The 72089-nt window shown below is 35.3% G+C and overlaps 2 protein-coding genes and 1 long non-coding RNA gene across 7 annotated transcripts in view; all 3 read left to right on the plus strand.

Moving 5' to 3' along the window:
* The first annotated feature begins 38269 nt into the window (after positions 1-38269).
* Positions 38270-39294, plus strand: LOC150036521 (uncharacterized). Its single transcript, XR_016529393.1, has 2 exons — positions 38270-38462; positions 39221-39294. It is a non-coding gene; the product is annotated as an uncharacterized LOC150036521 (long non-coding RNA).
* Positions 39295-64724: 25430 nt separating this feature from the next.
* On the plus strand, positions 64725-70420 carry LOC120075649 (ATP-citrate synthase alpha chain protein 1). Of its 5 annotated transcripts, XM_039029238.2 has the most exons (15): positions 64725-64861; positions 64966-65066; positions 65238-65346; positions 65830-66006; positions 66140-66301; positions 66500-66580; positions 66913-66964; positions 67219-67333; positions 67437-67518; positions 69074-69169; positions 69268-69369; positions 69524-69640; positions 69752-69868; positions 69967-70087; positions 70178-70420. In XM_039029238.2, exons 3-14 carry the CDS (start codon positions 65248-65250, stop codon positions 70036-70038), a joined length of 1272 nt encoding a protein of 423 aa, XP_038885166.1. In that variant the 5' UTR covers positions 64725-64861; positions 64966-65066; positions 65238-65247; the 3' UTR covers positions 70039-70087; positions 70178-70420. The 5 variants fall into 5 exon arrangements, with proteins under 5 accessions (XP_038885166.1, XP_038885164.1, XP_038885165.1 ...); XM_039029236.2 differs by having other exon boundaries at positions 69967-70420; XM_090313111.1 differs by lacking the exon at positions 64725-64861 and having other exon boundaries at positions 64990-65128.
* Positions 70421-71088: 668 nt separating this feature from the next.
* LOC120075650 (F-box/kelch-repeat protein At1g23390-like) overlaps positions 71089-72089 on the plus strand; it is a 1780-nt gene continuing 779 nt past the window's right edge. The window contains exon 1 of the mRNA XM_090313113.1: positions 71089-72089. This exon is cut by the window's right edge and continues 779 nt beyond it. Coding sequence (XP_090169239.1) covers positions 71491-72089 — 599 coding nt within the window. The 5' untranslated portion in view covers positions 71089-71490.

Here is a 72089-nt window from a genome sequence, read left to right on the forward strand (position 1 = left end):
TGCCTTGGCTGCTTTCTTCTCTTTCAGATAGCGAGGACAGTTCCTCTTACAGTGTCCATCTTGGTTGCAATGGAAACATTTTCCCTTGTCAATCAGTGGACGCCTCCTTGGGGCGACAAGTTGTGGGTTAGCATGCGCCTTCCCTTTTCCCTTACCACCCTTCTTCTTCTTCCCCTTTGCAGAGTTAGAAGTAGAAGGTGCAGACTTCATTCCTGAGGTCGAACCTCTATGGAACGTCCTGGAGGATGAAGCAACATTTGCCTCAGTTTTCTTCCTCTCCTTACTTTTCAGTAAGAATTGGTAGGTCTACAACTCGTTGAGGAGAGTTGTAAGGTTATATTTCACTTTATTAAGAATCACGTTGTTAACAAAGTGCAGGAAGCTCTCCGGCAATCTAGAGTCCCACAACTTATTTTGAGTCCCACAACTCAATCTAGAGCACCAAGAGGATAGTAGGAAAGATCTTGGGGTGGTTTACATCAAGATTCAGAGAAGATTTGTAGCTGGATTCAAGCTTTGAGGAAGTTCTACAAAGATATGTCATGAAACCCATTTATTTCTGTCAAAGCATGCTTTCATTTCTACCAAAATTAGTGAATTAGAGTGCTTATGGATCTTGGTCACTTCCGCTGCGTGATGGTATATTCCAACATTAATAACATATACGATACACCATTTTTAGCTCTCATGTCCCTAAGAGTTCACAACCAAGATTTAAGCGATACTTCGTGTCATTCTGGGAGTGGCCTCCATTCAGAACATATTTGCATAAATCAAGATTCCGATGAATAAGGGGAAGTCGTTCAAACATAAATCAAATATACGATACAGAGATTTCAACCTCCAAGTCCCCACATATTTCACACAGTGAGATTCATATGACGCTTTGTGTCACCCTGGGAGTGACCTCTATTCGAAAAGTGTTTGTATGAGTCAATATAGTGGTGAACGGGGGAAGTAGTGAAGGAACTATCGTGTAGGTTTTACTAAGCGATTGTTTAGTAAATGGTAGACGATCGTTTAAAAAACACGGCATACTATGTGACTGCTTAGGAAAGCTAAGCGATCGTTTAGGAACTAGCGTGCGATCATTTAGGCGCTGGTGTGTGATCGTTTAGGCGATAGGTGACTATCGTATAAGCTCTCAAACTATGCGATCGTTACGTTTTCACACCGATGCCAATTTTTCTGAACCTTTTCAAAATGAAACTAATTTTAATTTTATTCTTCAGTTACCATAACCGAATGAGGCTGCTCCCACTGATGTACGTCTGAGAGAAATTTTAGACCAATTATCATAAAATTAACCAATTTAAATCATTAATAAATATAATCATATTATATTCTTACCCTATAGTATGATATCACATATTGATGCATTATTTTTCGATGTGAAATTATGGATGAAATGCGATGATGAAAATGCATTGAACACTCAAGTTTTCTCAGTGGAATCCAAGTGTAAACCCCACTGAGTTTCCTGGTAAGTCTAGGGTCAAACTTAGGGACTTTGGAAAACAATATGTGGTGGTAATTTCTCAGAAAATTTTGCGGTAACCAAATAAATCAAGCAGTTGTTGGGAATGTTGTTTGCGGTAATAAAAATAAACAAATGCGGCAGAGTTCGAAAAGAGTTGATAAAACGAAAGATGTAATGAGTATGTGGTGAACGGGTTGAGAAGGTTTCCGCTAACACTTCTTAGGATGCGTTCATGCTATGCGATCATGCAACACACATACAATAGTAAACCATCTCTCGATGCGAATGCTACGGTCTCTAATGCTAGAACGCATGCAATATATGCGATAAGTCTATAGGACCTACACATAAGCCTCTATTCTTATTTATGCGATGAAAAAATGACACACACACAAATAAGGCGACCACATAATATCGTACCTATCTCTAGGATGCATTCGATGCAGGTTGACAAACATAGCTTATCTCCAAGTCTCCAAGTCCCTATCTCTTGTTTATGCAGTTCTAATCTTGCTCTCTTGAGTCTAGATTCTAACCTAGCTCTCTCAAGTCTTAGGTCTTTCTTTAGACTCTCTCTCGAATAGCTCTAAAGGGGTGTTGGGCACCACATAAAACAAGATAATCGTATGCGATGAAGATCCTAGGTCATGTTAGCTTAGTTCTTCTCAACCCATTCGATAAGTTTAGCTACTCATGCATGCAAAGAGAGTGAACAGATGTAGAATAAGAACTTCCATTGTATAAATATAAAGTTAAAGTACAAAATAACAATGTAAGAAAAGAATAAAGAGCCCGATAGCAATCTCTTACTTCCCAGGCTTTTACACTGTCTTTTCTACTTGTGTTCAAAAGATAATCTCGTCGTGAGAGTCGGCCTGCTCTCTGCTTTTTATGCCTCTGGGTTCTCTCTTAAGTTGCTCTGAGTAATCTTCCGGCGTCTCGACTGTTCTATTGTTCCACCTTAAAATAAAAAGGAAAACTATGGACAAGGCTAAACTATGGAGAAATTTATCTAAGTATCCGAACTTCTTTTCTGAAGGATGCCTTTGGTATTTATAGAGCTTCGGGGTGAAAGGTAGTCTCTCTTATGATTGCACAGATGGGAAAGCTTTAATTCTCTGACTGATACGCCAAATATTTTTCACCGAAAAGCTAAGTGTACTTGTTATCATTAGCGGCTTGTCAACTTAATTCGGATTCAACCGTATTAACTTTCTATCCCATCGTGATTAATTATGCCTTTCACCCAGATGCGCCCACCAAGTTTCACGGGCTCTATTAAGCAAACCTTCTTGAGCAGATGTTTGTGAACACAAATCACTGTAAAGCCTTGTGGTAATGTTGCGCTCGACCGTTGATTTCTTGTGATCGCACTTTTCGCCTTGCATTAACACATATTCTGCATAAAAACACAAAAGTTAACTGTTTTTATGCGATGGACGCATGCGACGACAATATTATGAACTTAATGCTTTTTAGACGCAATTTAACATATTTTATCAATGAAAACCAGCATTGTTTAAGAACTTAGCATTGTAATAACGTGCATTTCTGCCTGTTATCACACCCCCAAATTTAAAAATGCTTGTCCTCAAGCATAAGCTAAAAATTTCCTTTAGCAAGTCAACCACAATTCTCTTTTCCTAGATTTCTCAAGGATACTCCATTCAAATCCTATACACCAAAATTTCCTCAATTCTTATTCAAGTCTCCTCTTAAAATATTTCTAAGACCTAGGGACTGCAAGTTTAACCTTCAAAAAGACTTTACTAAATTCCGGGACATCGCATGATTTATTTCAAAAAGAAAACTTTTCCACTGTGGTGTCAAATGAATTTTATCCTTGCATATTTCTTGACATTATTATTTTTTTTTCTCTTTAACCTTGCACTGATCCAAGTGTCTTGCCTTCATTTTGGCTTGCCCCCACATTTGTCATGCGGACATCCAACTACGAGCAATGCGCTCTTTCTCAGACTAAACTCATACCTACTTGGCAATGGAGTTACGGTCATTTATTTATGCGTTGATCCTGGTGACTTACTTTCGTTTTGGCTTGCCCTCACGTGTGTCATGCAGACATCCAACTATGGGTAAGTGCCTTTCACAACTTAACTCTTATCAACATGGGTTTCCCATTGCATTAACATTGGAGTTGTTAAATTTTTCTTTCATAAAGCTAAAAATAGAAAAGTCGAAAAATAAATACCTCACCCCCAAATTTAAAATGTGGCAATGTCCCAATTGCCAAAAGATTGAAAGAAGTCATGCGATGTTCTTAGGAAGCTACGTAAAGAGAGTTTGAAAGAAATCTAGCAGACCTCTAACTTTCTAGAAATATTTCATGAGGTGACTTTTCTAAGATTAAGTTGATTCTAGTATATATGAAAAAATAGAAGCATGTGTTTCATCATTGAAATCATAATTGGCAAAGAGATAGCATGCGGTGACTTACTAAATTTATCAATGTTAAATGATTGCAGTAATCAAAGAGGATGCGGTGATAAAACTTTTAAAATTAAAATGTGATGCGATAGTGCAAAATTTGGAACAAAGTCAAGGAAGAATACAACCCCCAAATTTACGCTATCGCCCGCATTGTTTGTTGACGCATCCTTCTTTGCAGCGATCTCCTATCTTTAGATTGCAGTGACAGAATAAGATAAGTTGCTTCTCCGCGTAATGCCTTCGCACTCATTCGCCTCGATCGTTGCAAGAAAAACAGTGAGAGGGTCAAGTAATGTTAAACAAAACATTTTTTTTTACCACAATTGTTCAGCACGATTGCCCCCCCCCCCCCCCCCCCCCTCCTTTTTGTAGTAGAATAGATAAAGAACTGAAAAGATATAGTGAAATGAAAATTCTGAGTAGTAGAGAAAAGTTGAAGATTTCATGATTCCCAAAACTTGCGTCCCTGATGAATTTCGATCGGCTGATAGCGCAGGGACCACCTACTTCTTTCTTATTCAGAGTCTCTTACTTTCACAGAGTCAACTTGGCGATGCCAACCTTCTCCGTGATATACTTTTACTTGTTGTCCGTTAACTTTGAATAGGTTGGTTCCATCATCATTCGATAATTCGACCGCGCCATGCGAAAATACTTCTCTAACTATGAATGGTCCAGACCAACGTGACTTTAATTTTCCAAGGAAGAGCCGTAATCGTGAGTTGAATAGTAAGACCCTCTGCCCGACTTAGAGGTTTTTGCCACATATATGTTTGTCGTGCCAGCGCTTTGCGCGCTCCTTGTAAATCTTTGCGTTCTCATATGCGTTGATCCTCCATTTCTCCAACTCGACCAATTGAAGTTTCTCGCTTTTCCTCCTTTCCTCAAGTCAAAGTTTAACTTCTTCACCACTCACAATGCTTTGTATTTCAGCTCCAGAGGCAAACGACATGCCTTACCGAATACCAACGCATACGAGGACATACCTATGGGTGTTTTAAATTCAGTTCGATATGCCCACAATGCATCGTCGAGCTTTGTTGCCCAATACTTTCGCAAAGGCCTTACTACCTTCTCAAGTATCAGCTTGATTTCTCGATTGGACATCTCGGCCCGACTATTCGTCTGCGGATGGTATGCGGTGGCCACTTTCTGGAGAATGTTATATTTGCGCAGCAGTTCCTTGATAGTATGATTGACAAAGTGGGATTCTTCATCACTTATTATGGCACGTGGGGTGCTAAAATGAGTGAAAATATTTTTCTTCAGGAATTGAGAGACTACCATCGCATCGCTTGCGATGCATGCCACTACCTCTACCCACTTGGATACATAGTCGACGGCTAACAAAATATAAGTTTTACCATTCGATGGAGGGAATGGTCCCATGAAGTCGATACCCCATACGTCGAAAAACTCAATCTCCAAGATGATGTTCATAGGCATTGCATGTTTCCATGAAATGTTACCTGTGCGTTGGCACCGATCACACCTCATCACGTAGTCAGCTGCATCCTTAAACAATGTTGGCCAAAAGAATCCACTCTATAAAACCTTAGCAGTGGTGCGTTGTCCTTCAAAGTGTCCACCATATTGTGAGTTATGACATTGCAATAATATGCGTTGTTGAGCAGCATTTGGTACGCATAGTCGCAGAATTTGGTTTGCCCCCCATTTTATATAGATTCGGCTCATCCCAGAAATATGATCTGCATTCATTCTTGAGCCTCTTCTTTTGGTGGTCAGTATAATCCTCTGGAAATTTCTTGCAAACCAGATAGTTGACTATGCCAACGTACCATGGAAATTCTTCAATGTGGAACAGCTGCTCATCTGGGAACACCGCACTTACCTCTGACTCATTGCGGTCAACCTCAGGGTTTTCCAATCTAGACAAGTGATCCGCAACTTGGTTCTCCGTCCTCTTGAGATCAATTATTTATATGTCAAATTCCTGGAGGAGGAGAACCCATCTGATCAACCTCGGCTTCACATCTTTCTTTGTCATTAAATACTTTATCGTTGAATGATCAGTGTGGATGAGTACCTTTGCTCCCAGCAGATATGCTCTAAATTTTTTCAACGCAAAAATTACCGCATGTAGCTTCTTTTTCTATGGTGGTGTAATTAGTATGAGCAGGATTCAACGTCTTACTCGCATATGCAATGGGATGTAAGATTGTTTTTCTCTTCTGTGCCAGAGCTGCTCCCATCGCATACCCACTTGCATCGCACATTAATTCAAAAGGAAATGTCCAATGAGGTGAGATTAACACGGGCGCGGTAGTCAGTGCATTCTTTAAAATTCTGAATGCGTTGAAGCAATTGTTGTCAAAATCAAATTTTCTGTCGCCTCCATCAACGCACTCAGCGGTCGTGCTATTTTCGAAAATTCCTTGACAAAGTGTCTATAAAATCCGGCATGCCCCAAGAAACTTCTTACAGCCTTCACACTCGTTGGAGTTGGGAGTTTTTCAATTGCTTCTATTTTTTCTTTATCCACCTCCAACTCGTCCCGAGAAACCTTGTGTCCTAGCATGATACCCTCCTTTACCATAAAATGACATTTTCCCAGTTAAGAATGAGATTCTTCTCCTCACATCTTTTCAGTATCTTCTCCAGGTTGGCTAGACAAACTTCATACGTGTACCCATAGACAGAGAAGTCATCCATGAAGATTTCAACAGAGTCCTCAAGATAGTCTGAAAAGATGGCCATCATGCACCTTTAGAACGTGCTCGGCGCATTGCAGAGGCTGAACGACATGCGGCGAAAAGCAAAAGTCCCATATGGGCAGGTGAATGTGGTCTTGTCCTGATCTTCTGGAGCAATCATAATCTGGTTATACCTGGTATAGCCATCCAGAAAGTAGTAAAAGTCATTTCCGGCTAGACGATCTAGCATTTGGTCAATGAATGGTAGAGGGAAATGATCTTTCTTCATTATCACATAATTAACCAATTTAAATAATTAATAAATATAATCATATAATATTATTACCCTATAGTATGATATCACATATTGATGCGTTATTTTATGATGTGAAATTATGGATGAAATGCGATGATGAAAATGCGTTGAGCACTCAAATTTTCTCAGTGGAATCCAAGTGTAAACCCCACTGAGTTTCCTGGTAAGTCCAAGGTCGAACTTAGGGACTTGGGAAAACAATATGCGGTAGTAATTTCTCAAAAGACTTTGCGGTAACCAAATAAATCAAGCAGTTGTTAGGAATGTTGTTTGCGGTAATAAAAATAAACAAATGCGATGGAGTTCGAAAAGAGTTGAAAAAATGGAAGATGCAATGAGTATGCGGTAAACGGGTTGAGAAGAGTTTCGGCTAATACTTCCTAGGATGCGTTCATGCAACACACATACAATAGTAAACCATATCTCGATGCGAATGCTACGGCCTTTAATGCTAGAACGCATGCGATATATGCGATAAGTCTATAGGACCTACATATAAGCTTCTATTCTTATTTATGCGATGACAAAATGGCACACACACAAATAAGGCGACCACATAATATCGTACCTATCTTTAGGATGCATTCGATGCAGGTTGACAAACAGAGCTTATCTCCAAGTCTCCAAGTCCATATCTCTTATTTATGCAGTTCTAATCTTGCTCTTTCGAATCTAGATTCTAACCTAGCTCTCTCAAGTCTTAGGTTTTTTCGTTAGACTCTCTCTCGAGTAGCTCTAAAGAGGTGTTGGGCATAACATAAAACAAGATAATCGCATGCGATGAAGATCCTAAGTCATGTTAGCTTAGTTCTTCTCAACCCATTCGATAAGTTTAGCTATTCATGCATGCTAAGAGAGTGAACAGATGTAGAATAAGAACTTCCATTGTATAAATATAAAGTTGAAGTATAAAATAACAATGCAAGAAGAGAATAAAGAGCCTGGTAGCAATCTCTTGCTTCCCAGGCTTTTACACTGTCTTTTCTACTCGTGTTTTAAAGATAATCTCGTTCTCGTGAGAGTCGGCCCGTTCTCTACTTTCTACGCCTCCGACTTCTCTTTCGAGTTGCCCTAAGCGATCTTCCGGCTCGGCTCTTCTCTTGCTTCGCCTTAAAATAAAAAGGAAAACTATGGACAAGGCTAAACTATGGAGAAATTTATCTAAGTATCCGAACTCCTTTTCTGAAGGATGCCTTTGGTATTTATAGAGCTTCGGGGTGAACGACGGCTTCTCTCTTATGATTGCACAGATGGGAAAGCTTTAATTCTCTGACTGATGTGCCGAATATTTGTCAACGAAAAGCTAAGTGTACTTGTTATCGTTAGTGGCTTGTCAACTTAATTCGGATTTAACCGTCATCAGCTTTCTGTCCCATCGTGATTAATTATGCCTTTCACCCAGATGCGCCCACCAAGTTGCGTCGGCTCTATGCGGAAATCCTTCTTGAACAGATGTTTTTTTAACACAAATCACGCAAATCCTTGCGGTAATACTGCTCTCGACCGTTGATTTCTTATGATCGTGCTTTTTGGCTTACGTCAATGCATATTTTGCATAAAAACAAAAAACTTAACTGTTTCTATCCGATGGACGCATGCGACTGCAATGTTATGAACATAATGCTTTTTGGACGCAATTTAACATATTTTATCAACGCAAGCCAACATTGTTTAAGAACTTAGAACTGTAATAACATGCATTTCTGCCCATTATCACATATCTATTATAGTAATTTCTCCTCTACTTGATATAAATCATATTTATATCTAAATTCCCTCAAAATAATGTATCTCATACATTTAGTCAATTATATCATATATAATTAACCAGTCCAATCATATCATATACAATCGAACTCCTTCTCATCAATTTGAACATTTCAAATTGACCCAAACACTGATTCTCGACTTTATCCAAGCTACCCAGGGGACCTAATGGACCTGTGGCCCAAAGCTCTAACGGTCTTTGAATAGCTGACTAAACTCTTTAGCCACGAGATCCACCATTCGTTAACTGTCAGGCATTCCACTAAAGGCCAACAGTTGAACTCTTCTTACAACAGATATATTTCTGTGTCCATCGGATATAACCAATCATGAATACGATGACCCTTCACAGATGCTTGAAGTACAGTTGGGCCAATTTATCGTTTTGCTCCTGTAGTTACATCTCACTCCTTAAGTACCACTGATTCCTCTAATGAACAATACGACATAGTCCAACTATGTGTGAACACCTCTCGGGTCAATAGATGGTGTGTGGCGCCACATCGTTCAAGCCCTGGAATCAGTAGTTAAGGGACTATCTATCTGCTTACCCCTGCTTCGGGGAATGAGTGAATTCTATCTTGTGTAGCTGAGTTCCCAGCTCCCAAATCAAACGAATCGCCAAAATGTTAAGTTTTAATTGGGGACCTGGCCACTCGCACCCATACAAATCAAAGGACCGCCCTCAATGGCAGAAATTCCCAACTCACTCAAGATTGAGATCATGTTACCTATGGTCGTCTTAGTGAAGTAAAGTCTCTATCATGAATGGTGTTACATAACGAGACATTAACACTTCGTGGTCAGATCTTATACAAACTCTTTGTATAGGATGCCCCCGCTCGCATGTCCCCAACATGAATGATCAGGATCAGACCATCTGTGACAATTCACAACAATTGTGACCATTCCACAATGTGGGCCGTATCCGTAGCGTTACCAGAATAAGGTTTCCCTCCTATATCCATATACTACAGATCATTTTGGTTATCACTCAAGACATGATCCACTTGTATGTCACCACATACATGCTTAAGTTACATACAGATAATTGGGGATTTTATGTTTATTGGTTTATGGTAAAGCAAATAAAACACAACTGAGCATAAAACAAGATGTGAAGTAAATATCATATATTATACAACACTAGCATTCATACAAACTGTTTACAAACTACAGCATACGAGACTTTGAGGCATCAACCCCAACACAAAAAACCCTTAGAGCTTGTACATTCCGACCTTTGTGGTCCAATGAATGTTAGAGCTAGAGAAGAGTATGAATATTTCATCAACTTCATTGATGACTATTCAAGGTATGGGCATATTTGCCTGATACGTCAAAAGTCTGAAACATTTGAAAAGTTCAAAGAATATAAGGCTAAGGTTGAAAATAAATTAGGTAAAAAGCTTAAAACACTTCGATCAGATCGAGGTGGTGAGTATGTGGACTTGGAATTCTAAAACTAATTGATAGAACATAGTGTCCAGTCTCAACTCAAAGCCCCTAGCACATCTCAGCAAAACAGTGTGGCAGAAAGGGGAAACAGAACCTTGTTGGACATGGTTCGTTCCATGATGAGTTGTGCTCAGTTACCAAATTCTTTTTGGGGACATGCAGTTGAAACTGTAGATTATATTTTGAACATGGTTCCCTCAAAAAATGTTTCGGAAACACCTTACGAGCTCTGGAGAGGACGTAAAGGAAATTTACATCACTTCAGGATTTGGGGTTTCCTGACACACGTATTGGTGCAAAATCCTAAAAAATTGGAACGTCGTTCAAAAGTATGCCTATTTGTAGGCTACCCAAAAGAAACAAAAGGTGGTTTCTTTTACGATCCTCAGGAAGACAAAGTATTTGTATCGAAAAATGCAACCTTCCTAGAGGAAGATCACATGAAGAATCATCAACCTCGTAGTAAGCTAGTAATAGATGAAATTTCCCGAGAAAGAAAAAATACATCAACAAGAGTTGTTGACAGAGTAGGTCCATCAACAAGAGTTATTGATAAAACTGATATTTCACATCATTCTCAAGAGTTGAGAATGCCTCGTTGTAGTGAGAGGGTTACACAATGGCCTGACCGGTACATGGGTTTAACTAAAACTCAAGTCATCATACCAGATGATGGCTTAGAGGATCTATTGACTTTCAAACAATCAATGAATGATGTGGATAAAAACCAATGGATTAAAGCCATGGACCTTGAAATAGAATCTATGTATTTCAATTCTGTATAGGATCTTGTAGATCAACTTGAAGGGGTAAAACCCATCAGTTGCAAATGGATCTACAAGAGAAAACGAGACCAAGCTGATAAGGTACAGACCTACAAAACAAGACTTGTGGAAAAAGGGTTTACCCAAAGAGAGGGGGTAGATTATAAAGAAACCTTCTCTCTGGATGCCATGATAAAGTCAATTAGAATACTCTTATCCATAGCTACATTTTATGATTATGAAATATGGCAAATGGATGTCAAGATAACTTTTCTGAATGGCTATCTTGAAGAGAGTATCTATATGTCTCAACCAGAAGGGTTTATTGAACATGATCAATAGAATGGTTTGAAAACTTAATCAATTCATTTATGGATTAAAACAAGCATTTAGATCCTGGAATATGTGATTTGATACTGTGATCAAATCTTATGGCATTGAACAAAATGTTGACGAACCTTGTGTTTACAAGAAAATCGTTAACAAAATTGTCGCTTTTCTGGTGTTGTATGTTGATGATATTATACTTATTGAAAATGAAGTAGAATTTCTAGCTGACGTTAAAAGATGGTTGGCTACACAATTCCAAATGAAAGATCTAGGAGAAGCATAATGTGTTCTCGGGATCCAAATAGTTCAGAATCGCAAGAATAGAACATTAGCATTATCTCAAGCATCTTATATAGACAAGATGCTGTCTAGATATAAAATGCAAAATTCCAAGAAAGGAACGTTTTTTTTCATGAAGGAACTCTAATCAAAGAGTACCTATGAACGAAAGCAAGATCGTTCCAAATTCATTGTGACAGAAATACCGTATTCACAAACATACAACAAGTTATGCATCTACAAACAAATTACGACATGATTTTAACAATTAAATAACATAGGACAAGAGACTTACCTTCGAAGAACTTTTCTTCCCTTGATCTCTCGCTCTCGTCAATATCAGCAACTCTCGCTGTCGCTATGCATGCCAATCCTATCGTCCACCAAATCTCGCTGCCACTCACCACTAAACGATCTTTTACTCGAATAGACAGCAAGGAGGACACCACCACTCAGTAACCTCGGTATTCTCGGAGTGAGAATCCAGGACGTGTGGGCTCTATTGGATTTAGTAAAGGGGAGGAGGAAACTATGATCGTTTACAACGACCGAGCAAGTGGGAGAGATTTGGAGTCTATCGTATAGACGGTGCTTGATTGTTTAGAAACAGGTGCACGATCGTTTAGTAAATTGGGGCTGATCGTTTAGATGATCGTTTTGGAAAATTCGCTTTCGTGCGCGATTATTTAGAAAATGCTATATGATCGTTTAGGTCGACTGCACGTGTACACGATCGAATAGGACAACTTGAGCTATCTTGTATGCTCTCGTTAGCTAGACGATGGGCAGTGTACAATTCGTGACGCAATTGTCCGATCTCTTTGCAAAATGAAAACTATTTTCATTTTATCAATCAGTTACGAAAACTAAATGAAACCTCCCACTATCACGTACGGTTATGGAGAAAAACCACAATTAATTATCTCATAACCGTTTAATTAAAAATAAATATAATCATATTATATTTATAACCTATAGTTTTATTATCACATCATATGCAATATATAAACCGTAGTCCTTTTCTCCTCCACTAAATATAAATGATATTTATATCATTTTCCTCTAATTAATGTATCTCATACATCATGTCAACTATATATCATATCTAATTGACCAGTTTAATCATATCATATATCATCAAACTCCTTCTTGTTAATTTGAACACTTCTAACTGACCCAAAACCTGATTCTCAACTTGAATCCATTGAGCTACCAAGGGGACTTTATGGACCTTTAGCTCGAAGCTCCAACGATATGTGAATAGCTGACTAAACTCTTTAGCCATGAGATCCACCATTTTTTAACTACCAGGCACTCCACTAAAGACCAAAAACTACACTTTTCTCACCACAGATATATTTCTGTGTCCATCGGATATAATCAATCAACAATACGATAACCCTTCACAGATGCTTGTAAGTACTGTTGGACCAATTTACCATTTTGCCCCTATAGTTACATCTAATTCCTTAAGTATCACTAATCTCTCTAATGAATAATACAAAATAGTCCTACTATGTGTGGACACCTCTCGGGCCATGAGAAGGTTTGTGGTGCCACATCGTTCAAGCCCCGAAATCAGCCCTTAAGGGAGTAATCTATCTATTTACCCCTGCTTCGGGGAAGGAGTGAATTCCATCTTGTGTAGCTGAGTTCCCAGCTCCCAAATCAGACGAATCCCCAAAGTGGTAGGTTTGAGTCAGCAATTTGGCCACTCGTACCCATGCAAATCAAAGAATCGCCCTCAAAGGCAAGAGTTCCCAACTCACTCAGGATTGAGGTCATGTTACCTATGTTCATCCTAGTGAAGTGAAGTCTCTATGATGAACGATGTTATATAACAAGACTATAACACTTTGTGGTCCGGTCTTATACAAACTTCTTTGTATAGGATGACCCCGCTTGCATGTCTCAACATGAATGATCAGGATCAGACTATCTATAAAAAGTCACAATACTTGTAACTATTCTACAAAGCAGGCCGCATCCGTGTGTCACCAGGATAAGGTTTCCCTCCTATATCCATATACTACAGATCATTTTGGTTATCACTTAAGGCATAATCCACCTGTATGTCTCCACATACATGCTTAAGTTACAACGACAACCAGGAATCTTAGTCTATTGGTTTGTGGTAAAGCAAATAAAACATCCCATGTTTCATAGAAAATAGTGAAGAAAATATCATATATTATTACATCACAAGCATTTGTTCAATACAATGTTTACAAACTACAGGGCCCAATGATAGTTTAGGGCATCAACCCCAACAATCTCCCACTTGTCCTAAAGCGAGTGGGGTGTACAATACAACAAGTACAAAACAATAAACTAGGGCACTAAGGCCCAGTACAAAAAATTCCCACTTGCCCTAGTCTAGCCGCAGGTGGTCCCGTAGACCCATGCTCTGAAGGTGACCCTAAAAAACTGTAGCGTGAGAGCCTTCATAAACGAGTCAGTAATGTTGTGTTCTGAAGCGATCTTTGTGACTATCACGTCCCCTCGATGCACTATCTTACTACGTGGTCTGTGCTCCCTAATATGATCCTCCTCTTGGAAGGTAGCATTTGTAGACATAAACACTCTATTTTCCGTAGGATCATAAAAGTAACCCCCTCATGTACCTTTGGGGTAGCCTACAAAGAGACACAACCTTGACCGTGGTTCCAATTTCTTTAGATTAGCCTCAAGCACATGTGTTGGGCAACCACATATGTGGAAGTGATGCAAACTAGCTTTACACCCATTCCACAACTCCAAAGGTGTTCTCGTAACACTCTTGGAAGGAACACAGTTGAGGATATACACTGCAGTCTCCACTACAAAACCCCAAAACGAGTCTAGTCAAGAAGCGTAACTCATCATCGATTGAACCATGTCCAACAAGGTTTTGTTTCTCCTCTCTACTACACCATTCTGCTGAGGCATACCTGATGCTGAGAGTTGGGAAACGATTTCATGTTCTATCAAATAGTTCTGGAACCTCGAATCCAAAAGCTTTTAACCTCGATCCGATCGAAGTGTCTTAATTCGTCTATCCAATGCGTTTTCAACTTCAATCTTGAACTGTCTAAACTTTTTAAAAGACTCAGACTTCCGTTGCATCAAATAAACATACACATACCGAGAGCAATCATTAGTAAAGATGATGAAATACTCGTAGCCTCCCCTGGCTCGCACATTCATCGGTTATCGTCTAATTATCAATTTGCTTTAAGAGCAAGCATCACATGATAATTCATTAGATTGAAGAATCTTCCGGTTCTTCAATAGGTGTCCATTTGAATTCTCAATCATTCTACTCATCATTATAGATCCTGGATGACCCAATTGATCATACGAAATTGTAAATATGTTTGGATTCATGAACTTCAGGTTCATTGTTACATATATTTCAACTACTCGTATATAAGTATAATACATACTAGAAGATAAAGCATGCAATTTTTCCAATATACAACTTTCATTTGAGACAATAGAGATAATATATAGATATTTCACATTATTTTTATTATCAGTCTCAATATGATACTCATTGCAACGTATGTCTTTGAAACTTAGAAGATTTCTCTTTGATTGACTTGAGAATAATGCATTGTCAATTGTAAATTTTGTTCCTCTAAGCAAAATAATATTTTCTTTTTCAAAACCTTCAATCAAGTTTGCAAAACCCGATATTGTATTTACTTTTGCTTTCAACATTGTCAATTTGGAAAAGTATTTTTTTTTTTTTTTGTAAGTATTGTGTGTGTAGTTACACTTCTATCAGACATAGATCTTCTTTGCTCATTTTTTAAACACCCAACATATGAAAATTATCCATGTTTCTTCCTTAAAAGAAAATAATTACAATAAGAAAAACAACACTTAAAATATACAAAAGTTACTAAAAAGAACATGAAGATAGATAAAAGAAAACAACATTAAGTCTATATATTCTCAACCAAAAGAAATACTTGATGTTCCATCAACTGCACCAATCTTCTCTTTAGGAGATTCAAAGATGTCCGCACATCCAAAATTTTCATATGGGATGGGTTAAATATATCAGTATCCTGGTATGCAAAATTTTCTTCCACATTTTTCCCTTTTTCCTTCAGGGAGGTTTGATAGAGGTTAGCTAAGTGTTTTGACGTACGATAAGTATGTAACCAATGTCTAATCATTCCACATCAGAAGCATTTATTTTCATCACTTTTTGAACTCTTGTCTTGTGGAGCTTTTCCTTTGTGATCATCATTTTGGATGGTTTTTTTTGAAATTCTAATGATTCAAATGACCACCATAAAAATAATTATCATTTCTTCCTCTGCCACAGTCACGACTTCAACCTCGACTGCCACCATGACCTCGACCATGATTATTATTAAAATTCACAGCATTCACTTCAAGGAATGGTGTCGTTCCGGTTGGACGAGATTCATGATTTTTAATCAATAACTCATTATTTTGTTCGATTACGATAAGACATGAAATTAATTTAGAATACTGTTTAGAACCTTTCTCTCGATATTGCTGCTGCAGGATCATATTTGAGACATGAAATGTAGAAAATGTCTTTTCTAACATATCAACATCAGTAATTTTTTCTCCGCATAACAACAATTTTGAACTGATTTTAAATAATGCAGAATTGTAATCACTTATTGATTTAAAATCTTATAGCCTCAAATACATCCACTCATAATAGGCTTTAGGAAGAATAACTGTCTTTTGATGATCATACCTTTCTTTCAAATTTTTTCACAACATAGTGTATCTCTTATTGTAAGATACTCCATTTCTAATCCTTCGTAGAGATGATGATGAAAGAAAATCATAGCTTTTGCTTTGACTTGGTTGGATGTCGTATTTTCTTCTTTAATTGTTTCTCCCAAGTTCATAGCATCTAGGTGAATTTCGGCATCGAGCACCCATGACAAATAATTATTGCCATTAATGTCAAGGGGTGCGAATTCTAATTTTGTAAGATTTGTCATGGCAACACTATCACAAAATATTGTATTTATATTATAAATTTAATATGTACTAAATATGCAAAACAACATTTTATTTATTAATTATAATAAAGAGGAAAAAATTACATACCTTTAAGACCTACCTTCAGCGATGGAAGCAACAGAAGCTCGTGCTGATAACACATTGTGAAATTGAGGAGCACAATGGAGCACAATGGAGCACAACAAATATGGAGAAAATATAATATATATGTAAATATAATATAAATAAATAAATATAATAATAAAAAAATATAATTAAAGTTATAAATAACTAAACTAAAAATAACTAAAATATAATTTTATGGAAATAGGCAATATATGAAAATTTCTTTTTATTCTCACCAATGTGCATAATTTTAAGATCCATCAAATGCCATTATTTATAGGTAAAGTGGCAAGTGGAATGCGGACTTACATGGACACCAAGCATGAATTATTATAAGGCACATGGACAAAATGACATATAGCTTTTAGGACACTAAGCATCGAGAATCTATTTTTATGATATTTATAATATAAACAAATTTTTAATTACAGGTGGAGGTAGGATTTGAACATTATCAATTACTTTTGGATTATGTTTATTTTGATATTTTTAGAACAATTTTGAGGCATTGAAAAAAAATAGGACATTTTTAGTGGATAAATGTTTTTGGAATCGCTTTTTAAAAAGTTGAGTTTTGGGACAAATTAGGTGCAAAAAGTCGAAACTGCCCTTAAATAAAAAAAAAATCATTTTATCCTCCTTCCCAAAAAACATTATTTTAGTCTTCTATCTAACTTCTCTTCCCTTAAGCTCCCTTGCCATGCCCTAAGATTTTTAACTACTCTTGAATATTCTCTCATATTTGTGCTAAGTTTTTATGATTTTTTTTTGTTATAGATTTTTTTGGTTCTCTACTTTTATTCTTATATTAATGTCGGGTTAGGTTAGGTCAAATTTTCTTCTTCTCTTGGTGTGAAAATGAAAATTAATCTAAGGGTTTACAAGTAAACAATTTATCTAAGGTTTACTTGTAAACCCTTAGATTAATCTAAGGTTAGGTTAGTGTCACCTACATTTAAAGAGCTAAGTGCCAAATTTAGAAAGAAGATTCACAAATATTCAAAGGTTTACAAGTAAACAATTTATCTAATAGAGAAACTATCTTGTGTTACGATAAACCAAACAAATAAAAGGTTTAGGCTCCCTCTAAACTTGTTAATACTTGTTTCAAGATCTTTGTACTATTCAAGCTCCCCATGAGCTTCAGACTTCTTGCTATCAGATCTTGTATGTTTAGGCTCTCCTAAACTTGATACTTCTTCTTTTCAAGATGTCCACCACCAAGCCAAAAGCATTCAGACAACCCACAAGGACCAATACCATAACAATGTAAAAAACACATCAATAACCAAACCAGCAACACCTCAATATATTCTTTTTAGCACGAACACACCAAAAACCTCAAAGCAAAACAACGATAACACAAAATAACACCTTTTATAGCAGCACTAAAAAAGGCAAGAATAACACTCCTAAATCACCAGGTAGACCCACAGGCAACAAAAGGAAAAACATAAATATCCAAGAAAGGCAGAAAGAGGAAAATGCCAAAATAGGACAACAACCCAAACGGAATATCAAAGATATGAGAGCCAACAACCAATAAAGAAAAATTTACACAGCCAATAAAAAGCAATAACAAGCTCCCTCTTTGGTAGAAACATTTCTTTTATTGGCAAACAACAGAGAAACAAGGACACATTCCAAACACCAAACAACGAAAACAAAAAAAAAAAAAAGAAAGAAAACCCATAACAAAACTAAACCAACCAACATAACAACCAAAAACAAACCAACTCAACAGCCAAAAACACCCAACCCAACCATTCCCCCTTGATTTCCAGTAAAAGGAACTAGGTAGAATGAGGAATAGGCCCCTAAGAAGTAGTGGCCTCATCATGCATAGGCAAGGCCGAAATCAATGTAAGTACGAGAGAGTCCAAGGAAGCATGATGATCAACGAGAGAGCAAATGATCCCACTTAAAGTTCTGGATTCAGAGGAGAGCACTTGTAGAATACGATTCCCCAATTTAGTGGAACTCTGAAGACCTCCCTCAGAAACACGGAGATCAATAGGCAAAGGCAATTCATCAATGCTGAGAGGTCGAATGTTGTGAACAATGTCAGACATGCGACCCTTGAAACAACTTATAGCTTAGATTGATAACTTTAGCCATAGAACCAGGAGAATCAATCCAAGTCAGAATCGTGAGGCATTAAAATAACATAATATCATAAAGAAGATGAGGAAAACAAACAGGAAGCTTGATTGCAAAAGTACCCACATGACGCAACAACTGATTGTAGACAAAAGCCCCAAAATCAATCGAGGTACTTGTGCCAATGTGATATAATAAGTTGGCTAGAGTAGGTGACACACCAGACCCATGAGTAGAGGGGCACCAGTTAACAATGCCTATCTTGTGAAGAATAGCATATTTCACACTCAAAGTAGCAGCTGACAACTTATTGGACTTAGGCCAGGATGAATAAGTGCCACCAGTAAATTCAGATACCAATACTTCAGTAGAGGGAAGAGGAGCAGCAAGAGTAGGAGAGGCTTTATGACCCAAAAAGTCATTGATAATATCAGGAGAGATAGTGAAACAGACACCATGAATATGCACCTTCTTATATTCAACACTGCTCGGATTGTCAAAGGAATCAGGAAGATTGATAATAAGCTCACGAATAAGACGAGGATGAAAATGACCAACTTGAGTCACAGTCTTCATTAAACCAACTTGATGAATGAGGTTCATAATGGCCAAACAAGACTGAGTTTTATCTGAGACATTGTGTTCATCAACAATTCGATGTTAGACAACATACTTCCATTTACATACATTCTCTTCACAATGAAATGAAACACCATCGATTGAAATAGAAGGAACATTTTGAGGAATATTTCGATGTCCAGTCCTAGTAGTGATCCCTTTTGGAACCTTGGCAGGTTCCACTTCAGAGAAGTGGAGGAGTGCTCACTTGAATTAGAACAAGAGGATCTCTCAGAGATACGAGGTTGCTTGGAACTAGTCTAACTATAGAAGCCAATTTTCTGAGGAGAAGAGTCAGTTGATTTCTTTTTTTGCTTTCTCAACTTAGCAAGGACAACATTATTATAAGAGGAATCAGTAGGAGTCACATCAACATGCAAATCATCCTCAACATTTCAATTCGAAAAATTAACATCAACAAAGAGACTAGAATTCAAATCAAGATCATTAAGATGAGCATTCATAACAGTTTAACAGTCACCAACATCAAGATCAGTATCAACAGTAGGGGCCCTAATGTCAAACAACACAACATTAACAACATCATGCTCAAACACATCAGTGGAGCATGCATTCAACAACACATTTAAAGTAGTGTCACGAGCAATAGAAGCAGAGATACACGAAAGAAGGATCTCTCATTCACACATCATAAACATTAACCCTAGATACGGGAGCATTAGTGTTGACATCACAAGCTGGCTTCATGGACTTGCGTAGATTTTCCTTGGGCATATGAGTAAGCTGAACACCACTACTTGTACTCAATCATTATCATAGAGGAGAAGAAAACAAAATGCCTTGTTATAAATCATTGATTCTCACCAAGTAGAATAGGAAATCAAATTTGTAAAGAGTAGAGAAACCGAGAGAGAGACAAACAAAGGGTAACTTGAAAAAGGCAACCACTTTGTAGGAAGGAAAATATGCACAATCAATACCGTAGTTATAGCACCATCAACTGTGGGCTGAGAATCCCAACAGTCAGCCCACGTTCCTAATGATTCTATAATTAACATTAATTGCTACAAAGCCCTAAAGTTACCCTTAGAGATTCAAATGTAATAGAATCAAGAGGTTTAGTAAAAATATCAGCAAGTTGTTTATCTGTTCGGACATGTTCAAGAGAGATGACTTTGTTTTCAACCAGATCACAGATAAAATGATGCCTGATGTCTATACGTTTGGTGCGACTATGTTGAACCAGATTTTTTGAGATGTTGATGGCACTCATGGTATCATAATATAATGTCATAACATCTTAAAATACATTATACTCCTTAAGCATTTTTTTCATCCAGAGTAATTAAGCACAATAACTTCCTGCTGCAATATATTCAGCCTTGACAGTAGACAAGGACACACAATTCTATTTTTTACTAAATGAAGAGATAAGATTATTCCCCAAGAAAAAAAAAAACTCACCTGTTGTACTCTATCTATCTTCTAAACACCCAGCCCAGTCAACATCACAATATCCAACAAGGACAGATTGGTGGCAAAAGTGTATCACATACCATAATTGCTTGTTCCATGCACATATTTCAGAATTCATTTAATTGTAGTCATATGACTAATTCTAGGATTAGATTGATATCGAGCACACACACATATGACATAAGCTATATCTGGATGATTGGTTGTAAAATAAAGTAAGCTCCCAATCATACTTCTGTATAAACTCTCATCGACACTTCAACTTCAGAATCTTGTGAAAGTTTGAAATGAGTAGCAGTTGGATGCATTTGGATTGAGCTTTGTCAAGCCCAAATTTTTTCACTATGTTTTTAGCATACTTCTTTTGAGAAAGAAATATATCATCATCCAATTTCTTAACCTGGAAACCAAGGACGTATTTAAGCTCACCCACCATGTTCATCTCAAATTCTGCTTTCATTTGATCCACAAAGTTGTCTACCATGCTTTGAGGCATTCCATTAAAGATAATATCATCTACATAAATCTGATCTATGATAAATTTCTCACTCATTCACTTGATGAATAAAGTCTTGTCGATCCCTCCTCGAGTATAGCCATTCTTAATCAAGAATTATGTCGATCTATCATATCAAGCTCGTGGAGCTTACTTAAGGCCATAAAGACCTTTCTAAAGTTTGTACACATGTTGGAGAAAGTAGGATCCACAAACCCTTTAGGTTAAGCAACTAATACTTTTTCACTCAAATACCCATTCAAGAAATCACTTTTGACATCCATTTGAAACAATTTGAACTTTAGAAGACATGAAATTCCCAGAAGAAGTCGAATGGCTTCCAAATGAGCCATTGGAGAAAAAAGTCTCATAAAAATCCACTCCTTCAATTTGAGCATAGCCTTGAGCAACTAGCCTAGCTTTGGTTCTAGTTACAACTCCATGTTCATCTGACTTGTTCTTAAACACCCACTTTGTACCAATAACATTTTCATTTTCAAGTCGTGGAACTAAGGTCCATACTTGATTTCATTCAAATTGACATAACTCTTTTTGCATGCCATTTACCTAAAATTCATCCTTTATAGTTTCAGACACATTTTTTGGTTCCACAAGAGATGTAAAGCACACATTTCCAATCATCTTCACATAATCAATCTTGTCATTTTTTGAGTAGTAATTCCATAGTTCAAATCTATGATAATACTGTTGGATGTATGATTCTTTTGTATTATGGTCGAGGGACATGGTTTGCACAACTCATTTTCATCTATATCAGACTCGATGAACTTAGTGTCTTGAGTAGCCATAATGTCATCTCTCATGTCAGAAGCATCTGCAGAAACAATAGGGTCCTTTGCTAAATCTAATGATTCAGTAGACCTGTATTCACCACCTTTCTCAGAACCCGAAAACATCTGGTCCTTATCATCATTACTATCTTTCACAGAATGAGACTGATCATTTACAACAATGTTTATTATTTCCATCACATTTTGAGACTGTTTATTAAAAACTTTATATGCTCTACTTTTGAAGAATACCCCATAAAGATCCCCTCATCAGATTTGGAGTCCCATTTTCTCCTATCATCATGATCTGATAAGATATAACAAAGACTACCAAACACGTGAAAATATTTCACATTTGGCTTTCTTCCTTTCCAAAGTTGATAGTTAGTGACAACAATACCTGGGCGAAGAGAAACTCTATTGTGAATATGGCATGTTGTATTTAAGGCTTCAACTCGGAAGTGGGAGGGAACTCTTTTGGCATGCAACATGGCATGAGCCATTTCTTGATCAACAACTCCATTCTGCTGAGAAGTGATAGGTGCATAAAATCTTGGGTTGTATGTTCTAAAACTTGCAATTTGTAAGATTAAACATATTCTATTTACAATAATATTCAATAAATATGTTATTGAATATATCAATTGAACTTGTAAAGCCTAAAACCAATAAAATAAAACCCCTGGCTATTACATGAGTACTTGGACTTTATGTGGAGACATAGAAATGGATCAAGTTCGAGTAAATGCCAAAACGGTCTATAGTATATGAATAAGGTTGGGTACCTTATTCTGGTAACACTATTCGATGCAACCCACTTTGTATTTAGTACAAACGATGTGATCCTAAATCGTTCACGTGGAGATATGGGAGAGGGGGCATCCTATGCAAAGAGTTTGTATAAGACCGAACCAAAAAATAAGTCACTCTTACTTTATGACGAATTTTACTGTTTAAGACTGACTATTTCAAAGCGATGACCTAGGTAACTAGATCTTAATCCTGAGCTAACTATAAACTCCTGTCTATTCGAGATTATCCTTAGATTTGCATCAGATGAGGGTTGGCTCAACAGCGCCGACTCAATAAGCCTCCCATTTCAGGGGTAAAACCGGGTAGATAACTGGGGATATAGGGTGCATGATAGAGTTCACTCCTACCCAACTTTAGGGATAGTAGAGAGATTGTTCTCTTAAGTACTAATTCCAGGTCCTGAACAACGGGCCCCACCCTCTCACTGGTTCGAGAGGGACTCGATTTGGTGATTGGATCACAACCAATTATTCGTTAGAGGATCAGTGGGACTTAAGAAGCAAGATGTAATCTCGGGGGTAAACAACACTTGATCCAGCCATTATTACGAACAACCTGTGAAGGGTCGACTTACTGATTATGGTTAAATCAAGTGGACATAAATATATGTACAGTGAGAGGAGTGCAACTACTGGGCTTTAGTGGAGTGACCCGATAGTTAACGAATATTGATTATATCGATTCAAAGAGTTGAGCCGACTAATATGGAATCGTTGGAGCCTATGATATGTAGGTCCATTTGGTCCCTCCACTAGCTCACAAACGGATTAAATCTTAGAATAGCGTGATGAGTAAATTTGAAACGTTCAAATTCGAATTAAGGGAATTAGTAATTATATATGTTATAATTACATGTTTAATTGACAAATTAAACGAAATTGGAGAATTAGATAATATTTAAATGTGAATTAAATATTACATGAATATTACATGAATACAGCTGTAGAATTTCAACTTTAAAGCTATTTTCAGGCATCGTTGTAACACTGGTCTTCATTTGCCCGTGGCGTTACAACGTTGGGATGAAGCGTCTCAATGCTGCTCATCCCAGCCTAGAAAGAACGTGCGCGACCCAAACGATAGTTTAAGTGAACGAATCAGCTGGTTTGGGTCAAGAAGGTCCACTTCAGCCCCATTTTGGGTGGTTTAACCTGTTTTGGAGCTTTGAAGATCCGTTCGGTCAGTTCAAGTTCGGTTCGGGTTATTCGTTAAGACCAGAAGGTCTTTGAAGAAGTTTTTAATTATTATTGTAATAATTTAGGCCTTTTTGCTTGCTTGGAATGCCAAAACTGGTCCATATCAGTAATGCATTGTGAATGTATGTTATAATGAAATAAATCCTATATGTGCATATAGTATGCCATGTAGATTTAAAACCCCACCATAGGAAGAATGTAGTGTAAATCCCGGACCCTACTTTCCCTACTTAAATATGTTAATTGATGTTATTGTATGATAAATGGGTTAACTTATGAGTTAATGTCAATTGTAGGGAAATGGGTGAAGAATAAGGAAGTAAAGAAGGAAATTTCTTGAGAAAAGCTCTTGAAATTGAATTATTTAAGAAGTAAGTTGAATATGGAATTCTTTGAACAAACAGACAGCTGCTTGAGTTGAACAAGCTAGCAGCTCAAGGTTGGACGCATGCGCTCGGGCAGAGCAAGCCTCAGCATGCATTGGGGCTGTGCGTGGGGTTGCTTTTGTGAGCAGAAATGTCTTGGACGCCCAAGGGAAGGCATAGGCGTTGGTATGCAGCAAGTGGAACGCTTGAGGCAAGGCAAGGTCGAGTGAAGCGTGTGTTGACACTATATGCTGCCGCCAAGCCAAGCTTGAAATCTAGAAATTTTTCTAAGTGTCCAACACCTAGAAGGTATGTGTTGGGAGGTGAAATCACTTTGATAAGAAGGTTATGAGTTTATTTATGAAAGTTATTCTAAAAAGGGAGACCATTTCTAGTAGCTAAAGTATAATGTTGTGTCCACATGATTGACACCAATAGGGGAAGCTTATCATCTATTAAGGAGTTGCCAAAAGCCATGAGTGACTAAGTGTTTATGATGTTCTTAGAAATCCATGTTTCAAATGAAAGATTAATCTCATGCTAGTTATTTTATAAAGAGTTTTCCAAGCAAACTTATGAACTTATGATTCCAACGCATGCTAGTTAATGAAATTATGAAGCATGATGTGTTTAAATGCATACTAGCTCTTTAAAAGAAGTTTTATAACATGTTTTAGTAAGAAACTATTTCAAGAACTTAAAGCATGCATTGGTAGTTATGTTTAAAGCTTAAATGTTGAATTTAGCTCATGTTATTATGATTTAAGCATACATGATTCAATAAAAGAGATTTTTGATACATTAAGCTCGATATTGAAGGACTTTGAGAAGGTATCTGAGCAATAGTACCTAAGATATGATGGTACTTAGTTATAACCACGTGCACGTAGGTAGTTTGACGTCGAGGGATCGAGCAAAAGGATTCTCTCTCGACTAAGGATCATTTTAAGCTATGTGGCCAGACAGGTTATGTTTAAAAGTTTGTCATTTATAGTCACTTGTAAAGATTTTATATTTCAATATATAGTTTTCTAGTATAGTTTCAAGCATGAGAACTATGTTTTATTAAGTCAATCACTGAGATAGTAGCTCACCTCATTTTAAATGTTTTTCTTTCCACATGTAACGGTCAACTCCCCAGAAGATAACTCTGTTGCTGCTCCGCCACTCAAAGACAAGGACTCTAGAATCAATACAGTTTAGGTGGTTGTCTGTAAATATCTATAAACGGGTTTTGTGCAATAGAGACTAGGTTAACTAGTTGGGACCACAGGATGTTATGTTATGTAAATTATGTATATGTTAGCTATGTGTGAGACCATGTTGGTTGTGTCTATTGGTTGTTGAATATATTTTACATGTTTGTTGTTATCAGGGTTGTAGACAGGTTAGTAGGTAGTAAGTGCCAATGAAAGGGTTGGTAACTGTTGCAGTCATACCCTCTTCCAGGTTAAGAAGGTAGTCTGGGAGGGGGCATGACATGTAGCATGCATTGAAAGTATGTTATAAAAGTTATGACATATAGTATGCATGTTTAGGGTTTCAAGTTTTTAATATAAGGTATCGTATTAAATTATAAAATGCTTATATGTTATGGATGAAAAGCATGTCTATAGTTTTATAAGTTGTTATAAAATTGGATTAGACATTTAAAATCCATAACAAAGATAAGATGCATGCTCACCTAGGTTAACAAATAACAACTTGTTTTAATAGTTAAAATAGTTCATTATCTTGTAAAATTTGTTTACAAACTCAACCAGTCTATAATCCTATCTAAGGCTGGAGGTTATTATGTTGACGGTTTACGGAACACCTCCTACCTGGAGATTATAACCAAATAATTTACCGTTGTTAACCCAATTTTATGAGCATGCGTGAGCGATGTGAGGTTTTAAAACTAGTTTATCACCTGGACACCGTAGGTTAAAACTAAATATAAAAGTTATATTTGGACGATCATCTAGACTTAGGTTGTTTATTAGCTGGAATAAACCTGAATAAATATTTACCCAAAACAAAATAGAATACTTCAGTGGGAGATTAATAATATATAGATATATTGTTCTTGGCTCTCATGTCTCTAAGAGTTCACACAATGAGATTCATGTTCGACTTCGTGTCACCCTGGGAGTGACCTTCACTAGGAAAGGGTTTGCATGGGTTAAAAGTAAAGTGAATAGTGGCAACATGTCCTGCGGTCTCTTCCACTAGTTTGGACTGTGAGATTCCTATATTGTGCCTGCTTGTCATTTTTAGGCAACATAAGCTAGACGTTTTAAGGTGGCTATCGCCTTGGAGGGTTGTAACATGGGATTCAGAGGAACTCAAGCTCCAGAAATGGATAGGATTTCTTAGGTCGATCCCAACCTTAACTATACAATTCGGTAGCATCGTTGAGGCCAACCTCTGAAGTCTGAAAATGGAGGGTTACACTTACAAGAATTACTAAGTGTTAGTGAGTTTTTGACCAAAAATGGTAACTAAATAACTATAGGAATAAGAGTTATTTGGAGTTAGTATTTAGTCAAGAATATCTTGCTTCAGTGAAGGAATATTTGACTGCCTCTCGATAACATCTATTCTGACTCACTAAAATATTGTTGCAATTAAAATAATGAAATTTGGGTACATTATTACTTTTGCAAAAAATTAAATTGAATTTAAAAGTAATTTACTAAATAGAATTTGTTTATATTTTCAGCATGTTGAATTTTTCGAAATTACACGCTTCCAATATGTTTAACAGTTATGATTATTCAACATGGAAATCAAACATAGTCGTAATACTAGCGAATGATGATTTAGAATTTGTTCTAACAGAGGAATGTCTTTAATCTCCTAGTTCATCAGCAAATCAAAAAATTTGGAATGCATATGACAGATGGATTAAGGCAAATAAAAAGGCTCGAATTCTTATCTTAGCAAATATATCTGATATACTAGCTAAGAAATTCGAGAGCATGGCTTCTGCCAAAGAAATCATGGATTTGTTACAGACATTAGTTAGTCAATGTGTCAGGAACAATATTCTTGAAGAAGTTTATAACTATGACATAAAGGATAGAACCTCTATTAATAAACATGAATGTCATAGATGAAGAAACACAAAAAGCACAATAAAGTAAATATGATTTACTTGTCATTGAGACATGTTTAGTGGAAAATGATAAATTAACCTGGATATTAGATTCATGTGCTGCTAATCATATCTGTGTTTTCGCTCAAAAAACTAGTTCCTGGAGAGCTTATAGATGGCAAAACAACCTTTAAGGTAGGGACCGAGGAAGTTGTTTCAGCTAAAGCAGTAGAAGATATGAAATTATTTCTTGAAGATAGATTCATTTTACTTGAAAATGTTTATTACATTCCTTCCATGAGAGGAATTTAATATCTATCTCATGTTTGCTAGAACAGAAGTATAAAGTCTCTTTACAATATAATGAAGTCTTCATTATTTCAAAAGGTATTAAAATATGTTCCATAAAATTGGAAAATAACTTATATGTGTTAAAACTGACTGAGGTAAAAACTGTTTTGAATATAAAGATGTTTAAAATAGTTGAAACTCAAAACAAAAAACAAAAAAATTCTCCTAATGCCTATCTTTGACACTTAAGATTGGGTCACATTAATCTAAATAAGATTGGGAGATTGGTTAAGAGTGGACTTTTAAATCAATTAGAAGATAACTCTCTACCACCATGTGAATCTTATCTTGAAGGTAAGATGACCAAAAGATCTTTTACAGGAAAAGGTCTTAGAGCCAAAGAACCCTTAGAGTTAGTACATTTAGATCTCTATGGTCCAATGAATGTTAAAGCTAGAGGAGGGTGTGAATATTTCATCAGCTTTATAGATGATTATTCAAGATATGACTATATTTACCTAAGGCATCATAAGTCCGAAACACTTGAAAAGTTCAAGGATTGTAAGACAGGGGTTGAAAACCAATTAGGTAAAAAGATTAAAACACTTTAATCAGGTCGAAGTGGTGAGTTATGGACTTAAAATTTTAGGACTATTTGATAGAACATGAAATTCAGTCAATTCTCAGCATCTGGTACACCTCAACAGAATGGTGTAGCAGAAAACAAAAATGGAACCCTGTTGGACATGGTTTGTTCAATGATGATTTATGATCAGTTACCTAGTTCACATTAAGAACATGCAGTAGAGATTGTTATGTATTGATAACTGGTAGAAATACAAGTTACTAAAGCTCAAATTATTAAAAAAAATGGGAGAAAGCGATGATAAATAGGAAATATTACGATTGAATGCGCCAAATTAAAAGAAAAATTGCGATCGCTAACTCTCATCGCATAAAAACAGTTAAATGGAGTTATTCTGTACAAGAACAATGCGATAACGCGTTTTGAGTTTGTGATCCAAGGGCACCTCAAAGATGATCGCGTGATGACCTTACATAAAAGTTGGCCTAATGTAATAAAACATGATGGGACGTAAAGCCAATAACGTCAAATCATAAATTCAGTTGACGACCGTTGAAGACCATATCGTTGCAAATCATTGAACTTCTGGTGACTATCAGACGGTGCAACAGGGTATGAAAATTAATGTTGTTCATCCATGCAATCATTAATGAGAAGAACTGTTTTGTCTGGAAGTCTATAATACCCAATGCTACCAAACCAGGAGGATGGCCAAAGAGGCGAAGCAAAGGGAAGAAAATTCTTGAGAAGAAATTAATTTTCGGAGAGGTCGAGAGACTGCCAGAAATAGCACGGAGGAGAGACATCAAACCCTTATGAGAGCAAAAGTTTACAACTTGGGAAAGAATTGAAGTGATAAAAGTAGCGTAAACGCTAGAGGAAGTAAGACATTGCTTACCTGGCTTGATACTTACCCCATTTATTGTTTTGTACTTAAACACTTTATTTGCAAGAATGGAAACTTCATTTCAATTTATGTTCAATCTCTTCACACCATACATGAATAGCTAAATTTGTGAATAGGTTGAGACGTACTTAGCTAGCATGACTTAAGCTATACACTTTATGCGATTATCTTGTCTTATGTATGCTTCACTCATCATTTGGAGTACTTGAGAGAGTTGTCTAAAGACAGAATCTAGGCTTGAGAGAGTCGGATTAAATCGCATAAGCATGAGTAGAGACTTAGAAATAAGTTCTATCTACTGCATTCCATACACATCTCATGCATCCTAGACATAGGAAATGTGTCATTATGCATTGAGAAATGTAGTGCTTAATATTTGTGTATAGCATGATCGCATGACTTGTATAATATCTTAAGAAATGCTAGCAAAACCTTTTATCGCATATTTGTTACAACATCACTCTTTCATTGCTGTGCATTTAATTCCATCGCATTAGAAAATCAAAATCAAATCACCATCTAATTCTTAATCACCATCGCATAAGATTAGAGAGTCTGTTGCATATCTGTTTGAGTAATCCTTGCGTTCGACCCTGGACTTACCAGGACCCTAAGAAGGCCTATACTTGGTCTTTGTTAGGAAAACTTGCACGATCATCGCATCCACACACCCTTTCATTGCATGATAAATCAACGCATCATGTATATTTTGAACATGGTTCCCTCGAAAAGTGTTTCAGAAACACCTTATGAGTTATGGAGAGGACGTAAAGGTAGTTTACGTCACTTCAGAATTTGGGGATGTCCAACACATGCATTAGTGTAAAACCCAAATAAATTGGAACGTTGTTTGAAAATATGCCTATTTGTAGGCTATCCTAAAGAGACAAAAGGTGGTTATTTCTATGATCCTCAGGAAGATAAAGTATTTGTATCGACAAATGTAACATTCCTAGAGGAGGACCACATAAAGAATCATCAACCTTTCAGTGAGCTAGTATTAAACAAGATGTCCAGAGAAACTACAGATTAAGCAACAAAAGTTGTTGATCAAACTAGTCCTTTAACAAGAGTTGTTGATGAAATTGGTACTTCACATCCTTCTCAAGAGTTGAGAGTGCCTCAACATAGTGAGAGGGTTGTTCAACAGCCTGATCGATACATGGGTTTAATGGAAACTCAAGTCGTCATACCTGATGATGGCTTAGAGGATCAATTGACTTTTAAACAAGCAATGGAAGATGTGGATAGAGACCAATGGATAAAAACTATGGATCTCAAAATGGGGTCAATGTATCTCAATTTAGTCTGGGAACTTGTAGATAAACCATAAGGGATAAAACCTATTGGTTGCAAATGGATCTATAAGAGAAAACAAGACCAAGCTATTAAGGTACAGACCTACAAAGCTAGAATCATGGCAAAAGGGTTTACTCAAAGAGAGGGGGTGGACTATGAAGAAACCTTCTCTCCGGTTGCTATGATTAAGTCTATTAGAATCCTTTTGTCTATTGCTGCTTTTTATGATTATGAAATCTGGCAAATGGATGTCAAGATAGCTTTTCGGAATGGCTATTTTGAAGAGAGTATCTATATGTCTCAACCAGAGGGGTTTATAGAACAGGGTCAAGAGAAAAAGATTGTAAGCTTAAAAGATCTATTTATGGGTTAAAACAAGTGTTTCGATCATGGAATATGAGATTTGATACTGCGATGAAATCTTATGGTTTTTAACAGAATGTTGATGAACCTTGTGTTTATAAAAAGATTGTCAACAAAATTGTAGCTTTTCTGGTTTTATATGTTGATGATATCCTGCTTATCAGGAATGAGATAGGATTCCTTGCTGATGTTAAGAGATGGTTGGCATCGCAATTTTAAATGAAAGATTTAGGAGATGCATGGTTTGTTCTTAGGATCCAAATAGTTTGGCATCGCAAGAATAGAACACTAACATTATCACATGCATCTTATATAGACAAGATATTGTCAAGATATAAAATGCAAAATTCCAAGAAAGGAATGTTACCTTTCAGGCATGGAATTTATTTGTCTAAGGAATAATGTCCTAAGATATCTCAAGAGGTTGAGGTTATGAAACGAATTCCTTATGCAGTGGTAACTGGAAGTTTGATGTATGTCATGTTGTGTACACACCCCAACATATGCTATATTTATTACTAAAATTGATGAATAAGAGTGTTTAATGATCTTGATTTCTTCCATTGATTACATGCCAACTTCATCAGAAAACTATGTAAAATACCCTAAAAAACATAAAAACCAGCAAACCGAGAGTTTTCGAACTCCTTCCCATGGTCACTTCTGATGCGGATGATATTTTTCTCTTGTTCTCACTATAGTTGACGACATAATATTCGACATACTTTGAATGTATCTGATTTTTCTCTAATAAATCTGACCCACGTGAAACGAGAGAAATCATCCACACAAACAAACACATACCATTCCCCCCCCCCCCCCCCCTCTAAAAAAAGAAAAAAAAAAATCTACCAGCATAAGACCCATCAAGTCCATGTGTAATAATTTCAATCCTCTACTAGTACTGCATTGAACAACTTTCTTATGTGAAACTTTAAATTGTTTTCTTGCTTGACATTCTCCACAAAAAGCATCGGCTTCTGAATACAAAGAAGGAATCCCAAGAATGGCTTCTTAAAAAATGACCTTTCTGATTGATCGAAGACTTATGTGCATTAGACGTTTATGCCAAATTTCTGCTTCACTGACTTTAGATAGATTGCAAACATCTTCGAAGGAGTTAGGAACCCAGTGGTAACAATTATCTTTTAATCGCATACCAATCATAACAATAACACTATTATCATCTTTCACGGAGCATTGATCTTTTGATAAGCTTACTTGATATCCTTGATCACGTAAATGACTTATGCTGATTAAATTTTATGTTAAACCTTCAACTAACATAACATCATGTAATATAGGAAGACTAGACTTCAACAAATATCCTTTTCCCAACACTTTGCCTTTAGCTCCATCATCAAAGGTTACGTGGCTAGAACCACATCCTTTCAAATTAGACATAAAAGATTTCTCAACAGTCATGTGACGTAAGTATCCACTATCAAAATATCAATCCTCCTTAGAAGAAGTATGCAGACAAGTAAAAGCAACATTGTACTTGATGTTTTCCTGAATCTTTTCTTTGTTGACATGTCATTTAAGCTTAGTCATTTAACCCCTTCTAGTCGTGTGATAATTAGGACTCATTATGATGAAAGAATATTCAGCTGGTTTGTGCACATTTTTACCATAGAGGTAAAAGAAATACAGACAAATATGCCCTAGCTTACCACAGAAGTGACAAACCCATTTCTTCTTATTTCTGTTGATTGTTGGATATGATATTGGTTTTGTGTTAGCTTTAGGGCTTCAATCAAACCAAGTATTTTAATGATAACAAACTCAGATTTTTTTTTACTAACATTTTCAATGTTTTAGATTGTAGAGCTCGGAAAGAAGATTCCAATGCAATTTGAATCGCTCAAATTGGAGTTCGGACAAGAAAGTTATAAGCAAAAGAAGATTGGAGAGGAAATCCAATGTGGCAATGACACGTGGCACCTTTGCCAACGTGGTGGCTGACGTGGCACACAGACAGTCAATATTGATGACGTGGCAGATAACATGGCAGATGACGTGGCACTCCAATCGTTCACTTTTTACTGATGTGGCGATAACGTGGCACATGATGTGGCGACCGTGGACGAATGAGATAATGACAAGTGGCGGTCACCCAGCTTCACACACGGAAGCGAGGGTGCACTGCACGTGCCTGCGGTTTCTTCATAGAATGCGGTGCGTGATGCTCAATCCTCTCCTCTGTGCGCGTGGTACTCATTTCATTCGGCTATTTTTTTATTTTCATTCTTATTTTCCTTTAATTTTTTATCCAATTTTCTCCAAATTCTCACCAAATTTTAGCCTTTTCAAATTTGATTTCCTTCCTAAATTTTCATCCTTCAAATCCTTTTTTATTCTCTAAATCTCAATAATTCCAATGTTCCAATCCCTCTCTTAATTACAAATCCTTTCCTTTTCAATTCTTCTCTTAATTACAAATCCTTTCCTTTTCAATTCCTCTCTTAATTACAAATCCTTTCCTTTTCAATTCCTCTCTTAATTACAAATCCTTTCCTTTTCTATTTTTATTCAATCTCCACCCTTCATTTGCAATCATATCCAATGGCCAAAATTTATCCCCCTCGCCTATAAATTCGACTTGATTTTACTCTTCATTCACACACCAAAAGCTATCAAGTCTTAAGCTCTCAATTCTCTCTACTCTCAAATTCTTGTCCTCCTTGCTCTTAAATTGGCCTAGAGTTATTTTTGTGAGTTTTTTTTAGTGTTCAACTTGTGTATTTAGCCTTCAAGAGGTAATATTGTGAGGTTTTCTTTTAATTTTTGGGAATTGTATTAAGGTGTAGGTACACCTTGGGTTATGAGAAAAAGAAATTGGTTTGAACCTGAACCAGTAAAAAGGATCTTGGGTTTCTCTTTAGCCTAAGAAAAAGAGGGTCGTGTGTCGGTTTGGTCCTCACCTGCAAGAGGATCACTTAGTGAAATACCCAAGAAGGAGTCTTGGAGAGTGAAGTAGGTAATTTTCCGAACCACTATAATTCCCGGTGTTTTCTTTTCCTCTCTCTCTATTTTATTTCTGGTTTTCAATTTTTTGCTTCTTATCTTAGTTATTTTTTAATCTTTCCTAATTGCATGATTTAATTTTTAGTGTGTTATTTAAATTTATCCTTGATTAAATTGTCTTTAAATTTGAAGTTATCATAGCTTGCATGATTTAAGTTTTGTCTTGCATAAATTTTCTTTAATCAAATTAGTGGGTTAACTTTATTGAGCATTGTTTGAAGATAAAATTATTTTTAAAAAATTGGTAGTCAACCCTATTCACCCCTTCTAGTGTTGCCTTTAGATCCTACATTTTGAAGTCCCTAACACGGTTTCAGACATATAGATTTCTTGGGTATGGACAAACATAGTTTGAGGGAAAATTCTGCTTGAAAGGAAGCATTTCTATACCTACCAAGTCTAACATCCTTCTTGTTTGCAACTTGCTTCCCTGTGTTGAAAATCTTGTTAAGATCATCTGTCCCTGAGATCAGCATGTGTACGGACTTGGACATTGATTCGAGTTCTTGTTGAAAAGAATTTAGGTCCCTTTTTAAATCAAATATGGTACTCAAAAGATGTTGGTGATCTTCAACCAGTTTCTGAATTATATCTTTCTATTGATCAAGCACATGAAGATATTTCTCCCATTTCTCATAGACCTCTTCGATTGTCAATTTGTCAAACTGAGGAGTAGAAAGACTTGAGTCACTACATGTTTTATTCAACTTGATGTTTGAGACATCGACTCCTATAGGTTCTTCTAATGAGACACAACCAATCAAGGCACAAATCTCATCATTGAATTCACTATTAGTAATTGATTCATCATCTAACAGAGTAGTTGAGTACATTTTACTTTGTCTTCTCAGAAAATTAAGACATTCAGTTTGATGGCCTAACCCTTCACATTCTCTACATATGTAGTTTCTATCTTGGTTATTTTGAGTGTTATTAGCATCTGTTCATCTTCTCTTTTTCTACCAAGGGGTCTAGAGTTCTTCTACATACTGGCCTTGTTGTTGTTACTGACGCCCTTGACATGTGAGGGATTATAATTACCAGGATGCTTGTTTAAACGTTTCATAACTTTACCGAATTGCTTTGTTAACAAAGAAGAGATTCTACAAGATTTTCTTCACCTTCTCTCCCTTTGTTTTGATAAGCTTCTACATTGGAAATTGTCTGCAAGGCTAAGCCTTTACCCTTTTTATCAACTTCTTCATCAAATGTTAATTCAAAAGTGCAAGGATCCGAACAACTCATCCATCTTCATTGTGGAAATATCATTTGCTTCCTTAATAACTGTCACTTTCATATCAAGCGTTTTGGTAAGAATCAAAGGGTCTTCGGAACTAACTTTTGTTCAGACATTTTTTCATGGAGAGAAAATGACTCATTTGCAATGTCTAGAATATGAACTTTAAAGTCAGCTATAGTATTTTCCTCTATCATCTTGAAGGACTGAGATTTCGAAGTAAGAATATGTCATTGTGACATTTTTACTTTAGAGGTTCCTTCATGTGCCACCTCTAAAATTTCCCAAGTTTCTTTGATAAACACACAAGTATTGATGAGTCTAAAAACATTTTTGTCAGCTCTATTAAAAATAGCATTTAGAGCACGAGAGTTGCCCAGAGCATCCTCATCTTCATTTTCAGTTCAGTCTTTCTTGGGTTTGAGATACTCTTTCCCATCTTTATCAGTAAGTACGGGGTGAGACCACCCTATCACAACAACTTTCTAAGTCTTACTGTCAATAGAATTAAGAAATGCAATCATTTTGGCTTTCCAATATGAGTAGTTAGTCTCATTAAGCACTAGAGGTATGGTAGTTGATCCACCTTCTTTGATTGTTTCCATCTGAGAAGCCAACAAGATAACAAACAACGAAATCTACTCTGATACCAATTGAAAAGTGAAAATTAATCTAAGGGATACCTAGTTTGATCTAATTATATGAGCAAGATAGCCAACAATGCAAACAGAAAGAGAGAAGAATTAACACACGAATTGTTAACCCAATTCGGTGTAACTCCACCTACATCTAGGGGACTAAGAGCCCAATTTAGAAAGAAGATTCACATATATTCAAAGGTTTATAAGTAAACAACTTATCTAATAGAGAAACTATCTTTTGTTACAATAAATCAAACAAGTAAAACGTTTAGGCTCCCCTTAAACTTGTTAATATACTTGTTTCAAGATCTTCATACTATTCAGGCTCCCCCTGAACTTTAGGCCTTCTTGCTATCATATTTTGTATGTTTAGGCTCCCCTAAACTTGATACTTCTACTCCAAGCCAAAAGCATTCGGACAATCCACAAAAACCAATACCATAACAGTATAAAAAAAACACATCAATAATCAAACCAGCAACACTCATGATATTCTTTTTAGCATGAAAACACCAAAAACCTTAAAGCAGAATGGCAGTAGCATAAAAGAACACATTTTATAGCAGCACTAAAAAAAAAGCAAGAATAACACTCCTAAATCACCAGGCAAAACCACGGGCTACAAAAGGAAAGACACAAATATCCATGAAAGGTAGAAGAGGAAAATGCCAAAATAGGACAACAACTCGAACGAAATGTCAAAGATATGAGAGTCAGTAGTCAATAGAGCAAAATTTACACAGCCAATAAAAAGTAGTAACATTGTGAAACTTCAAAACTTGAAATGTATATTCCCAAATTAATTTTGTACTTGTTTTAAGTGATTTAGGGTGATTTTAGAACTGTTTTAGCAAGTTTTTTTTAATTACTTTTTTTTAATCCCACAACGTCTGACAAACATATCATATCTTTTAAACTTCAAATGTCCACTCTCAAATCAATGATATACTTATTTTTGATGATTTAAGGTGGTTGACACATGTTTTAGGGAGTTATTTTAGCTAACTTTTTTTAAACTCGCAATATCTTGCAACAACTTTTCGATTTCCAAATTTGAAACACCCAACTCGAAATCATTTTTATATGCATTTTAAGTGATTTAGGGTGCGGTTAAAAATATTTTAGATAGTTTATTAGGTATATTTCTTTTGTTTTGTAACATCTTACAATGAATTTCCAATTTTCAAAGACTTGAAATACCCAATTCCAAATCATTTTTATATGTGTTTTTAGGTGGTTTATGGAGGATTTGGACATGTGTTGAAATATTGCTAGGGACACTAATATAAGTGATGTTCAAGAGACATTTGAAAAAAAAAATAATGCTTTCGAAATAAAATCAATCTGTTTTATAAGTATGTTTGGGAAGAGTAAAATGTGTTTAGCCTAGTATCTCTTGAAAATCTTACATTGTTTGGGATAAAAAAAATAGATACATGTTTAAAAAATAATCAAATTGATTAATAAAAAATTATTTTAAATGGCAAATCAGCTAAAAACATTTATAATTAATAACAAAATATCACGCGATGGATCGTGATAGATCGCTATAGACTACTATTTGTATCTATTATAATACAGATAGACACAAATAATAGTCTATTAAAGTTTATTACACGGTTTATTGTATATGGATAATAACATTTTACTATATTTTATAAATAATTTGATTATTTTTTATATTTAAAAACAACCCTCGATTAGGTGGGTTGTTGGTTTTGAATAAATCATAAAATTTCAAGTGAACTAAAATATTGTGATTAGTTGACTCAAATGTAGATGTAGAGGAAGCAAACAAAATTGCTATTAAGATCACTTAAAAGAATAAAAAATTTTGACCCGTTCAAAATATTATTTGAAAATTTCTTTGTAATAATAACAAATAAGAAATGCTTAATCGATGTGCCAACCTGAAATGTTTCTGACCTCCCGCATGATCTGTAAAACAATAATTTTGGTTATATTTTCAATAAATCGGTGCATGTATAATCAAAATATATACGTTCTTAATTAATTTTCATGTGACACACGTTCTTAATTAATTTTCATGTGTTGTTATATATATATTTCTTCTTAATTATGTGAATTAAAAATTTTGATAATCAACAAAGCGAGTAAAAGGAAAGAGAAAAGTTTGATTGGTCACCAGTTTTAGGTGTGAAGCACCAATAATTTATAACATTTCTGTAAGGTGAATGAGTTTACCCGTTACTAACAGCATATAATTAATTAAGATTCAATAAGTAGCCGTCTAATCTCGACCTAAATTTGTTGATTTATTCAAAAGAAAAAACCCTACGTAAGTTGTAAGATCGTTGAAATGATCTTGTTTTTGCACTCTGCTTTTCTTCTTTTAATAAGTTTTCTTATTTCCTTATTTTAGCTTTCTTAAGTTTAGAACTTACATAAATAGTATGCACTTCAAATGTTTAAATTCCAATTCGATGATTATACATAAAAAAGAAAAAAAAGAAAAAAAAAGTCAACAATTTGTCTATCTGTGCGTATGAATGGATTGGGATCCATTCCACCAAAAAAGAATATAATCCAGCTTATAATACGCCAACTCCTCCAGATTTGTTGAAAATCTTCTACATCGATTTTATATTCAACGGTAAATCCTCAACTAATCTTACTTGTAGTTGTAGGCAACGCTTTTGCCTAACATATATTTTGTTCTATTTTAATACGTTTAAATTTCTATGTCCACCCTCATGGATTCCCAATATCACCAACATTTTTTCACTTTTTCTTTTTTTCTTTTTTTCTTTTTCATTTTCTAATTTAATTAAAAGAAAAAAAAAATTCTTTCATTACTAAATTTAATATCTTTAGTGTATTCTCAACAGATTCTTTATGGGTTAACTAAAATTGTTTGAGACTTTGGCTGTTTGCAATCTAATAGCAATAATATGTCATACTTTTGGCACAAGGATACGGATTTAATCCATTGATATAACGATGAGAATATTAAAATGGATAGATTATCATTTTTGCCTATAGAGAATTGTTAGTATGTTTGTTATTGCATTATGATTGTCTTATTTATTATAGACAAAACTTGAACAGAAACATGTTCCGCGTGTCATGCTGATTTTGGATTGAAATTGATTTCTTACATGCTATTATGTATTGTGCATATTTGTTAATGTACTTTACTATCCTCTGCCACATGTCTTAAAACATGCTAGGACATTTTCTATGACACTTGTAAATGTGAAAGCAATAGATTCTGTAGAAGGTTTTTCTCAATTTATCAAAATTTTCAGATTTCATATTTTGCTGTGTTTTTTCTTATAGAGTTGATTTATTTTTTTCCTTGAATATCTTCTCAAAGCTATCCATATATATTGTGGTTTTGATCAATTTTAGGGTTGGCAATTTTGAAGAATATTGAAGTCGTTTTCTTGTATGAGCACAAAAAAAAAAAAAAAAAAAAAATACAAGTGTGTTAGTCCATGGGATTGTGAAGCTTTTGCCTTGAGTGTTGCTCTAGATTTTATTAATTTATTCTATTATATTTTGAGAAGGAATTATCATACTTAAGGGGAGCCTAAGTTTTTCCAAATGAAACGATCTTCATTTGAAGCGAGAAAGATAGAAGTTTGAGTTGAGTGGGAGTCTGACACTTAAGGGGAGCCTAAGTGATCATTCACTAGTATTCTTATATTTAGGGAAGCTTAAGTACATTGAAGATGAAGGGAACCTAAGTTTCATTGAGAGAGAGACCACTTAGAGGAACCTAAGTGATCGTTCTCTAAGTTGGGCTATCCGAGTGTTGCTGTAATTGTCGTTTATTTACAAATAAGTACATCGTTGTAATTGTTTAACTTTATATTAGTGAATATATATCTTTCCACGGGCACACTGTCCCCAAACATAGGTGATATTTCACCAAATTGCATTGCCAAACTCTATATTCTTTTTTGGCTTTAGTATTTTATGTTTAGCTTTGATGTTCCTAAAAAAATATTGTAATATCGTGTTTGTTGTGTGCTAGATAACCTTTAAATTATAAGAATGACAATAAAATGGAAGGATGATAATAATTTGAATATAACTTTTAAGATTAATTTTTTTTAAAAAAAAAAAAAAAATTGGTCATCAACATACCTTTAGTTACTCAATGTCTCTCTCTTTTAGTCTAGTGTAAGTACTTTAACGAGAGGAAGTCTAATTTACTTCTAGAGAGAAATCAATGAATGGATTATGATGGTAAATGTATCTTATTCTTTTTCATATTTTCAGAGTGGAATAATTTATAATTTTACCCATTTTCATTAAACAAAAAACAACCATGAACCTAAATTATTTACTCCATATTGTCAACCATGGTTGAGATATTCAAAGAAAAAAGTATTTTTCTATATTGTAGAGAAAAGGAAACAAACTTTTTTCTAAAAGAAATATATATATATATATATATAAATGTATAATTGAGTAGAGGAAAAACAGCCAATGAAAATGAGAACATGAGAAGGGGAGGGAGTTGAAAGAATGGTTATAAAACAAAAAATGCAAATGGCATTCAAAATGTAAGCTGTCAGATCATTGATATAAAAATCAGACAAATTGCTCTTCACAGACATTTAATATAGTTTTATTTTTTTTAAATATAATTAAAAACAGAGAGATTCAAACTACTCTCGTGATTTCTAACATCTTTTGATATCAATTGAACAATGCTCGATTTGATACATTTAATATAGTTTTATTCTATGCATTTTTTTTAGTAAAATTTTACTTTAATGTTCATATGTATAACTGTTTAATTTATTGTGTAATTTTATAAACTAATAATAAGTAGAACGTAACTAACATCAATAAACAAAAGATTAAAAAAAAAAAAAAAAAACTAACCTTGTTTAATTCTATGCATCCCTTCCTTTTACACCTAAAGAAGGTTTTAAAAAGTTTTAATTTTTTTTTCATAAAAGAAGTATTTACCACATGACATGTTTATTAGACAATGATCACGACCGCATAAAGGCAACACCCAATTTTTTCTCTAAATAGATTAGTGTAAGCTACACTTTCACCGGAATAAGTTTTACAGTTGAATAAAATTGTCAAAATAAACGTGATTTAATGATAATTGATAGTCAAAATTAGTGTAGCCTAATTGTACCATGGTGTGAGAGGACATATTGTTAGAAAAAAGAATATAATAATACCTACTAAAAAATTTTAATAAGAAGAAAAATGAAGTCAAATCAATGGTGGAAGTGATTGAAGGCAGAAGCAGCTGATAAATATTAACTACCTCGACTTAATAATGTTATGAAATAATTAATGGAAAATTCATTTTTATAATGTATATGCTCCAACCGATCAGAAGTATTATAACAAATGTTATTCCACCTCAAAAAAAACATTTAAAAAAAGCTTAGGTAACTAATATATTGTTAACATTTGTTTTAATTTAATAAAAATATCAGTAAAGAAAGAGAAGTATATTATTTCAAAAAGTAAAAGCAATGTTTGGTTCATGGGTTGAACGCACTTAAATTAAATTAAAATAAAATAAAATAGAGATGATGTTACAAAAGGAAAATTAGTTAGTATATCCTAGACAGCATCTACATTTGTACATTCGGTTGGAATCACTATCCTCAATGGACAGAAGATGATAGCAACTGGTCACGAACGACAATCGTTAGAAAGTAGAATCTGCAAAAAGAAATTTGTTATAGGTTGAGTAGTAGATCTCGCTCTCTTTAAGATATTTCGCGGCTCTGCCCAATGTGCAAGCAGTTGTATAGAATTGTCACAACGTCCCCAAAATAAAACAACCTAGAAAAAATATACTGTCTTGATCGGAATTGCATCAGAACTGGTTGAAAAACTCACACCCTTCATATCAATATAGGTTGCTCGAAAATCGTAAAACTGGAGGAAAAAGTGGCGAGCGTTTGTATGTAGAGAAGAGAAGAAGAAATGTAGACCCCAAACTCTATTTTCTCTACTTAAGTAAGTTAATTAACAAACCAATCAAGATTAAGAATAAATTATAAATATGTTTGTAGGGAAAAAGCTTGAAGAAGAAAAGAAGGAAAAATGTTCTGAGTGTTGAACATCATGGCCCTCGGGTAGCAAGACAAATGTGGTATTTTGTAAGAAATTTTTTTTGACTAGGGGTGGAAGTCAAAATAGAACCCGATACTTAGGAAGGTATTTGCATGGAGTAATATCAAGGTAAATGGAGAAAGTGTTTATAGTGAGTGGAAGATGTGTCAACACATCCTACGGTCTCCTTCATTGGTTTGAAACGTCATTTTCATGCTCGTCCTTGTGGCGCCTTAGGAGGGGGAAGCTGTTTGCATGAGAAAGGGACGTATCAAACTCCAAAAATGGATAAGATCACTATAATCGGTTGTTCCAATCATGTTCTTCCCTGAGGTAGATTGGTTGTAGCGGGGTTATAGGGTTGAAATGAAGGATTACACTTACTATAAAGCATTAAGGCAGTTTATAATTTATTAACCAAAGGAATGGTAATTAAATATTATATGAATAAGGAGTTATTCTAGAATAATATTTAATTGAGAGTGTCTCACTTCAGTAATAAGTAATAACTGTACACTCTAAGGTGGCATTTATTCCAAATCACTGAATGTATCATTACAAAATAAATAATGTTGAGTTCATTATTAGTTTTTGCTAAACTGATTGGATTAAAATGAAAATTAATTTGTGCACAAATGTCTAATATAAGTCATTTGTTTTTGTATCAGCATGTCTAACTTAATCGTTACTTTAATTGGTGCCGAAAATTAACTGGAGAAAATTATACAACTTGAAAAATACGATGAATACAGTTTGGTACTGGATGACCTCAAATTCGTTCTCACGGAGGAATATTCTCCAACACCTAGGCACAACGTATCACAAAGTGTTCGTGATGCTTACAAGAGGTGGACCAAGGCCAATGATAAGGCAAAGGTCTTGGTAGGTTTATCTAAAGTCCTGGCCAAAAAGTAAGAGACCATGATCGCTACACGCCAGATCATAAAATCATTGTGTGTCATGTTTGGAAAACCTTCCTCACAAGCCACCCATGATGCTTTAAGTTTATCTTCAGTGCATAGATGGTTGAAGGATCGTTTGTTAGGAAACATATCCTTAACATGATAAACCGTTTTAATACCACTGAGATGAATGGAAGTCTCATTAATGAGCTCAGTCAGGTGAGTTTTATCGTGCAACAAACAGCTTTTTGCAATTCCATAGCAATTGTGTTATGAACAAAATTGACTACAACTTTACCACCCTCCTTAACGAGGTATAGATTTTTTAGTCTTTAATGAAAGCTAAAATAGATAATGGGGAGGCAAATGTTGTCTTCTCCAAAAAGAAAAAGTTCATCAGAGGTTCAACCTCTAGAACTAAATCTGTGTCTCCCTCTTCATCCAATGTAAAGAAGTGGAAAAAGAAGAAGGATGAAAAGGGGAATAAAGCCACCATTGCTATTGCTGCGGTCAAATTTTCAAAAGGAACATGTTATCATTGCAACCAAGATGAACATTGGAAAAAGAATTGCCCAAAATATTTGGTAGAGAAAAAGAAGGTAATATGATTTACTAGTTCTGGAAACGTGTTTGGTGGAAAATGATAATCATACCTGGATACTTGATTCAGAAGCCACAAACCACGTTTGTACTTCTTTGCAGGAAACTAGTTCTTGGAAACAACTGGCAGCAGGAGAGATGACCCAATGGGTTGGAATAGGAGAGGTTGTCTCAGCGGTTGCAGTTGGGAGTTTGTTGCTTTTTTAATCAAAATTTATGTTATTAGACAATGTTTACTATGTTCCTAATTTTAAAAGGAACTTGATTTTAAATTTCACGTTTGTTAGAATACTCTTTTAATGTATCTTTTATCCGGGATAAAGCATTTGTGTCGAAAAATGGTATTGATATTGGTTCTACAACAAAGAAAGCAATTTATATGTACTAAGGTCGTTAGTATCTAAAATGCTCCACAATATCGAAATGTTCAACACTGCAACCACTAGAACTAAGCAGAGAAAACTTTCTCCTAAAGATAATGCTCATCTTTGGCATCTAAGATTAAATCATATTAATCTCAATAGAATTGAGAGGTTGGTTAAGAATGAACTTTTAAACAAGTTAGAAGAAAATTCTTTACCTGTATGTGAATATTTTCTAGAGGGAAAATGACAAAACGACCTTTTACTGGAAAAGGTTATAGAGTCAAAAAACCCATGGAGCTTATACATTCAGATCTTGGTGGTCTGATGACTGTAAAAGCTAGAGGAGGGTTTGAATATTTTGTTATTTTTACGGACGATTATCCAAGATATGAGCATGTTAATCTAATGCAACATAAGTCTAACATGCTTGAAAAGTTCAAGAAGTATAAGGCTGAAGTTGAAAATTTGTTAGGTCAAAAGATTAAAACACTTTGATCAGATCGAGGTGGAGAGTACATGGATATTGAATTCCAGAACAATATGATAGAACATGGAATCACATTTCAACTCTCAGCACCTGATACATCTCAACAAAACGATATATCAGAAATGAGAAATAGAACCTTGTTGGACATAGTTCGCTCTATGATGAGTTATATTTCTTTAGTCATTTCATTCTGGGGTTATGTAGTGGAGACTGCAATTTACCTTTTAAACCAGGTTCCATCAAAGAGTGTTACTAGAACACCTTTTATATTATGGAGAAGTCATAAAAGTAGTTTACGACATCTCAGGATTTGGGGATGTCCAGCATATGAGCTTATGGAAAGTCTAAAGAAATCTGGAACCACGTTCAAGATTATGCCTATTTGTAGGTTATTCTAAAGAAATGAGATGTGGTCTATTCTTCGATCAAAAAAGAAAACAAAGTATTTGTATCGAAAAATTCTACTTTCTTAGAAGAAAATCGTATTAGGGAACATAAACCAGTGAGCCAAATCGTATTAAATGAAATTTTCAGAGAAACTACTGAAACTTCAACAAGAGTTGTTGAAGAGGTGCGCAGTTCAACAAAAGTTGTTGATGTTGCTTCATCTAGTCAAACACATCCTTCTCAAGTGTTGAGAGATCCTTGGCGTAATGGGAGGATTGTAATCCAAGCTACTCGCTATTTGGGTTTAATAAAAACTCAAACCGTCATATTAGATGATAAGATTGAGGATCCATCGTCTTACAAGAATGTAATGGTTGATTTAGACAAAGATGAATGGATCAAAGCCATGGATCAAGAAATGGAGTTTATGCACTCCAATTTTGTCTAGGAACTTGTAGATCAACCTGATGGAGTTAAATCTATAGGTTGCAAATGGATCTATAAGAGGAAACTAGGTGTAGATGGAAAGATGCAAACCTTTAAGGCTAGACTAGTAGCAAAAGGTTATACCCAAATTGAGGGAGTGGACTATGAAGAAACTTTCTCACCTATTGCTATGATTAAATCTATCCGGATTCTCTTATCTATGAGATATGGTAAATGGATGTCAAGACTACCTTTTTAAATGGTAATCTTGACGAAACCATCTATAAGACCCGACCGGAGGGATTCATTGAACAAGGTCAAGAGAAATAAGTTTGCAAGCTTAATTGGTCCATTTATGAATTGAAACAAGTCTCTTAATCTTGGAATATAAGGTTTGATGTTGCAATCAAATCTTATGGCTTTAATCAAAATGTTGATGAGCCTTGTATTTACAAGAAGATCCGCAACAGTTCAATAGCTTTTCTTGTATTGTATGTTGATGATATCATACTCATTGAGAATGATATAAGTTACCTGACTATCATTAAAGAATGGCTAGCTACTTAATTCCAAATGAAAGATCTAGGTAAAGCACAATTTGTTCTAGGGATTCAAATTATAAGGGATCGAAATAACAAATCACTAACCTTGTCTCGGGCATCCTGTATTGACAAAGTGCTTGTCAGATATTTGATGCAAAATTCTAAGAAGGGTTTGTTAGTTTTGAGACATGGAATTATCTTTTCTAAAGAACAGTGTCCTAAGACACCTCAAGAGGTTGAGGAGATGAGACAGATTCCCTATGCATCTGCAGTAGGTAGCCTTATGTATGTCATATTGTGTACTAGACTCGACATCTGCCATGCAGTAGGAGTAGTCAGTAGATATCAATCCAATCCAAGATTTGATCACTAGACAACCGTTATTCTCAAGTATCTTGAGAGAATGAGAAACTATATGCTTATGTATGGTGCTAAGGATTTGATCCTTACAGTTGACACTAACTCTGATTTTCAAACTGATAAGGATTCAAGGAAATCCACATCAGGATCAATGTTCACTCTAAATGGAGGAGCTATTTTATGGTTTAGCATTAAGCAAGCTTGTATTGTGGATTCCACCATGGAGGCTGAGTATGTTACTGCTAAAGAAATCGTTTGGCTCAAAATATTTCTCACAGATTTAGAAGTTGTTTTAAATATGTTCTTGCCCATCACACTTTATTGTGATAACAGTGGTGTTGTGGCAAACTCCGAGGAACCTCACAGCCACAAACGTGAAGGGTATATAGAGTGCAAGTATCATCTTATTAGAGAGATTGTGCAACAGAGAGATGTGAACATCACAAAGATTTCCTCAGAGCATAATATTGTTGATCCATTCATAAAAGCTCTTACGGCTAAAGTTTTTTAGGGTCACCTGGAGGGTCTGAGTCTATGAGATATGAGTCATCTATGCTAGGGCAAGTGAGAGATTTTATTGGGTATGTTGCATACCCTAGTTTATTATATTGTATATTGATACTTTATTTTCTTAGTTGTCTTTCATTGTATTTTGATACATTCTACTAGCTTTGGACAAGTGAGAAATTATTGGGATTGATGTCCTAAATCTAGTGTATCTCATGGTTTGTAGTTTTGTTAACACAAATTATTTATCTAATAAAATCAGAGGTATTTTATTTGACGTTTAAACTACATTAATTTAATCCAATAAACTAAGATCTAAAGTTATTTTATGAAACTTCAACATGTATATGGAGACATACAGGTGGATCATATTTAAGTAATAACTTAAATGGTTTGTAGTAGGTGTATAAGGTTGGATACCTTATCCTAATAACATTAAGAATACGACCTGCTTTGTAGATGTTATAATAGTTGTAAAATGATACAAATGATCTGATTATGATCGTTCATGTAGAGACATGCGAGCGGAGGTATCTTATACAAACAGTTTGTATAAGATTGGACCACTAAATGAATAGACTCTCTATATAACACCATTACTAAAAGAGATGTACATTTCACTAGAATGACCATAGGAGACTTGATCTTAATCCTAAGTGAGTTGTGAACAGTTTATGATGTCAATCCTTTGATCTGTATGAGTGAGAGTGTCCATGATAGCCAACTTAATAAGTCTACCATTTTGGGGATTTGTCTTATCAGGAGCTGGGAGCACAGCTACACAAGATGGAATTCCCTCATCCCATTCTTTGAGAACGTAGATAAATTGCTCTTCTAATAGCTGGTTCTGGGTCTTGAAAAATGAGGCCTCGGCCTCTCACTGGCCTGAAAGGTGTTAGTTTATAATTGGACTATAAATTATTTGTTTATTAGAGGAATAAGTGGTACTTGAGGAGTTAGATGTAACTGTAGGGTAAAATGGTATTTTGACCTAGGTGGAGTTATGAGCATTTGTGAAGGGTCATCGCTCCATCGTGGAAACAGAAATAAATCTAAAGTGCGAAAAGTGTAGCTAATGATCTTTAGTGGAGTGTCCGGTAGTTAATGAATATTGATTAATTTTATTAAAGGATTTTGATCAATTAATCACTTATCATTGGAGCTTATAATTTGTAGGTCCATAAGGTCCCCTCGATAGCTCACTAAAGGAAATACAAGAGGAATGAGTTGAATGGTTCAAATCAATTAATAGCATATTAATGAGATTAACATGATATAATTAATTATAGATTTGATCTATAATTTAGAGAGAAATATTTGAATAGGATTCAAATAATGATTTTTTTTATGAATCAGTTTCATAAGGAATTAGTTCATTTTGAAAGGTGGAGGAATATAAACAAATGATGTTTATTAATTAACTATATATATTAAATTAGATTTAATATATATAGTTATCTATTAGGTTTGCTAATTAATCAAATAAATGTTATTCGATTAATTGAACCTTAAGGGCAAATATGGAAATACTTAGAGAAGGGGTAAACCCTTCTCCATATAAATTATTTCCTTTTGCTCAAATTAAAAATAAGGATTCATTTTGTGAAAACTTAGCCTCCAAATTCTCCCAAAATTCCCTTAACACTTTCTCCTCTCCACCATTTCTTCTCCAAAGGTTAGAGACCACTCTTCTACCCTTGGATTCCAAGAGAATATCGAGGTCTCTCTTACGGTGGTGTTCATTGTTCGTTGGAGATACATTGCGAAGAAAAACTTGGGATTTTCATGAAGACAAAGGGATCTACAAAGGTAAGAAAATGTTTTTCTTCCCTTTTTTTTCTTATTAAAAGGAATGTTGAATGTATAAACATGATTTATCCTCCATTTCGGTTCTATTCTGTTTTGATTCTGTTTCATATTAACCGAAAAATCAAAATTCAAGGCATTCCTACTCTTCCGCTCGAGATTCGATCCCTACACAACATATAAATAGAAGATTTCATCTTATTCATTTCAAGGTTAAGTTTGAACATGCCATCAGTTTCGTAGCCTTTTTCTATGAAAACATTATTCTTAGTAAGAGTATATAAGTTTGCCCCTATTGTTTGAGTAGCCTTGTTGAGGAGATAGACCAAAACAAAATTCTTTCTTTTCTCCAGAGTGTGCAGAACTTTCTTCAGTGTGAGAGTCTTCCCGGAAGTAAACATCAACTTCACCTCGTTGGTTCCAGCAACTTTCATTGAGTGGTGATCCCCCAAAAGTATGCTTTTATCCTTAGTTTCAGTATAAGTTTTAAAAAGACTAAGGTCGTGACAGACATGACGCATGGCGCCAATGTCGATCCACCACCCCTCAGAACCACTGATCACATTTACTTTTGTAATCTTGGCAGCTAACGATTCTTCTGTCAGGTTTACAAGACTAGCAGGACGACGCCTATTCCTATAGTTCCTAACCATGTGTCTAGGTTTATTGCAGTTAAAGCAAAGGAACTGTACCGTTTCTCCCAAGGGGGTTTCTGCTTCTTCTAATTGTTCTGGTTGTTGGGTCTATGGTTCTAGCCTTTCCTCTTGGTTCCCTTTGACTTTTGGTCAGGTTTAACATGGCAGAGGTGGATCTCTTAGGAACAATGTTCACCTTCTTCCTCTGGTCTTGCATTCGAGCTTCCTCTTCAATCCTCAGGAAGTGATCAAACTCTCCAAGGAAAACTCCTTGGTCTTATGCCTCAAGGGGTCGTGACAGATATGGCACATGATGCTAATGTCGATCCTGAAGGAACTCTTAACGAAGAGTATCCATGAGTGCGTTCAGATCTTTCCTATTTCATTATGATCGAAATTACCACACACACATTCTAACAAACAGTTATGCAATTTACACTAATTAACGACATGCTTTGATAAATAAAATATAAGAGATTGAGTTCACATACCAGTTGAAGATTGTCTTCACAATGAACTCAACCCAGCAGAAGCAACCCTCTACTATTTTTATCGCCCAGCAAAACAGTCGGCTATGGCAGCACGATCATTTACACGAACAACAGCAAATGAACAAGCACGAGCAAGCAGGAGCGGGGACGGCACCACCATTTAGAGCCCTTTGTATTCTCAAAGTTAGAATCCAATGAGTGGTATTTGTTGAATTTGGTAGAGGGAGGACGAAAGGGCTGATCATGTAGAACGATAAGCAAGTGAGAGAGAAGGCTATCGTATAGTGAATGCTTATCGTTTAGAGAAAGCTACACGATCGTGTAGGTTTTACTAAGCGATCGTTTAGTAATTGGTAAGCGATCATTTAGAAAACTCGGCACGCTAGGCGATTGTTTAGAGAATGCGTGCGATCGTTTAGACGCGGGGTGTGCGATCGTTTAAGCGATAGGACGCTATCGGATAGGCTCTCAGTTAAGCGACCGAAATGTTTTCACACCTTTTGCGATTTTTTTAAAACTCTTTGCAAAATAAAACAAATTTTCATTTTATTCTTCAGTTACAATAATCGAATAAGGATTTTCCCACTAACACACGATTAAGGAGAGGTTTTCGGCCAATTATCACATAATTAACCAATTTAATTAATAAATGAATATAATCATATTATATTCTTACCCTATAGTTTGATATCATATATCTACTATAGTAATTTCTCCTCCACTTGATATAAATCATATTTATATCTAATTTCCTCCAAAATAATGTATCTCATACATTTAGTCAGTTATATCATATATAATTAACCAGTTCAATTATATCATATATAATCGAACCCCCTCTTTTCAATTAGAATATTTCAAACTGACCAAAAAACCGATTCTCAACTTTATCCAAGCTAATTGGGGACCTTATGGAACCTGTGGCTCGAAGCTTCAACGGTACGTGAATAGCTGACTAAACTTTTTAGCCACGAGATCCACCATCCGTTAATTGCCAGGCATTCCAATAAAGACCAACAACTTAACTCATTTTACCACAGATATATTTCTATGTCCATTGAGTATAACCAATCATGATTATGATGACCCTTCATAGATGCTCGTAAGTACAGCTGAACCAATTTACTATTTTACCCCTATAGTTACATCTCACTCCTTAAGTACCATCGATTCCTCTAATAAATAATACAACATAGTCCAATTATGTGTGAACACCTTTTGGGCCAAGAGAAGGTGTGTGGCCCTACATCGTTCAAGCCTTGGAATCAGCCCTTAAGGGAGCTATCTATCTACTTACCCCTACCTCAGGGAAAGAGTGAATTCCATCTTGTGTAGCTGAGTTCCCAGCTCCCAAATCAGAAAAATCCCCAAAATGGTAGGTTTGAATTGGCGACCTCGCCACTTACACCCATACAAATCAAAGGACCGCCCTCAATGGTAGGAGTTCCCAACTCACTCAGAATTGAGGTCATGTTACCTATGGTCATCCTAGTGAAGTGAAGTCTTTGTCATGAACGGTGTTATATAACGAGACGTTAACACTTCGTGGTCAGGTCTTATACAAACTTTTTGTATAGAACACTCCCACTCACATGTCCCCTACACAAATGATCAGGATCAGACCATCTGTGACAAGTCACAACACTTGTGACCATTCCACAAAGCGGGCCGCATCCGTAGCATTACCAGGATAAGGTTTCTCTCTTATATCCATATACTATAGACCATTTTGGTTATCACTCAAGACATGATCCACTTATATGTCACCACATACATGCTTAAGTTACATACAAATAACCAATGATTTTATGTTTATTGGTTTGTGGTAAAGCAAATAAAACAAATAACTGAGCAAAATCAAGATGTGAAGTAAATATCATATATTATAAAACACAAGCATTCGTACAAACTGTTTACAAACTACAGGACACGAGACTTTAGGGCATCAATCTCAACAGATCCACCACCCCTTAGAACTACTTATCTCATTTACTTGTGTAATCATGGCAATTAACAGTTCTTCTGTCAGGTTCGCCAAACTAGTAGGACGACGCCTGTTCCTACAGTTCCTAGCCATGTGTCCAAGTTTATTGTAGTTAAAGCAAAGGATCTGTACCGTTTCTCCCAGGGGGTTTCTGATTCTTCTGATTGTTCTGGTTGTTGGATCCATGGTTCTAACCTCTCCTATTGGTTCCCTTTGACTTTTGGTTAGGCTTTAACATGATAGAGGTGGATCTTCTAGAAACGATGTTCATCTCCTCCCTCTGGCCTTGCTTCTGAGCTTCCTCCTCAATCCTCAGGTGGGTATCAAACTCTCCAAGGAAAAATCCTTGGTCTTATGCCTCAAGGTGTTCTTAAAAGCCTTCCACAAAGGAGTCAATTTATCAATAATAATGGAAATTTGGAATTTCTCATTTAAAGGCATATCTTCACTTATTATTTCGTGGGCTATTTTCTCCAGTACATAGGATTGGGCCTCCACAAATTTGACATCAGTCATCTGGAACTTTAGGTAACGGCTGATGGCATACTTTTTTGACCCGGCCTCCTCAGTCTTGTACTTCTTCCACAGGGCGTCCCTGAAAGAACTCATTTTTAAAGAGACCCATGAGCGGAAGCGGGTCGTCCAAATTTCATTTAGATTGAAAACATAAATTTACAGTAGTTTATGCATTCTAATTAAAATTACAGCATACTTTTTAAACAAGAAATAGGATTCAAGAGATTATACCTTTGAAGAACGTTTCTTCATGTAAACCCCTCGAATTATCACGAACTTAGAACACAACCTTAAAGACTTTCTTTAAGAATCTCACGAACCAAAAAGGAAAATATCACCACTTGGAACCTTCGGTATACTCGGGGCGAGAACCCAGGAGTTATGGGCTCTGACTATTTTGGTTAGGAAGGAGTTTGTGAGTTTTGAGGAGGAAGAAGATTGAGGAAGAACTATCGTATAGGAATCTTCTCGATCGTGTAATGAAAAACTCTACCGTTTTGGTTCTCCTATTTTCGTGTAGAGTTGTGTGGGAAAATTAGAAAACTTACATTTATCCCATTTGCCATAAAAAAAACTATTTAATCCCCCACTGAGGTGGTTGGAGAGAAAAAAAGGGATTATTATTCAAAATAATAAATAATATAAATAAATATGATAACTAACTTATCATATTATATTTATAATCTATAGTTTTAATATTGCATCATATACAATATAAACTATAGTTCTTTTTCTTTATTTTATGACATTTAATATAAATCATATTTATATTAAAATTAACAATTATTTGAATCTCATTCAAATATTTCTTTCCTCCAATTAAACTATAATATATCAAATACATTATAACAATTATATCATGTATAATTGAATAAATCTAATTATATTATATATAATTAAATTCCCTTTTATTAATTTGAATAATTCAAATTAACCCAAAAACTGATTTTCAACTAAATCCTTTTGAGCTACCAAGGGGACCTTATGGACCTGTAGCTTGAAACTCCAACGGTATGTGAATAATTAATTAAGCTTTTTAATTACATTATCCACCATCCATTAACTGTTGAGCATTCTACTAAAGACCGGCAGCTGCACTGTTCGCATTACAGATATATTTCTGTGTCCATTAGATATAACCAATCAACAGCACGATGATACTTCACAAATTGCTCGTAAGTACAATTAGACCAAATTACCGTTTTTCCCCTATAGTTACATCTAACTCCTTAAGTACCATCGATCCATCTAATGAACAATAAATAAAAGTCCTACTATGACTAAATCCCTTTTGAGCCAAGAGAGGGTGTGGCGCTACATTGTTCAAGACCCGGAATCAGCCTTTAAAGGAGCAATTTATCTACTTCCCCCTGCTTCGGGGAATGAGTGAATTCCATCTTGTGTAGCTCAGTTCCCAGCTCTCCAATCAGACAAATCCCCAAAATGGTAGGTTTGTTGAGTTGGTGATCTGGCCACTCTCACCCATACAAATCAAAGGACCGCCCTTATAGGCAAGAGTTTACAACTCACTCAGGATTAAGGTCATGTTACCTATGGTCATCCTAATGAAATGAAAGTCTCCATTATGAATGGTGTTATATAATGAGACTAAGCATTTCGTGGTCCGGTCTTATACAAACTCCCTTGTATAAAATATCCCCGCTCGCATGTCTGATACATGAATGATCAGGATCAGATCATTTGTAGCACTTTACAACATTTGTAACATCTGCAAAGCAGGCCATACTCGTAGTGTCACCATGGATAAGGGATATACTACAGATCATTTAGGTTATCACTTAAACATGATCCACCTGTATGTCTCCACATACATGTTTAAGTTACAACGATAATCTTGAATGTTAGTTTATTGGTTTGTGATTAATGCAACTAAAATATCACATATTTCATAGACAAAGTGAATATAATAACAAATATTATTAATCACATACAAGTTTGTTCATACAAGGTTTACGAACTATAGGACTCTACGAGATTTAGGGCATCAACTCCAACAGCCCCACACATCTTTTGCTATCTTCATTGTACTGTAATAATCATACAAATTGTTGCCCAACCCATTTAAAATAAAATTTTTGCACAAGAAATCATTTTCTTCCCAATCAGCAGCTTCTTTCATTTGTTGTTCAGTCAAATCTTCCTTTGGGACAGTTGGCTTCTTAAAAGTGCAGGCATCAGCAACCTTCTTGAACTTTGCTCCTTTAAAGCGGAATGGCCGATTGAGATCGAAGGACATGATTTCGTTCTTGTTGGGATTGATGCTCGTACGGTTCTGTAGTTTATAATTGGATTGTACAAACATTTTGTTTATTTAATAAAATATGTGATTTTTTATTTGAAATTTAGTAACATTAAACCCAAAACTAACATCCAAGGTTATCTTTTGTAGCTTAAAAATGTATATAGAGACATACATATGGATCATGTTTAAGTGATAACCGAAATGGTCTGTAGTAGATGGATAAGGCTGGATACCTTATCCTGGTGACACTACATGGCCCGCTTTGTAAATGTTACAATTGTTGTAAAGTGCTATAAATGATCTAATCCTGATCATCCATGTGGAGATATGTGAGTGGGAGTATTATATACAAAGAAGTTTGTATAAGACCGAACCACGAATTGACTAGTCTCATTATATAACGTCGTTCATAATAGAGACTTACATTTCACCAAGATAACCATAAGTGATATAACCTGAATCCTGAATGAGTTGTGAACTCTTACCTAAAAAGGTGATCCTTTGATTTGTATGGATGAGAGTGGTCAGATCACCAACTCAATAAGCCTACCATTTTGGGGATTAGTCTGATTGAGGAGCTGGGAACACAGCTACACAAGACGGAATTCGTTCCTTCCTTGACGTTGAGGTAAGTAGATAAATTGCTATCTGAAGGGCTGATTCGGGGACTTGAACAATGTGGCATCACACCATCTCTTGGCTCGAGAGGGGTTTAGTCATAGTTGGACTATGACTTATTGTTCATTAGAGGGATCAATAGTACTTAAGGAGTTAGATATAACTAAAGAGGCAAAACGATGATTTTGGCTTAGATGTACTTATGAGCAATTTGTAAAGAGTCATCGCATTGTTGACTGGTTATATCTAATTGACACAGAAATATATTTGTAGCGCGAAGAGTGCAGTTGTCAGTCTTTAGTGAAGTGTTCGACAGTTAATGTATGTAGAATGAATTAATTAAAGAGGTTTAATTAATTATTCAAAGTACCATTGAAGCTTCAATCTACAGGTCCATGAGGTCCCTTCTGTAGCTCAACAGGGTTTAAATTAATTTTGGATTTATTTGAATTGAGAGAATTAATTATATGTGATATTATTACTATAATGCATTTTATACATTATGTTATAAAGTTTATTTGAGAGCAAATAATTATTTGAATATGATTCAAATATTAATGATGTGAATTAGATTCATATAATTGAATTTAATATAAATGGGATTTATATTAAATATCATTGTTGAGAGAATTAAAAACTATAGGTTATATTGTATATGATACAATACTAAACCATAAGTTATATCTTTAATATCGTATAACTTAGTTTTATTTAAATTAAAATTAATTTATTGTATTTTATTTTTAATTTGAATTAATGGGAGGGAAATAATTCTCATCCCCTATTTTCTCTCAACTCACTACGTGAATGGTGGGAATAGTTTAGGGTTGTTCTTTTCTTCATTCATTTTTGTGCTTGAGACTTACAGAGAACGCTCTTTGCAAAAAAAAAAAATTACAAAAAAACTCTAAGAAAAGTTCTCAGGTTTTCACACAACCCTCTTCCTCTCTCAAACTCTATCACTCTCTTCTAAAATACCAAGAGCCCACAACTCATTGGATTCTCATCCTAGAGAATACAAGGGAAGCCTTCGTAGTGGTGGCCAAATTAGGGTTTTGAGTTCGTTGCAATTTTGGATGAGGAATTATATGTGAAGATTCGATCTTCAAGGATTAGTAATTCTTCTCTCATCTATTTTCTCTTGGTAATTCTTCTCCCACCTCTTTTCTATTTTTCATAAATAGCGTGCTACAAAATTTTAATTTAAATGCATAATGTTTCTATTTTGTTTTTGTAAAATTCACATTCTGTAAAATTTGGGATTTGGGACCGATCATCGCTTCCGCTCCAAACCTTAATCAGTTCCTTCAGTTCTGAGTTGAAAGGGTCATTACAACAGTGGCAGATGGAACCTTCTTAAAATTGTTAGAACCGTTACCCTCCGATGGACATAAGATGACAGCAACGAACGATCACAAATGACAATCGTATGAAAATAAAACCTGTAAAAAAGAAACTCGTTATAGGTTGAGTTGCAGATCTTGCTCTTTTTAAGACGTTTTGCGGCTTTGCCCAATGTGCAAGCAGATCTATAGAATTGCCACAATGTCCCCAGGATAAAACAACTCATAAAAAATGTACTATCTCGATCGGAACTAAACTGGAATTGGTCGAAAAACTCATACCCTTCAGATCAATAAAGGTTGCTCGAAAATCGTAAAATTAGAGGAAAGAGTAGAGAGCGCATGTATGCAGATAAGAGAAGAAGGAAAATTTTATATGAAAATGTGAAGGAACTTTGCTCAATTTATAGGCCTTGGAGGCCAATAGTTGTGCAAAACTGATGGGGAGAGGAACGCGCCAACCACAGAACGTGTGCAAAGGAAAATTATTTTTAATAAAAATATTTACCCACACACACATGCCTCGTCTTGCCACGCTTGACCGGGCGGGCGGCAGCGGCAGCACACGTGTGGGATGTCCACCAAACCTACATTTACCTATCTCCTCATCCCCTCTAAAACTTTGGTACCTCTTGGGGCCTAAATGCATAACTCAAGATAGGATCATATAAGGGGACCTCCCCTTAGTAAAATAAACAATGCGGGACTCCCACTTTTCCTTCTCCCAAGTTGAAAACCAAAGAAAAAATTCATTTAGATAAAAATTTTCACCAACAATCCCCCGTTTGAAAAATTTTAAGAACACAAGAAAATAATTTTCATTGAGCAATATCAGTCTGTACAACACTATGCATAAGCAAAGGTGTCTTACGACTTGAATCTTTATGTAGTGTAGATGATCCAGACTATACTAGAGTAACTCTTGGTTTTGAATTCTGTCTCTAACAACATCTCACACACAACATCATTAGGGTGTAATTCAAAAACTTGTGCTTTAAGGCCTAGCACGTGTATCCCAATTTAGTGAACGCTCTAGAGAGTTTGCCTAAAACTCCATAGGAAGTGGCCCCTACTTCCACATTCACATAAGTGAGTCTATCAAGAGTACTCCTGTAGCTAGGTATAGATCTCATTAAGAACTAAGTTTTCTTATGCTTCAGGATATCATGCTCAGACTCTAGATCATAGGAAGGGAACTTTGTATTCGTTTTAGCATGATTCACTTCATATTATTTATGATTAGTTATTACCCATTGAACTTGTTTCTTGGGATCTCTAGTCTACAGATTGGGTTTTCCTCACAATGATTTATCTCTCTATAGGTATTATTCCCATCTTTTCTGAGGTTTTGAAAACCTTCTATCTAGCCAATCCTTTCCTGATCTCCCAAGTTTTCATCAATCTGTATGTGATTCACTCTAACTGCACTAGTAGTGAGGAATTCTCTAACAATATTATGCTTACGACGTATTTGTTGTTTCTTTCTATTGTAATAATGGTTCTAAACTTTTGCAATTGTTGCAGTATTGTCGCAATAGATCAATATAGTTGGTATCGACTTTTCCCATAGGGGAATCTCTGATAGCAGATTTCTAAGCCAGCCTGCTTCTTCACTAGCTATTGCTAGTGCCATCATTTCTGACTTCATCGTAGATTGGACTAAAATAGTCTGTTTCTTGGACTTCTAAGAGATAGCTCCACTTGCTATATTAAAGATATAGTCACTTGTAACCTTTGAATTATCCGAGAGGGAGTTCCAATCAGCATTGCTGAAGAAGGAAAATGTTCTGTGAAAATGTGAAGGAACTCTGCTCAATTTATAGGCCTTGGAGGCCAACTGTTATGCAAAATCGATAGGGAGAAGAACACGCACAACCACAGAACGTGCATAAGAAGCATGTGGAAAGGAAACTAAAGACTGAAGACATTTTACTTATTTTTTTAAAAAAAAATAAGAAATAAAAAAAATATTTCCACACATGCGCTTCACCTCGCCCGATCGGACAGTGGCGGTGCGCGTGTGGAATGTCCACCAAACTCATAAGAAATAAAAATACAAATACAAATTATTTTTAATAAAAATATTTTCACACAGGTGCGATGTCCACCAAGCCCATGTTTGTCTTTCTTCACCCCTTAAAAACTTTTGTACCCCTTGGAACCCAAATCTATAATCCAAGGTAGAGGAGACCTCCCTCGATAAAATAAGCAATGTGGTATTCCTACTTTTCCTTCTTCCAAGTTGAAAACCAAAGAAAAAATTCATTTGGATAAAATTTTTCACCTACACATTCCATCAAAATGATCAAATCATAATTTATTATATTATGTGATAAATTTTTATTTTTTAAAAATATTTTAATTCATCTTTTTGCATGAGTAATAAAAAAAAGATACATAAAAGTGGATGCATTTTGAAATACATTCTAAGTATTACTCTTATAAAAGTATACAACTTACATATGTTTCACGTTTTAGTCGCGGGACCTATGCGGCGGAGCACCATCGTCCGTTGCGATTTAAGAATAAATTTCCTCAAATGCATTTCTTTTGATGAACTGCTTTGGTTTTGTTTTATTTATTATTAATTGATTTGTATTTCTTTCAGGAAAAAAAAAAAAAAAAATCCCACGGGTATCACGTGTCACACCAACGTGATTCACCATAAATCATAAATAATCCATATTTATTTCAAAGTTTAAATAAGACTTTGGTTTCTCCTTAAAATAAAAATTTAAAAAAATATCAAAATAAGTTTAGCTCCATAATAATTAAAAATGACATTTATCTTTAGAAATTGAAGTTTAATTACCCATCTCCATAGTTATACTGAAAAAAGGTCTTTGGTCATTTATGTTTTTGTTCAGTTTGAATTGCTATAGTCTAAAATAAGACTTAATTTGGTTGGTATACTTTAAAACTTTCTATTTATTCTTATACTTTTTTGACCATTTTGGTTTCTATTTGCATTAACTTCAAATTTTTTAAGAATCGAAATTGTTAATGGTAAAAAATACAATAATCAAAACAAACATTTTAGAAGTGCACCAGACATATTGCATCAAATGTGAAAGTATGGAACCAAATTGAATATTTTGAAAGCATTTGAATTAAATTTAACCAATCTTATAAAACTACAAGCTAAAGTGAGCAGTTCAATTAAACATTCAAATGTATTAGTAACTAAAAGGTATGTAGTTCGATTTTCTGATCACAATATTTTTTCTATAAGATTTTATATTTGTTGAGTAGTCTACTTGTGCAAGGGCCTGGGCTACTGAGAGGAAATTCTTAGAGGTTTGAGTTGAAATTTGAGGATTCTTCAAGAAGGTCAGGTATTCGGATGAATCTGGGTCAGAAGTAGAGATCGAAGATTTCGACAAGACCACGATTTGAAACTCAAATTTAAAGGTAAGCAATTTCAAATGAATATGAAATTTTGGTTTGAATAAGCAAGCAACTACAACCATGGAGCAAGCAAACAGCTCAATCAGCAAGCTGCAAGCGCGCGCAAAGGAAGGTTGACATGAGACGTTGTACTTTGAGCGATAGGGCACACGCTGGTTGATGTTGTGCAAGCGCATGCATCAAATTATAATATAGTAAAACGGTTAAGAGACTGAGTATCGTCCTTTGAGGAATTGGTTTGACTAGTTTAGCTATTCAGATACCGTTCTAATTTTATTTAGGGGACCGAACTGTGATGAGAATCTAATTAATCTAATCCTAAAAAGCAAGAAAAGATAACACTGAGGTGAAACTAGACAAAGAGACGTTCTACCATATGATTTCGTTAAATTGATTAACCAAATTAATTATTTTGACCTTAGATTGATTTCATGCAAATTATAGACCTAGGAGTCTTTTATCTAGGTATTCTCTCTCGAGCTCAACCTTTTCTAATAATTAACCATCGACCCGAATCTCTTATATTGCTTGATTAGCTACAACATTAAGTTCCTCCATCAATAATCTCTATTAATCTCCTATCACTCTTATGCATACTTGATTAACAGTTTAACACGCTAGATCTAACCCAATGCCCTCTCTCTCGAGCAAGACATTAAGTAAAGAACATTCAAACAATGACCAATTATTCAAACACATTAAGAACAAACATGCCAAAATAATTATGCATAAATTTAATCTAAGAAATAACCAAATCAGTTTTCGCAATCCATTAAACTAGATCAATACCCTAAAAACATAAATCAGTCACTTATGGTTACAACACAAACGTAAACCATTCATGAGGTTTCCAAATAAAAAGGAACAGAAAATAAAAGAGGGAAGAGATTTCAAGTCGTGTACTTGACTCTCGTCCTCTAATCCAGAATCGCAACCTAATGATCTCTTCAAATCTTCGATCCTTTGAAGCTCCGAGATGCTGTCTTAATCTAGAATTACACTCCCTAGGGAGGCCTCACCGAAATATCACTTTACACTCTCAAAATAGTCCTAAAATTGCCTCCCTTAATCAGTTCGGCCACAAACTGCTTATATAGGCAGCCGTCGTAGCGTTGCAACACTAACGTTAAATTCACGTCTTTTCTAATCATAGCGTCACAATGTTGCACACTGCCCTGTTTTTCAACCCTCTGGGGTCTGCAGGGCCGCGAGGCAGCGTTGCAATGCTCGTTCAACGTGCCCTGCCTCCAATCTCCGTATTTTCTTTCTTTTTTTCTCTATTGATCATTACCCTAGGTCAAAACTTTGACCTTCTTAGGGCTATTTTGGTGATTAATCTTCCGAAATTGCTTGTTCTCATCCAATTGCACGATTTCCTATAATTAAATAATAAAAACATCAAAGATCTCAAATCAAGCATAAAACTAACTAAATTCTAAGCCCAGAAAACACACTTTTGAAATGCTTTTCACTGGTGTTAAGGTGATGCGATGATAGCATGCAGCTGAGTGAGCGCATGGGCAAGCGTTGACACTTAGTGAGGCATTGTTGGCCACATAGCTAAGCTTTATAACTCAAGAAATTTCCTAAGTATTGAACACATAAGGAAGGTATGCGTTGAGCTGAATGATGATGTATTAAGTTGAATGTTAAGCTTGTTTATGTGCGTTAGTCTCACGAGGAGACTAATTGCATTGGCCAAATATGTTTATCATTTCCACAAGGTTACGCTAATAGGGAAGGCTTATCGATCCTAGGAAGGACGCTCAAGACAGTGAGTGACAAAACTAAGTGTTTTTCCAATGTAAAGTAAACTCATGTTTTACTTAAAAAGTTCAGACACATACTAGTTTTATTTAAAAGAATGTTTAAGGCAGCCTGAAACAAACTAGTTTCTAAAGTGCCTATTAACGCATGACTTAGTTTAAAGAAGTTGTGAAAGTATGTTCAAGAATTTATATACTTCATGTTACTAGCATGAGTTAGAAGTTCATGATTTTATGATAAGGATGTTAAACCATATGTTTCATGTTACTATGCTTTTATGTATGCATGTTTTATTGAGTAAGTTTTTATAATGATCATGATGAACTCGATACTGAAGGACAGTGAGATTGAGAAGGTATCCGGGCCATAGTACCTAAGGTATGACGGTACTTAGTTATTACCACTTGCACATAGGTAGAGTTGATATTGGTTGTGTTGAGATTACTCCACACTAATTAAGGATAAAGGTTGAGGGATTGAGCAAAAGAGTTTTCTCTCAGCAAGGCTTAAGAGAAGTTATGATGTTTAAATCTTTCCAGAGATTCTATGTTTAAAAGTTTTAAGTGCGAGTTTGCTTGAAAGTTTTCAATTTTAAGCATGATGATTAAGTTTTATTAGTCACTCATTGGGCTGGTAGCTCATTCTTTCAAATGTTTTCCTTTTTCCCTGGTAGTGGTCATCTCCCCAGTTGGTAGCTGCCCTGATGCTCTGCCACTCAAGGACTCAAGACTAGCCAAAAGACTACGGTGGCATTCTGGGTGTCTATTTTGTCTATGTCAGTACAATGTGTTGTTCATGCTAGGGACTAGTGAAGAATGTTGGACCCACTGAACTCTGTAATTATTATTATGATGTATTTATATTGTGTGTTAGACCCTGGTGTTATGAGGTTGTTTTTAAGTTTTCTTAGTTTGCTGAATGTTATATATGGGATCCAGGGTTTCTTAAGTAGGTTAAGGAGGCTAGTCAGGTAGTGGGTGGCACTAAAGGATTGGTAAATATTACCGTCACATTCTCTTCCGAATTAAAAGGGTAATTTGGGAGAGGGTGTGACAAACAAAATCTATGAAAGATTTAAATATCACTCACAAATATATATATAATCGGTGGGATCACTAATCCTCGAGTTTTCGACTCACAAACAAAGAACCTACCTCGGGCCCAGGATTGTTGCCGTTGTGCATCTTCACCGACTACTGAAGTTGTGTAAAATTCTAATAAGTGATTGAAAATGTACAAGTCTTTCAAAAGTGATTATTCTTGAAGTGCTATGAAACATTTATGACTCGTTTGAATCACAAATATTATTTTATGAGTATGATGTTAAATATATGAGATTAAATATTTGTCTTTGAATACGCAGAATAATTATTGTCTGAAAGTTAAATATATGTGTTTGATTTATTAATTCGATATATAGAATCCGAAATTAGATAAATAATTAATTAAGGGTAGGAAAACAATTAATATAGTCATAAATTAAAAGTATTATTTATGGCTGTTTTCAAATATAGAAAAATGAACGACTACTTGTAATATCTTAAACATTCTTAAATATCCTTAAAATTGTAATGGGTGAACCTAAAGAATGTTGTCCTTTTTGTTTTCCTAAAATAATTAAATGAGTTTTTTTTTTTCTTTTTAAAACCCATTTTTATTCTTTTTCTTTTTATTTTCTTTCTTTTTTTAGAATAGAATAACTTACATTTACAATGTTTCTTAAGAAAGAAAAGATTTTAAGTTAAGAGAAATTTTCAAAATACTAAAATGAAGGAAAATATTTAAACAAATAAAAAAAAATTAATTATAATTATGATTGACATCACAGATAGATGCCGATAAAAGTATATCAACATCTATCAGTGGAAGAAACTGATACAAGTCTATCACTAATAGACGGGAAAAAAGTTTATCAGTGTCTATCAGTGATAGAAACTGATAAAAGTCTATCATTGATACTATCTGTTATAGAAACTGATAAAATTCTATCATTGATGGAGGTTGATAGATGATCATCAGTATTTATAAGTTTTTTTTTTTTTTTTGCTATTTCTGTAAATAGTTTGATGTTTTTTCTATCTATAAAAATTTTTCTTAATTTAATCTAATTTTTGAAACGATACCTTTAAATTTATTGGGGTTTCTTCTTCTTCTTCTTCTTTTTTTTTTAAAAAAAAAAACTTAGGATAATCTAAATCAATCAATTAATTACAATGAACAAAACACGTTCAAAATAAGTCGCTTTTGTAAGATGCTTGTTGAAAGAGTGATTTCACTTAAAACAACACTTGGTATTCCATATCTATTTTTGTGTAGTCTAAATAGTTGTCTAATAAAATTTTGTCATTTGGTATTTTTTTCAAAAAGAAAAATTGAATTGTTTTTATTTTTTATTTTTTAAAATATCAATTTATATCTCTAAACTTTGTGAGTTGTAACAATTAAAACTCTAAATTAATAACTATATCAATTTAAACACTAAGCTTTCATAACTGTATCAACACCTTCCTCCATATTTCGATCCATCAATATCTCATGGAACTTATAATTTGAGTTAATTAAATTCCTAACCTTTCATAAGTCCATCTATTTAGACCTTTCAATACAATACATTTGAAAATCATTTATGCATTAATTCTCCAACATGTGTAGATCACTTCTTCAAATGTTGGTTTTACAAAATGAACGATTAGAGTAAGTATACGGATGACTTTTTAAAAAAGATTATGCTTAAGAATCTAAATTGATTCATTTGTGAAATTTTAGGAATTTAATTGACACAAGTTTCACACAAGGTTTTCCTAAATGTAAATTAAGGTGTGTTTGAAATGCATTTTCAAGTGTTTAATTTAAAAAATAAATCATTTAAAAAAAATTAGAGTGTTTGGCAACACTCAAAATAGCTTTTTTAAGTGTATTTTCAACCAATTTTTCCAAACATGTTTACAAATGAATTTTTTGAAAAACATTTTTTTCTCAAGTCAATCCAAATGTACCTTTAATGAAGGGTGTAAATTAATATACTTACAAAAATTTAGGATTTAAATTGATACAACTATTAGTTTATGATTTAGATTAGTACACCCCCTAAAGTTGAAGGGCATTGATATTTTTGGTATAATTTTTACTATCTAATATGAGATGCATGGAATTGGTTACACCATAAGCTGGCCAAATATAATGGTACTAGTCGTGTTATAATTGTTTTGAAAATTATTTTATAATAGACTCAATTCTATTTAATTATAGTGGTAAATTAAAATTTTGGATAAATATCAATCTATGGTTCTAAATCTTAGAGTTATATTAATTAAATCCTAAATTAATAATGGTATCAATTTATTAAATTGGTGCAAAACATATAAATTGATATTTTTTTTTCAAAAAATTTCAAAAAATTATATTTCGGTTTATTATTATAAAAGATGATGAGTATGATGGATGATTGGACGGTAGTGTGGTGAAAAGGAGGAGTAGCGGCAAAAACGTCATACCGGTTGGTTGCCAGTTCTCATTGCCCTTCGCATTCAAGCAATTGAGGTTCCCGCCGTCTGAAGCCAACGAAACTAATTTTTTTTTCCCCTGATTTTATTTGTTTATAATTTGGTCAAATTTTCGAAAATTAATTTAAAAACTCTGTGCAGCTATAAATGCGAAGGTCGTTGGAAAGCAAAGATTGTGCAGTAAAGTAGAGGAATTTCGCAACTTTCATCCTTCTTGTTCTTCTACTTACCTAATTCCAAAGGTAACTAGTTTTTCTCCTTTCTTTTGCATTTCTCTGGAACCAACTTTTCTGGATCTGTAACTGTGAGTGCGTCTTTGTCTCCTTTTCTTTTGATTTTCATTATCCAATATGGAATGTTGTTGTTAAAGATTCTCTTCTTCTACCTTTGAAATGTATGAGTACTCACTGCAGGCTTTCACAAATGGCTCGCAAGAAGATCAGAGAATACGACTCTAAGAGATTGTTGAAGGAGCACTTTAAACGGATCTCTGGCAGAGAACTTCCCATCCAATCCGCTAAAGTGAGTCCTGCTTCATTGTTGTTCTAGATCTCCAAATTCTTAACAATTTTTTCTTCCTAGATCTCTTCTTCCTTAGCATCATATTGACGTTGTTGCCTGTTGAGGGTGTCTTCTTCCATAGAAACTAGACACTCAGGGAAGAACGTTTTTATTCTTTTTCTTTTTCTATTTGGTTACCGGTGGTGAGTGCTGCTTGCCAATAATGGCTCCAATACCCCGAATCATCCTTTTTCCCCTTTAAATTAAATATTGTCTTTTTTCGATTGTCTTTTCTTTTTCCAGCCTGAAACTTTCCTCTGTACATTACCCAATCAGAGTTGAAGAGAGTGTTATTCACCCGTTTGAATCCTTGGATTTGTTAAATAATCTATAGAATAAATCGAATCTGATGTTGCTATCCCTGTCTTTGCTCCACGTTTGATTCCAAACCACTTTCTATAGTGTCGTTGTTGATTTTATAATAATAATTAAAATCTGCCTCAGGTCACTGAATCAACTGATTTCAATGAGCTTGTTGAGAGGGAACCTTGGCTTTCGTCATCAAAATTGGTCGTGAAGCCCGACATGTTGTTTGGAAAGCGTGGGAAAAGTGGTTTAGTCGCCTTGAATCTTGATCTGGCTCAGGTTGCTGCATTTGTGAAAGAGCGCGTTGGCAAAGAGGTGTTGTTTTATTTCCTTTCGTCTTTTTGACTTAATATCTGCTCATGATTATTGTTGGTTTTCTCACTACCCCATTTCATTTCCTTCTCTCGCTTAGTGATCTTTTTATTATGCTATTCTCTTTCATGGCCAGGTAACAATGGGTGGATGCAAGGGACCCATCACCACATTTATTGTGGAACCCTTCATTCCGCACAAAGAAGAATACTATCTCAATATCGTCTCCGAGAGACTTGGGTGCAGCATTAGCTTCTCAGAGTGTGGAGGAATTGAAATCGAAGAGAACTGGGATAAGGTATTTTTGCTGTTAGTTTTATTTATTGTAATTGTATCTTAATTAACAATCTTTTGCATAGAAGTGTCTTTAGGCTCGGGAATTAATTAACAATCCTTTGCATAGAAGTGCTCTTTAGGCTCAGGGATTACTCTTCGTGTTTGATTTCTATCACCCCCAAATTTTACTAAGTTTCAGTGGAACTCTCTTTTCATTCAGGTTAAAACCATATTTATCCCCACAGGAGTGTCTCTCACTTCAGAAACATGTGCCGAGCTGGTGGCAACCCTTCCTTTGGAGGTAAATTTACATCGATGAAAATTGTTTTCTTTTTTGTGGTTTTTTCTTTGGTGATACTGACGGTATCACATAGCACAGTTTACACTTGACCAAGAGGTTAGAGGTGCAAATCTTGAACTCCACATATTGTTGAACTAAACAAAAATCAGTATTATATGTATTCTTGTCAGTTCTCAACATAATTCGTAGAAGCCTAAAATCTGCTCTAAGGCTTTAGATATACTATATACTTTTAAGGCTTTAATTTATCTGAAATGGTTATCTTGTTATGGAAAGTTAAGAAACCCTTTTGCAAGACCAAATAGTTGACGTAAATTTGTTCTTCAATCCAGATCAAAGGAGAAATCGAGGAGTTTATCAAGGCAGTGTATTCCTTATTCCAAGGTATGTTATTTGTTTGGGATGTGAACTTAGTTGTTGAATTATTGGTGGATTAAAAAACTGATGTTAGGTTAGTATCGATATAATATTTTGATATTGTTGTTAGGCTTGTCTATTCTTTTTATCATGTTAAATCACTACTATAGTAGTCTGGAAGTGTAGTAGTCCTAAAAATGTATGAAGTTAGGTTGGAGTAAATTTAATTACTTAGTCTATTTTGTAAATGGATCAATTAATTTCAATTTCTTGCGAAACAGATTTGGACTTTACTTTCTTGGAAATGAATCCGTTTGCGATTGTTAATGGGAAGCCCTATCCTTTAGATATGAGAGGTGAACTAGATGATACTGCTGCTTTCAAGAACTTCAAGAAGTATGTCGGGCACCCTTGGTTATAGTTACATTTCATCCATTGCTTTTGCATCAAGTACAACCCTAACAAATTTTATTTTCTGATATGTTTTTTGATTTTGTAGGTGGGGAAGTATTGAATTTCCAATGCCATTTGGTAGGGTTATGAGTCCTACTGAAAGCTTTATCCATGGCCTAGATGAAAAGGTAATGCACCTATCTGCACTTTTTTCTTCATGTTAATGTCCAATTTCTAATGTCCTCCTTGAACAATTCTTCTCCTTAGTCAACTGGTTCACATATATTCTTATATTCTGGAAATCCATGGAAAATGCTTGTTTGGATTCAAAAACCTTTATTGGGTGTAGAAGTAATGATATTTGAGGGGTTTTCTGTTTTCTTATTTCGAGTTGTCAATATGTTCTTAAAGTTTAAGTCTTTGGTATGGAAGTACAACGACTTGAATATTTATGTTCTTTGGTAATGCACATTAAACTTAGTGCTCTTATTTTATTTTATTTTTTATTATTTTTTTATATCCATTAGTATCCAGACCAACTTATGTGCACCTTGACTAATCTCATGGGACAATCACTACATAATTGTGAGTTCGCTAGGTGAAAAAACACTTCAATTTTTTGTTCTTTCTTATCTTAAAGGGATTGTATTGACCTTTCAAATCTCGAATTACTAAAAAGTCCGTCCCCCCAATCACTACATAAGCCACTGGCATCCTTTTGAAAGAGAAGGGTCATCACTTTTCGGCTATTCTATGATATTCCTTGCAGGATGGAGTCTGAAGATATTTAAAAGTTTTCTTATGAAAATGAAAATGGCTCTTCTGCTCAGAAATAAAATGTTCCCAGCCATTTGCCATTTCGGGTTAAGAAGATGTGAAAGCGCCTCTCTCTCTCTTATAGGGCCAAGTAGCGCCTTCGCTTTGTTTGTAATGATTTCTGGCTTTGTGAGGAAGATTCCTCCTGCCGGATCATCATGACTCCCTAGAAAAGGAAAAAGTTTGGCGGTAGCCCCCTCTTTAACCCATTTCTCAAGTCGTGTCCGTCCTGGATGGACACGACTTGAGAAATGGGTTAAAGAGGGGTTGGGTCAAACTACCCTTCTTTTCCCTTTTTGGCTAATTACTAGACCAACCCGCTATAACAATTCCACCAACGTCTTTGCTTATCAGAAAGAATAAGTGCTTCAAAAGGTATCCGAGCCTCCTAAAAAATCCTTCGAACAAAAGAAGAGAGTTGGTTTCCTCTTCTTCTGGTGTAATCCCCAAAAGGGAATCCAAATAAGAAAAAGACTCCCAGCGTAATCAAGACCTAGGAAATAATTACAAAGAGACTTCGTCACCAACATCCAAAAAGAGGCATAGAACCATTTTTCCCTTTTTTTTTTTTTGGAAGAAAATTGATGTCGAGGGATCAGTATGCAAGAGGCACAGAATCTATTGGGGAACCACATGTCATAAGGCCCCTCTCAACACGTGCAAAATGCATCCAATACATGTATGCAAATCAGTTTGTTATGTATGTCAGTTGTTTTATACAACACGTGCAAAATGTGTTTTTCTGAGGTCTGCATGCCCTTGCAAGTCTGCTAATGCTTAGGAGACCATCCTAAACTAATTTAATTCCATTCATCAGAGAGTTTGCTGAAATTTCATTTCAGTTTACTTCATACTGGATCTAATCTGCTGGAATAAATTTCTGTTCTAAACTAATTGAATCAACCATTTTTATTTTCATCTATGTAGACAAGTGCATCTTTGAAATTCACAGTTTTGAACCCCAAGGGACGAATTTGGACCATGGTCGCTGGAGGTGGTGCAAGTGTCATATATGCAGACACGGTGTGCTTTTGTTTGTCCACTCCAATGCTCGAGTTTTGAGATTCAGCTTTCACTTTTATAATTTTGATTTTATTGATAGAAGTTTTCTTTTTGTATAGGTTGGAGATCTTGGTTATGCCTCTGAGCTTGGAAACTATGCAGAATATAGTGGAGCACCTAATGAGGAGGAGGTGTTGCAGTATGCCAGAGTTGTTATTGATGTAAGCTTTGTTTATTATGAAGTTAGATGCACATAATATATTTACCATAGCGAATATCAATCATGAGTATGTCAAAATGCTTGAACTTTTAATTGAACATATGCTTCTGTGTACTGGATGTAGAGGTTGATGCTTTCACTTTTGTTTCCTGTAGTGTGCAACTGCAGACCCTGACGGCCAAAACAGAGCACTTGTGATTGGAGGAGGGATAGCGAACTTTACTGATGTAGCTGCTACATTTAATGGCATAATTCGGGCCTTGAAGGAGAAGGTGAAGTGACCCTTGTCCAATTTCAGGGAATCCATTTTTCCGATTCATCAAGTATACTAATAGGTAGGCACATGTACTAATGGGTAGACACATGATGTTGTTATGATTCAGGAATCAAGGCTAAAAGCGGCTAGGATGAGTATTTATGTGAGAAGAGGAGGCCCCAACTACCAGAGAGGCCTTGCCAAGATGCGAGCACTTGGTGAAGAACTTGGCGTTCCAATTGAGGTAGAGTGCAGGCATTAAATACTTCTAACTATATATTGTTATGTTAAAAGGCCTGTACATATAAGTTGGTATTGAGAAACCTTCGCTTTGTAATATAGGTTTATGGGCCGGAGGCAACCATGACTGGTATATGCAAGCAAGCAATTGAGTGCATAACGGCAGCTGCATAAGTCAGGATACGCCACCTGCGTCGAGCTTGTCATAGAAATCTCATATTATGTGTGTAGTTTTCTTTGCCTTTGACCAATTTGTGGTGATAGTTCCTCCAGTTTTTAATAAAAATTTCCATTTGTGATGCATTTGAACAAGGATTCGTGAGCAGAAACTTTTGAGTGGACAATAAGGCATAGGGGACGTCTGAATTCAATGTAGATGCAAGATGGGTGTAACGACTTGGGGTTATTTCGTTTCGTTGTCAATATAGCTCACCGCTTATCTTTACATTTAAGTAGGGAGCTAATCAATTGAGTTCGTCAATTTCTCACCACTCCAACTATTTTAATGTAACGATACTTATCCATGCTTCTATTTTAATGTAACGATACTTATCCATGCTTCTAAGTCCCATTACTTCTACAAGTGCTAATGGAATTTTTTAAAAATATATATATATCTTCTCCCCCTTCATCTACTTCTACGTTTCTAGATTAAATGCTAAAATAGATTCTCTGCAAAAACATTAGCATTTAATATTTAAATTTGTTTCTTTATGAAAGACGCAACTTCACTTTATTGTAAAAAACCATGCTATTTTGCAAATATTTGTTGGGCCTCCTTAATTTTTGCTAATTTTTTTTTCTTATCTACCCTATTTAGCATTTAATCTATATTTCCTTCTATCTAAAAAAAATTTGACGACAATTTGAATGAAAGAAAAATATTTGGGTGCATTTCAGACTTCCATAAAAAAAAAGTGTAACATAGATTGCATCTAAATTGGTTGCATGAAATTTTTACTGTGTAGTGACCAAGAATGTATAATCCATTTAAATTTGTTCATAATCATTGCCTGGGGAATACAGTTATGGTAAGGGCCAAGTTATTAAAGGCCGTTGGTAAGGATGAGATAAGGAGATAAGGTTTCTAGTATACTAGTGGAGCATGATTGTCACATATACTTTATATCATCAAATTTTTGACATTTAAGTTAGAATAATACTTACTCAAACTATAAAATTAAAAAAGAAAATCTACAAATATATGAGTTTGTTACGTGAAGAAAATTTGTGGTGACATGTATTTAAATATTTTATTTAAATAGTTCTTAAATAATACATAGGTGTACTCTAAATTGGATGTGATTAGAGTTGGTACCAATGTTTGTGGTCTCATTCTTGACCTTGGATTTCAGTCGTGGCCCATCCCCTGACCATCCAAAACTAAACCAAATTTACAGCCTTATCCGTCCCTCTACTCATATTTTTTAAATTTTTATAAAACTAAAACTAAAACTAAAACGAGGAACGATGAAGCCGACGCGAAGGAAGGGGACTGCTGTTAACTAATGGTTTGTTTTAAATCATGAAAATTGAAAGGGAATTTAATGTTGTTTGAAGTGTGTGAGATGGCAGCTTATTTATTGTGGTGTCGAAGGAGCATTTGGCCGTAGAGACGGATCGGAGATGAGTGAGAAGTCTGAGGAATGTGGAATTGGCGGAGATATTTTGGAAGAGATAATAAGTCACGTTCCGTTGGTGGATCTTGTTTCTGCCAACACCGTATCCTCTTCCTGGCGCTCTGCAATCTCCGCCTCCCTCCTTCGTCTCAACACCCTCAAGCCATGGCTGATTATTCACTCCCAGTCCACTCGATCTCCTTCCGCCGTTACTACATTCGCCTACGACCCAAGGTCCAACCTCTGGATGGAGCTCCAACGCCTCTCCTCCTCTTCCATCCACACTAATCACTACTTCTCTCTCCTTAGATCCTTCCACTCCTCCCTCCTCTACATGCTTTCTCCCTCCAGATTCGCCTTCTCCATGGACCCACTCCACCTCAACTGGCAACACGCCCCCCCACCCATCGGTTGGCGCCCCGACCCTGTGGTCACCGCCGTCGGGAACTATATCATCGTGGCCGGCTCTCGAGGCTGCGGCGGCATACCAGACGACTCCACTCCCCCACTCGAAATCTACGACGCCACCACTGGGACGTGGGAGTGGTGTGACTCCATGCCTACGGATCTCATGGAGTCGGCGGCGTCCACGTGGCTGTCAGTTGC

Source organism: Benincasa hispida, chromosome 4 (genome assembly GCF_027475165.1).
Source record: "Benincasa hispida cultivar pf3 chromosome 4, pf3_genome.v1.1, whole genome shotgun sequence".
Lineage (NCBI taxonomy): Eukaryota > Viridiplantae > Streptophyta > Magnoliopsida > Cucurbitales > Cucurbitaceae > Benincasa > Benincasa hispida.

Coding starts and splice junctions, on each gene's coding strand:
- LOC120075649 (XM_039029236.2), top strand. CDS start 65,248: ATGGCTCGCAAGAAGATCAGAGAATACGACTCTAAGAGATTGTTGAAG. Junction 65,347..65,829: donor TTCCCATCCAATCCGCTAAA/GTGAGTCCTGCT, acceptor AATCTGCCTCAG/GTCACTGAATCAACTGATTT. Junction 66,581..66,912: donor TGGCAACCCTTCCTTTGGAG/GTAAATTTACAT, acceptor TCTTCAATCCAG/ATCAAAGGAGAAATCGAGGA.